The sequence below is a fragment of the Bubalus kerabau genome, chromosome 19 (genome assembly GCF_029407905.1).
Source record: "Bubalus kerabau isolate K-KA32 ecotype Philippines breed swamp buffalo chromosome 19, PCC_UOA_SB_1v2, whole genome shotgun sequence".
Classification (NCBI taxonomy): domain Eukaryota; kingdom Metazoa; phylum Chordata; class Mammalia; order Artiodactyla; family Bovidae; genus Bubalus; species Bubalus kerabau.
Window position 1 is genome coordinate 52,112,540 of NC_073642.1, and position 72,089 is coordinate 52,184,628.

At 36.1% G+C, this 72,089-nt stretch overlaps 1 protein-coding gene across 1 annotated transcript; it reads left to right on the forward strand.

The window, feature by feature from the left end:
* The first annotated feature begins 18,845 nt into the window (after positions 1-18,845).
* Positions 18,846-36,389, forward strand: LRFN5 (leucine rich repeat and fibronectin type III domain containing 5). Its single transcript, XM_055555869.1, has 4 exons — positions 18,846-20,244; positions 22,925-23,631; positions 30,725-30,768; positions 36,046-36,389. The coding sequence occupies exons 1-4, from the start codon at positions 18,860-18,862 to the stop codon at positions 36,061-36,063; spliced, it is 2,154 nt and encodes a 717-aa protein (XP_055411844.1). The 5' UTR covers positions 18,846-18,859; the 3' UTR covers positions 36,064-36,389.
* Positions 36,390-72,089: the final 35,700 nt, after the last annotated feature.

Here is a 72,089-nt window from a genome sequence, read left to right on the forward strand (position 1 = left end):
CCCTCCAGTATGACGAAGGAAAGAAAGAAGGAAAGCAAAAAATAAAAAGCAACAACAAACTAATGACATTGTGAATGAAAAAAATTTTTTTAAGACATAGGCCTTTTAAAACTCACAAGGTGAACTCTGACATCCATACATGACTACTGGAAAAACCATAGCTTTGACTAGATGGACCTTTGTTGGCAAAGTGATATCTCTTCTTTTTAAAATGCTGTCTAGGTTGGTCATAGCTTTTCTTCCAAGGAGCAAGCATCTTTTAATTTCATGGCTGCAGTCACCATCTGCAGTGATTTTGGAGCCCCCCAAAATAGTCTCACACTGTTTTCATTGTTTCCCCATCTATTTTCCATGAAATGATGCTGCCGGATGCCATGTTCTTAGTTTTCTGAATCTTGAGCTTTAAGCCAACTTTTTCACTCTCCTCTTTCACTTTAATCAAGAGGCTTTTTAGTTCTTCTTCACTTTCTGCCATAAGGGTGGTATCATCTGCATATCTAAGGTTATTGATATTTGTCCTGGCAATCTTTATTCCAGCTTGTTCTTCATCCAGCCCAGCATTTCTCATGATTTGCTCTGCATATAAGTTAATTAAGCAGGATGACAATATACAGCCTTGACATACTCCTTTCCCTATTTGGAACCAGTCTGTTCCATGTTAAAAATCACTGCAGATGGTGACTGCCGCCATGAAATTAAAAGACGCTTGATCCTTGGAAGAAAAGCTATGACCAACCTAGAAAGCAAAAAATCAGAGACATTACTTTGCCAACAAAGGTCTGTCCAGCAAAAGTTATGGCTTTTCCAGTAGTCATGTATGAATGTGAGAGATGGACTATAAAGAAAGCTGAGCGTGGAAGAATTGATGCTTTTGTACTGTGGTGTTGGAGAAGACTCTTGAGAGTCCCTTGGACTGCAAGGAGATTCATCCAATTTATCCTAAAAGAAATCTGTCCTGAATATTCATTGGAAGGACTGATGCTGACGCTGAAACTCCAATACTTTGGCCACCTGATGTGAAGAACTGACTCACTGGAAAAGATCCTGGTGATGGGAAAGATTGAAGGTGAGAGAAGAGGACAACAGAGGATGAGATGGTTGGATGGCATCACTGACTTGATGGACATGAGTTTGAGTAAGATACAGGGGTTGGTGATGGACAGAGAAGCCTGGGGTGCTGCTATTCATGGGACTGCAAGTGTTGGACGTGACTGGGCAACTGAACTGAATGATCTGAAGGTGAAAATTAACTTTTCCTTATTTCTCTTTACATTTTCTTTATGTTCTGTCTACCCCTGAAATAGTAGGTGACAAAGTTCTAAATAAGGGGCCAAGGGAAGGAACGGGCAATGGAACATATAAAGGGATTAACGTGTTGCAGGACAAAAGCCAGTGTTCATTGGCTAGTTCTTTAAAATCCGTGCTTCCTCAAGCTTAGCGTAATTCTTGGCATAAAGAAAGCAATCAGCAAATGGTAGCCAGAGCAATAATTGTTCTAATTATAGTAGTGAATATAGTGGTAGGAGTCATTCAGTTACGTAACTAAAGTTCTTAGACATTCTGGCTTGTTCCTGGTTTCTCCAAAGGGCATATAAACTAGGTTCTTGGTCTCCAGGTGCTCACCATCTGGGGAAGCATGGCATGAATGGAGTACGCCTTGCTAGAATGTTTCTTTGGAGCACGTCCTCCACTCCTCCTGGGCCATTCCTTTTGCCAGGTGGTACCTACTTGGGCTAAAAAAGAAAATGTACTTAAATAAAGACTTATTAATCACAGGACGCTTTGGGTACTTTTAAATATTTAAGCATTTTTAAACATTTTTGGTGGAATAGACTATACTGAAAAGTGCATAAAACATACATGTGCAGTACAGTGAGTAACTGTAAGATGAATACACATTTGGTCTGTTCCTCTGTCAGTCTGCTTCTATCTTTAGACCATATTCCCTCTATCTCCTCACAAATAAACATAATCCAGAGTTTATTTTAATTGATAACTTGCTTTTCTTTATGGTTATATCACCTTTTGAATATGTCCCTGCTTTTTCCCATTTTCGTGGAGTCTGTTGTGTTTATTCATGCGTGTCTGTCTTCTTTTGTCAATATCATGCTCATGAACAATATGTATCTCCCTGCAGCAGCAGTCCTTCATTTTCATTGCTTTACAGCATCCCCTTGTTTAAGTATACTCCAGTGTGTATTTCACTATGGCTAGACCACTGGGTTGTTTCCAGTTTGGGATTATTTCAAGGAACACTAGTGAACACATTTTTCTGTATGTCTTCTGAGCACATATGAACCACCGCCAGTCCATTAGGAAGTTTCTGTATTCATGACTAGAAAATAGCTCTCAGGACAGAAGTGCTTTTAAAAAGTAAAGCTTATCTCTGTGGGATCTTACATTTCCTAAAATTCAATCTGGTACATTTAACTTCCTTGTTAACTTTATGGAGATTTTAAAAATAGTTTTTCATTAGTATTTCATTCAGCTTTTTAAATTATTCTCAGTAAAAGGGACCATCTTATGTCACCCAACATTATCAGAATCAGAATTCTATCAAGCATTATCTATAGTTTTAGTTTAGGTTTTTAAAATAACTATGATCATGCTACACATCCAATTTATATCCCACTTTTTAATCTAAAATACATTGTATTAGTTGTCTGTTGCTGTGATATTACCTTAAACTTGGTGACTTAAAACAGAGCAGAGGTTCCATGGATTAGTCTGGGCACATCTTAGCTGGATCCTCTGTTGAGGTCTCATAAGGCTACAGTAGAGTTGTTGACTATGTTGCATTTTCATCTGGAAGCTTTACTGAGAAAGAACTACTTCCTAGTGCCCTCAAGTTGTTGGTAAAATGCATCTGCACTGCTGTGGAATCCTGACAGTTTACTTCTTCACAGTCAGCAATGGATGGACAAGATCTCTTCTGCATGAGGCATCTAACTTCAGGAGAGCTTGAACCATCTTTTAAAGTTCTCACTGATATGTTGTGGCCCCAGAATAATCCTTATTTTTATTAACTTGAAGTCAAACAATTAATATATGCAAAGTCCCTTTACCTTTTGCTTCACTTAAGGGGAAGATTAAACAAGAGTACATACACCAGGGTGTGCTAATATGGGAACAGACTAGAATTCTACCCACCACATATTGTAACACATATTTCCCTGTTACCTTTAACTGACTACCATGAAGGTGTTTCATGACTGTATTACATTCAAACATGAAGTATATTGGAATTCCCTTGAACACTAGATTATAGGGTTACATTTATGTTTTGCATGCCTAGTTTTTAAGGCTTCTAAAACTCTAATTGTGTCTGAACAATATTTGGGCTTTGGTTTTCTCAGCTATAAATTAGTGTTTCTTAAAAACTGGCAAAAATGAAGGATAGGCACACTATTACATATTGGTATCTAGCTCCATTTTCAAAACCCTAGAGGAAATAGTAGACAATAGATTCATCTCATTTAAAAAATGCTTGTGTCAAAATCTTTCAGAGATGACACATGAAAAATAATCATGAATCAAATTAATCATTATGTAGTAAAATAATAAAACAAAAGTGGAAAAATGCTCCCAAATGTAGACAATAGTGTGCTGTCAAGAAATTTAAAATAATGCATTTCCATTGTCTGCAAACCATAACCTTCAGAGATTGCATACTCGCAGATTTAAATACCAATATCTTATACATTTCACAATCTATCCAGCTTAGATTTAAACAGCACAAATCCCTTCAAAAATAGAATATCCAATTCAAACTCATTGTCTTCTATCACATCCCAACAATTTTTCTTTCCTCTGCCCTATATTTTAATTAATGCCACCCTACCAGGGTTTACATCTGGTAGACAGAGTGCCTGAAGAGCTATGGATGGAGGTTTGTAACATTGTACAGGAGGCAGTGATCAAAACCATCCAAAAGAAAAAGAAGTGCTTGTCTGAAGAGGCTTTACAAATAGCTGAGGAAAGAAGAGAAGCAATAAAGGACAGAAATGGTAAAGACCTAACAGAAGCAGACGCAATTAAGATGTGGCAAGAATAAACAGAAGAGCTATACAATGGTCTTGGTGATGTGGATAGCCACGATGGTGGGTCACTCACCTAGAACTGGACGTCTTGGAGTGTGAAGTCAAGTGGGCCTTAGGAAACATTACTACGATCGAAGCTAGTGGAGGTGACTAAATTCCAGCTGAGATATTTAAAATACTAAAAGGTGATGCTGTTAAAATGTTGCATTCAAAATGTCAGCAAATTTGGAAGACTCAGCAGTGGCCACAGGTCTTGAAAATGTCAGTTTTCATTCCAGTCCCAAAGGAGGGCAAAGGCAAAAAATGTTCAAACTACCATACAGTTGTGCTCATTGCCCATGCTATGCTCAAAATCCTTCAGGGTTGGCTTCAGCAGTAGGTGAACTGAGAACTTGCAGATATACAAGCTGGGTTTCCAAGAGGCAGAGGAACCAGAGGTCAAACTGCCAATGTTCATTGGATCATAGAGAAATCAAGGGAGTTCCAGAAAAACATCTACTTCTGTTTTGATTACACTAAAGCCTTTGACTGTATGGATCACAACAAACTGTAGAAATTCTTTAAAAAGATGGGAATACCAGATCAGCTTACCTGTCTCCTGAGAAACCTGTATGCAGGTCAAGAAGCAGCAGTGAGAACAGATAATGGAACAACTGTCTGGCTCAAAATTGGGAAAGGAGTCTGACAAGGCTGTTTATTGTCACCCTGCTTATTTAACTTCTATGCAGAGTACATCATGCAAAATGCTGGGCTGGATGAATCACAAGTCGGAATCAAGATTGCCAGGAGAAATATCAAGAACCTCACATATGCAGATTATAACACTCTAATGGCAGAAAGTGAAGAGGAACTAAAGAACCTCTTAATGAGGGTAAAAGAGGAGAATGAAAAAGCTAGCTTGAAGCTCAACATCAAAAAAACTAAGATCATGGCATCCAGTCCCATCACTCAATGGCAAATAGATGGAAAAAGTGGAAACAGTGACAGATTTTATTTTCTTTGACTTCAGAATCACTGTGAATGGTGACTGCACCCATGAAATTAAAAGATACTTGCACCTTGGAGGGAAAGCTATGACAAACCTAGAAAGTATATTAAAAACAGAAACATCACTTTGCTGACAAAGGTCCATACAGTCAAAACTCTGGTTTTTCCTATAGTCATATATGAATGTGAGAGTTGGACCATAAAGAAGGCTGAGGGTGGAAAAATTAATGCTCTCAAATTGTGTGGTGCTGGAGAAGACTCTTGAAAGTCTCTTGGACTGCAAGGAGATCAAACTAGTCAGTCCTAAAGAAAATCAACCCTGAATATTCATTGGAAGGACTGATGCTGAAGCTGAAGCTGATATTTTGGTCACCAGATGGGATGAGCTGATTCATTGGAGAAGAAAAAAAAAAAAAAAAAGCCCTGATGCTGGGATTGATTGAGAGCAGGACAAGAAGGGGTTGACAAATGATGAGATGGTTGAATGACATCACCCACTCCATGGACATGAATTTGGACAAACTCTGGAAGATAGTGAAGGACAGGGAAGTCTGGCATGCTGAAGTGCATAGGGTCACAAAGAATCAGATAGGACTTTGACTGAACAAAAATAAAATCCACTGTTACCCAAGCCTAGATTGGGAAAGTAAGCCTGTAGTAGCACTTACTACAAACATTTAGTCAATGAGCAAAACAAATCTGTTTTTACATTATATTCTCATAAATAGAGCATGTTTGTAGTTGACCCAATACCTAAGTTTTATAAAATTTTTCTGAGTTAGCTTGAAATAATAAACTTTCATAACTAACTTATTATGAAGAAGTGCCTCAGGGATGAAATGAACAGTGTTTACCCTAGGATATATGGCAGATGTGTGCTAAATGTGTTTATTCACTTTGATCATCATAAAATGTTTGTTTTTAGCAATTCTGTGAGGTTTGTGATAGCCCAGAGCAATACTTGTCAAAAATGTCTCAGTTAATAGGCAATCTTTATAATTATATGACTCATTGCTAACAAATATGGATTAATATTAAAAGAATCCAAGTTAGTTTTAACTTTTTATTTTACAGAAAATATTGAAATATATATATATAGAGAGAGAGAGACAGAGAGAGAGAGAGAGAGAAAGAGAGAGACTTGAATGCATATTTCTTTCTAGTCATTTTTAGAATATTTATATCTGGTGCCTTAACATTTTTAAAATCATACTGAACCAGTTGTGATTAGTTTAGCTGTGAGTGCTATGCTGTGCTTAGTCACTCAGTCGTGTATGACCCTCTGTGATCCAATGGACTGTAGCTCACCAGACTCCTCTGTCTATGGGGATTCTCCAGACAAGAATACTGGAGTGGGTTGCCATGTCCTCCTTCATGGGATTTTCCCAACCCAGGGATTGAACCCAGGTCTCCTGCATTGCAGCCAGATTCTTTACCATCTGGGCCAAATAGTCTTTTCAATATTACTGTTGTTATCAGTCGGTATGCTACTGCCATGATGACTGATGCTGAGGCTTCCACTCATGGAGCAGCTATCATAAGCCAACTGTTGTGTTAAATAGATGTATATGTGAGGTGAATAAATTTGGTTCAAGCCCTTGTCTTCAGGCACGGGCTAGCACAGGCTAGCATAGGTAAAACAAGCTCCAAATCCAGGAGCATTTGAAAATCATGAAAACTTTATATAGGGTTTTTTTGGGAGTACAAGAGGAGATTGCATAGCCCATATACAATAAAAACATCCTCTACTGCTTACTGAGTTTCCCTCACAACTCAAGGCTGCTGGATTAATCAGTTATCTCCCTTGTCAAAAGCCTATCAATACTGGACTTTTTCTTATTCCTCTATTCTAGGCTTTATCTATTTCTCCAACCTCCAGGATCTTTTTCATTTTAGATGGCATAAAATCCTAAATGTATACTACCTCTGGCAATGTGTGAGAATATTTCTTCATTGTATTCTCACCAGCGTAGATATTATCATTTAAAACCCATAATTGTTTTAGAAAACAGCATTGTAATTCACATTTTAATTACTAAAACTTTGAAAAGTTTCTCAGACACTTGCTAAACAGCTGGGTTTCCAAATCATTCCTTCACTCAGTATTTATTCAAAGTCTTTTTTGTTCCAACCCTTCCTCTAGATGTTGAGGATACAATGGTGAATGAAAGAGAAAAATCTCTGCCCTCATGAAACTTGCATTTTATTTGCTGAGTCAGAAAATAGACAAAGATAAGCAAAATGTATGAACAGTGAGATGATGGTGATTGTTATGGAGGAAAATAAAGTAAGGAATTGGAGAGTGAGGACTTATAATTTAAATAGGGTGGGCCCACTTTGAAGGTGACACTTTAGTAAAATCTGGAAGGAATTGATGATTGAAATAAAGTACATATACTCTTAAAGAGAGATGGTGAGATCCAGAAAAAAGGAGGGAGTGCAAAGAGTTGAGCAATAGTTCACCCAGTATGGAGAAGGAAATGGCAACCCACTCCAGTATTCTTGCCTGGATAATTCCATGGACAGAGGATCCTGGTTGCAGTCCATGGGGTTGCAAAGAGTCGCACACGACTGAGCTACTGACACTTTCGCCCAGTATGTTTGAGAAACAGCGAATCTGTTTGGCCAATCTGACAGGAGTGAAGTGAACCAAGGCCAGAGAATTTCTGAAATCTGAGACGTAGTGGTAACCAGACCACATCGGAATTGGCAGCCAGTAAAGCCTTTGACTGTGTGGATCACAATAAACTTTGGAAAATTCTGAAAGAGATGGGAATACCAGACTACCTGACCTGCCTCTTGAGAAATCTGTTTGCAGGTCAGGAAGCAACAGTTAGAACTGGACATGGAACAACAGACTGGTCCCAAATAGGAAAAGGAGTACGTCAAGGCTGTATATTGTCTCCCTGCTTATTTAACTTCTATGCAGAGTACATCATGAGAAATGCTGGACTGGAAGAAACACAAGCTGGAATCCAGATTGCCGGGAGAAATATCAATAACCTCAGATATACAGATGACACCATCCTTATGGCAGAAAGTGAAAAGGAACTCAAAAGCCTCTTGATGAAAGTGAAAGTGGAGAGTGAAAAAGTTGGCTTAGAGCTCAGCATTCAGAAAACGAAGATCATGGCATCCGGTCCCATCACTTCATGGGAAATAGACGGGGAAACAGTGGAAACAGTGTCAGACTTTATTTTGGGGGGCTCCAAAATCACTGCAGATGGTGATTGCAGCCATGAAATTAAAAGACGCTTACTCCTTGGAAGGAAAGTTATGACCAACCTAGATAGCATATTCAAAAGCAGAGCCATTACTTTGCCAACAAAGGTCCATCTAGTCAAGACTATGGTTTTTCCAGTGGTCATGTATGGATGTGCGAGTTGGACTGTGAAGAAGGCTGAGCGCCAAAGAATTGATGCTTTTGAATTGTGGTGTTGGAGAAGACTCTTGAGAGTCCCTTGAACTGCAAGGAGATCCAACCAGTCCATCCTAAAGGAGATCAGTCCTAGGTGTTCTTTGGAAGGACTGATGTTTAAGCTGAAACTCCAATACTTTGGTTACCTCATATGAAGAGTTGACTCATTAGAAAAGACTCTGATGCTGGGAGGGATTGGGGGCAGGAGGAGAAGGGGACGACAGAGGATGAGATGGCTGGATGGCATCACTGGCTCGATGGACATGAGTCTGAGTGAACTCCGGGAGTTGGTGATGGACAGGGAGGCCTGGCATGCTGCGATTCATGAGGTCGCAAAGAGTTGGACATGACTGACTGACTGAACTGAACTGAACTGATAAGAACCTGAGCATTTTCTCCAAGTGATATGGGAAGCAAGTAGAAAGTTTTTGATCTGCTTTAAGTTTTAGCAAGATCATTCTGACTGTTTTGTAGAAAATAGAGTGGAGGAGGACAGTGGCCAAAGCAGGTCAACTAGTTAGGAAGTGACTGTTATATTTCAGGTGAAAGATGAGGAAAGGTCATAGAGGCAGGTATGATATGATCCCATAATGTGTATATTTTTACTGTACAATCTGTAGGATTAATGAATATAATGGATTTAGTATATAACAGAAAGAGAAGTAATGAATAATTCCAACGTTTGGGTCTAGATTTTGAAAAGAAAGCAACCAACCTGTAATTAGAAGTACTACAGTATAAAGAAAGCAGATTTGAGAGAGAAAATAGGGGCTTGATTTTAGACATGTTAATATTGAGATTTTATTTTAGAGATCAAAGTAGAGTGGCCATGTTGAAAGTTCAATACTGAAAGAGAACAGGAATGGTCCAGGCTCCTGTGAATTATCTGTTTGTATCCTTTACTCAGTTATTTCTTATATTTACATTTTTATATATCTGGATGTGGACTTTTTATGTAGTATTCTTATATCACTGTTAAAAATATGCATTGTGTCAAGTTTGAAATGATCATTATGTTGTAAAGGGCCAAACAATGTTAATACGAAAAAAGTGAAAGTGAAGTCGCTCAGTCGTGTCCGACTCTTAGCGACCCCATGGACTGCAGCCTACCAGGCTCCTCCGTGAGTGAAGGGAGATGAACTGGGAGATTGGGATTGACATATATACACTACTATATATAAAATAGGCAAGTAATGAGAACCTGCTGTATAGTCCAGGGAACTGTACTCGTTGTTCTATAGTAACCTAAATGGGCAGGAAATTCAAAAAGGAAGGTATATATGTGTACATGTGGTTGATTCACTTTGCTTTATAGCAGAAACTAACACAGCAGTGTAAAGCAACTCTACTCACATAAAAATAAATAAATGAAAAGACAGAATGGTGCGTGTCTTTAAGTGAGATGGAGGAGAGAGAGGTAAGTGGGAGGGAGGGAGAGATAGAGAAGAGGAACGAGAAGAGCGAGAGAGCAAGAAGGAGAGAGAGAGAGAGAAAACATAATGATTTCAGTGATATAAAAGCTTCCATATGGTGTCAGTTTGTCAAAATATTTCTGTAGGAGTACTGCCGGAACTTTCCACCAGCACACATATTTAGTATATAAACCCTCAGTAAAGTCACTACTTCCTCTGTATGTAAGTATGTATGCCTTTCTTTCCTCTCCCATTTTTTTCAACTTCTGAACTGAATTTCCCATTGGTGAAAACTTGGCTGCATGGATGCCCACAATAATATCAAGATGAAGTCTAAACCATATTTTTTTTTTCCTGAAGAATTATCCAGATTTCTAGAGGCCTGAATTATGTTAAACAACATCTCTGTGCAGATGCTTCTGTCTGCATTGCTACACTACTGTGCCTTTTTAATTGCTATGGCAACAGCACAACAGCACCAATATAAGCACAGAGACTAGATACATGAAATGTTAAACACCTTCGGGAAACTGAAACATAATGGATAGCATGGCATCTCAAAGGCCCAGAGAGTCACCTTTCAGAATTCCAAAGAAAAATGGATAAAGCACTAAATCATTTACTAGATTTAAAACACTGATGAATGGCATTCGAATTTGTATTGTAACCCTCATGATGTTCTTCCAAGTTGCCTTAAAAACAAGGTGCATCCTGAGCGAGGAGCTGCCCTGTTCTTGGAAATTGGAAGAAAGCTGGGGTCGTCTATGACTCTGCAATGACAGGAGAGTTGATTTCATTGCATTTCACACCTGCGATAATGGTCCGTGCCCTAGACCTTTCTCTTCCTGTGTCCATTGAAAACTCATTACCTGCAGTGAGATGCAATAGAAAGAAACTGGCATATTAAATCTGATTGTAGTCTTCAATGACTAATATTTTCAGACCTTCAATGAGACTCAGTTTTCTCATCATTCAGTACCAAGTCTGATGTGGAACATGTTTATCCTGATGTTTTCCACAGAGCACTGATACAGGGGGAGCACACTTCTTCAGATTTGAAGTTGATGGGGAGCAACAGTGTGATACCCCAGCTAACAAGATACTCTTTATCTGAGAGCTTTCTCATTTGAAAGCCCCATGCCTTTCACCATCTTACAAAACCTTTGTTGTTTGGCTATCCCTTTTTATTTAAAAAAATTTTTTTTAAACTGAATTATGGTTGATGTACAGTATTATGTAAGTTACAGGTATACAACATAGTGATGCACAAGTTTGTAGGTTATATTCCATTTATTTACTACAAAAGACTGTCTAGATGCTCTGTGCTGTATAATACATGCTCGTGGCTTATTTATTTTACACACAATAGTTTGTAATCCCTTTGCCCTCTATTGCCCTCTGCTTCTCTCTCCCCACTGGTAACCACTAGCATGTACTATATCTGTGAGTCAGCTTCTTTATTGTTACTTTCACTGGTTCATTTTATTTTTAGATTCCACATTTAAGTGACATCATGCAGTATTTGTCGCTCTCTGTCTGACATCTTTTCCTAGAAATATGACTTTATTTGTAGATAAGTATGGCTTAAGGGGATGTGTAAGGATGCCAGAGGGGAAGGGTGGACTATAATGTCTGGCTTTTTAAATAACTTTTTACTTCATTTTGAAGTATAGCCAATTAACAATGTCTTGATAGTTTCAGATGCACAGCAGTGCGACTCAGCTATAGATATACATGTGCCCATTCTCCCCCAAACTCCCCTCTCATCCAGACTGCCACATAAGCTTGATCATCTGTCTGACTTATTGCACTTAGCGCAATACCCTCCAAGTCCATCTATGTTGTTGCAAATTGTAAAAATTCCTTCTTTTTTATGTCTGAATAGTATTTCATTGTGTGTGTGTGTGTCAGTGTTTGTGTAGATATATATACCGCTTCTTCTTTATCTGCTCTTCTGTTGATGGACACTTAGTTTTCTTCCATATCTTGCTAATTGTAAATGCTGCTGTGAACATTGAGGTGAATGTGTCTTCTCTACTTAATGTTTTCCTAATTAAAAGTTTTTGCACAGCAATCTATCAATAAAACAAAAAGACAGCCTACTGAGTGAGAGAAAATAATTTGCAAATAATATGATTGATAACATTTTTATACCCAAAATATATAAACAGCTCATAGAAATCAGCATCAAAAAACAAATAACCCAATTGAAAGTGGTTCAGTTGAGTTCAGTCGTTCAGTCGTGTCTGACTCTTTGCGACCCCATGAATCACAGCACGCCAGGCCTCCCTGTCCATCACCAACTCCTGGAGTTCACTCAGACTCACGTCCATCGAGTCAGTGATGCCATCCAGTCATCTCATCCTCTGTTGTCCCCTTCTCCTCCTGCCCCCAATCCCTCCCAGCATCAGAGTCTTTTCCAGTGAGTCAGTTTTTCGCATGAGGTGGCCAAAGTACTGGAGTTTCAGCTTTAGCATCATTCCTTCCAAAGAAATCCCAGGGCTGATCTCCTTCAGAATGGACTGGTTGGATCTCCTTGCAGTTCAAGGGACTCTCAAGAGTCTTCTCCAACACCAGAGTTCAAAAGTATCAATTCTTCGGCACTCAGCCTTCTTCACAGTCCAACTCACACATCCATACATGACCACAGGAAAAACCATAGCCTTGACTAGACGAACCTTTGTTGGCAAAGTAATGTCTCTGCTTTTGAATATGCTATCTAGGTTGGTCATAACTTTCCTTCCAAGGAGTAAGCGTCTTTTAATTTCATGGCTGCAATCACCATCTGCAGTGATTTTGGAACCCCGCCAAAAAAAAAAGATGTTTCCCCATCTATTTCCCATGAAGTGTTGGGACCAGATGCCATGATCTTAGTTTTCTGAATGTTGACCTTTAAGTCAACTTTTTCACTCTCCTCTTTCACTTTCATCAAGAGGCTCTTTAGTTCCTCTTCACTTTCTGCCATAAGGGTGGTGTCATCTGCATATCTGAGGTTATTGTTATTTCTCCCGGCAATCTTGATTCCAGCTTGTGCTTCTTCTAGCCCAGCATTTCTTATGATGTACTCTGCATATAAGTTAAATAACCAGGGTGACAATATACAAGCTTGACGTACTCCTTTTCCTATTTGGAACCAGTCTATTGTTCCATGTCCAGTTCTAACTGTTGCTTCCTGACCTGCATATAGGTTTCTCAAGAGGCAGGTCAGGTGGTCTGGTATTCCCATCTCTTTCAGAATTTTCCAAAGTTTATTGTGATCCACACAGTCAATGGCTTTGCCATAGTCAATAAAGCAGAAATAGATGTTTTTCTGGAACTCTATTTTTTTTGATGATCCAGCCAGTGTTGGCAATTTGATCTCTGGTTCCTCTGCCTTTTCTAAAACCAGCTTAAATATCTGGAAGTTCATGGTTCACATATTGCTGAAGCCTGGCTTGGAGAATTTTGAGCATTACTTTATTAGCGTGTGAGATAAGTGCAATTGTGCAGTAGTCTGAGCATTCTGTGGCATTGCCTTTCTTTGGGATTGGAATGAAAATTGATCTTTTCCAGTCCTGTGGCCACTGCTGGGTTTTCGAAATTTGCTGGTATATTGACTGTAGCACTTTCACAGCATCATCTTTCAGGATTTGAAATAGCTCACTCGAATTCCATCACCTCCACTAGCTTTGTCTGTAGTAATGCTACCTAAGGCCCTGACTTCACATTCCAGGATGTCTGGCTCTACGTGAATGATCACACCATCATGATTATCTGGGTCATGAAGAATTTTTTTTATACAAATCTGTGTATTCTTGCCACCTCTTCTTAATATCTTTTGCTTCTGTTAGGTCCATACCATTTCTGTCCTTTATTGGGCCCATCTTTGCATAAAATGTTACTTTGGTATCTCTAATTTTCTTGAAGACATCTCTAGTCTTTCCCATTCTATTGTTTTCTTCTATTTCTTTGCAATGATCGCTGAGGAAGGCTTTCTTATCTCTCCTTACTATTCTTTGGAACTCTGCATTCAAATGGGTATATCTTTCCTTTTCTCCTTTGCTTTTTGCTGCTCTTCTTTTCACAGCTATTTGTATGGCCTCCTCATACAGCCATTTGCTTTCTTGCATTTCTGTTTCTTGGGGATATTCTTGATCCCTGTCTCCTGTACAATGTCACGAACCTCCATCCATAATTCTTCACGCACTCTATCAGATCTAGTCCTTTAAATCTATTGCTTACTTCCACTTTATAATCGCAAAGGATTTAATTTAGGTCATACCTGAATGGTCTAGTGTTTTACCCTACTTTCTTCAATTTAAGTCTGAATTTGGCAATAAGGAGTTCATGATCTTAGCCACAGTCAGCTCCCACTCTTGTTTTTGCTGACTGTATAGAGCTTCTCCATCTTTGGCTGCAAAGAATATAATCAATCTGATTTCGGTATTGACCATCTGTTGAGGTCCATGTGTTGTCTTCTCTTGTGTTGTTGGAAGAAGGTGTTTGCTATGACCAGTGCATTCTCTTGGCAAAACTCTATTAGCCTTTGCCCTGCTTCATTCTGTACTCTAAGGCCAAATTTGCCTGTTACTCCAGGTGTTTCTTGACTTTCTACTTTTGCATTCCAGTCCCTTATAATGAAAAAGACATCTCTTTTGGGTATTAGTTCTAGAAGATCTTGTAGGTCTTCATAGAACTGTTCAGCTTCAACTTCTTCAGCATTCCTGATTGGGGCATAGACTTGGATTACTGTGATATTGAATAGTTTGCCTTGGAAACGAACAGAGATCATTCTGTCGTTTTTGAGATTGCATCCAAGTACTGCATTTCAGACTCTTTTGTTGACTATGATGGCTACTCCATTTCTTCTAAGGGATTCTTGCCCACGGTAGTAGATATGATGGTCTGAGTTAAATTCACCCATTCCAGTCCAATTTAGTTTGCTGATTTGTAAAATGTCGACGTTCACTCTTGCCATCTCCTGTTTAACCACTTCCAATTTGCCTTGATTCATGGACCTAACGTTCCAGTTTCCCATGCAATATTGCTTTTTACAGCATTGGACCTTACTTCCATCACCAGTCACATCCACAATTGAGTGTTGTTTTTGTTTTGGCTCTGTGTCTTCATTCTTTTTGGAGTTATTTCTCCACTCATCTCCAGTAGAATATTGGGCACCTACTGACCTGAGGAGTTCATCTTTCAGTGTCTTATCTTTTTGCCTTTTCATACTTTTCATGGGGTTTTCAAGGTGAGGACACTGAAGAGGTTTTCCATTCCCTTCTCCAGTGGACCACATTTTGTCAGAACTCTCCACTGTGACCTGTCGTCTTGGATGGCCCTACATGGCATGGCTCATAGTTTCATTGAGTTAGACAAGGCTATGGTCCATTACAAATAAAATATGAAGAGATATCCCACATTGTATGTCTCTAGGGAAATGCAAAGTAAAACAATGAGATGCCACCATACACCTGTTAGAATGACCAAAATCTGTAACTTGACACCAAGTGCTGAAAAACAAGAAATACAATAGGAATTCTCACGCATCACTGCTGGGAATTATGGTTCAGCCACTTTGATGTTTTTTTTTTTAATAAAATAAAACATGTTCTCACCATGCAGTTCAGCAGTTGCATTCCTTGGTATTCACCCAAAGGAGTAACAAATATATGTCCACACAAAAGCCTGTACATAGATGTATATTGCAACTTTATTCATAATTGCCAAAACTTGGGAGCAACCAAGATGTTCTTCAGTAAGTGAGCTGATAAACCGTGGTGCATCCCAGACAGTGGAATATTATTCAGCGCCAAAAGGAAATGAGCTGTGAAGCATTGAAGAGACATGAAGGAATCTTAAAATCCTTAAATGAAAGAAGTCAGTCTGAAAAAGCTACATGTTGTATGATTCCAGCTCTATTACATTCTTGAAGAGCCAGTACTATGGAGACAGTATAAAGATCAGTGATTGCCAGGGATTGGGTAGGGAGAGATGAATAGAGCTGAGAAGATTTTTAGGGCAATGAAAATATTCTGTGTGATTCCAAAATGATGGGTATATGTCATTATATATTTATCCAAACCCATAGAACATAGAGCACCAAGAATGAACCCTAATGTAAACTATGACCTTTAGGTGACTGTGGTGTGCCAAAATAGATTGATCTGTTGTAACGCATGTACCACTTCGGTATGGGTTGTTGATTATATAGGAGGCTCTCCATGTGCGGGAGCAGTTAGTATATGTGAAACCTCTGAACCTTTCTCTCAATTTTGTTGTAAACCTAACACTGCCCTAACACAATCAAGTTTTTTTTTTTTTTTTAAGTTTGTTAAAAGTTAAACTGGCTTAACCTCACCTCAATTTATGGCAGATGGATTCTCCCATTACTTTTCTGTGGATGGGGAAAGAAAAGGGACATCTCTGGATCTCTTCCTTTCATCAAGGGCTATCACTATCTGGAATATAGTGCTGTTCAGTTTATTTTTGTATCCTCAGCATTATGATGTTTTTTTTTTAAATATATAATTTGTAGCTTATCCAGCATAATTATTAGTGTGAATGTTTTTAGTAACTTATATCCACACCAGATTACTATTTATAAGCATATTAAAACATAATGAAATATTTTATACCTAGCCACAGATAAACCATATCAGTTGCTTTTCATACATCTTATAAGGATTCAAGATTTCATCTGATATAATTTTCCTTCAGCCTGAAGAGAATGTCCTTTGTATTTTCTTAGACTGCAGTTCTTCTAGTAATGACATTTTCAGTTTGTTTCTCTCGAAATGTTTTTGTTTTGCTTCATTATTTATGAATATATAAATCACCACCCAGTTTGGCAGGCCTTCCTTTCTGGCAGCTCTTTAAAGAGATTTCTCATTGTCTTCCATCTTGCTTTGTTTCCAAAGAGAACTCAATGAGGAGTAAGACATTATTTCTATCTTGTTCTTATTTATAATGTGTCCTATTTCTGTGACAGTTTTTAAAATTATTTTTCCTTTCTCTTTGGTTATCTGCAGTTTGATTGTAATGTGTCTTGGTAGGTTTTTCTTGTTTTAAGCTTGGGTTTGGGGGTTGTTTTATAATCACATGTTTGGGAACAATTGCCTTTATTTCTCCAAATATATTTCTACCTTACAGCTTTCGTCTGATAACTCCGATTATATGTATGCTTGACTTTTTAAAATATTTTTCCACAGGTCACTGAATTTTTGTTCACTTTTTTCCCCATAGTGTTTCAATATGGTTAATATGTATTGCCCTGTATCTACTTACAGAGATTATTGGAGTTCTTTGTTTGATCACCCTCTCATTTCTGGTACTTTGCCCCATAAAGTCAGGCCACCTGAGATCTCTGCACAGCAAGCTCAGTCCTGTTCAATTGATTAAGACTGTTCATGCTTTGCCTTGATTTCCCTCCTTGTGCTGTGGTTTGGAAAGTGTCTCTAGGGCTCAGTGATAAGGTTCATTTTTTTCCCCTTTTTTTCAAGGATCACAGTTCTCTGCTTCCTTTCTTCCAATGTCTGAAAACTGTAGTTTTATATATTTTGGTACAGTTTCTTTTTTTTTTTTTAATTTTGTTTATTGTGGAAAGACAAAGTACTACTTATTCTGTCATAAACAGAAGAGTAAGACTATTTCACTTGTGGAGAAGGACAGTCTTATTCATTGCAACCATATTTAATATGACATAAAATGGGTATAAAATAAATCAAAGCTATAAGAATAGATTTTGTTTATAAAACTAGGTGCATCATTTCTAGAATAATTCCATATTTCATATTTTCATTAATTAAACAATTGGGTGATTTTCTGAAGCTGTTTTCCCTTTTCATATTTAAAACTACTTATACTTTTTGAGAATTTTAATCACATATGTGTTAGTATTTTTATTTTTATGTTTATTTTCAAGAGCAAATACTTAAGATCAAGTTGGAAATGAAATTGTCAAGTTTTTAAAAATTAAATTTGGGTAAATATAAATGCACTGAGATTTTTCAGAAAAGAAAAATGGAATATGACATCTTCTTGGACTCACTGTCAAGTATTTTGATCATTGCTTTCTATAAATTATCATCAAAAATCCACATTATATCACATAAACCTTCTTTTATTTTTATTTTTATTTATTTTTATTTTCTTTTTTAACTTTACAATATTGTATTGGTTTTGCCATATATCAAAATGAATCCACCACAGGTATGCATGTGTTCCCCATCCTGAACCCTCCTCCCTCCTCCCTCCCCATACCATCCCTCTGGGTCGTCCCAGTGCACCAGCCCCAAGCATCCAGTATCGTGCATCGAACCTGGACTGGCAACTGGTTTCATATATGATATTATACATGTTTCATATATATAAACCTTCTAATATTTAAGGAGCTCAGAGCATTTATGGTACATTTGCAGTCTTTTAATTTTTGAGAACTAGATCCTGTATTTGCAGTTAGGATGTGAAGATTGTACTATTTTCAAGATAGTTTGTAAAGATGAATAAAATTTAATTAAAAATTAATTACTTTCAATATCTTGCCACAAGTTTAACAAATATTATCTTATTATTTCTGCTCAGACATATAAATTGAAATACTTGCACATTGCTAAATATGTCTAAGCTTTTGAATTTACAAGATGTCTTTTAGGAGGTTAGTAGAAGTTTTCCTGATCTCCTGCCCTCCAGTCTGGGATGGATATCTCTTTTTTGTGAACCTATGGAGTACCCTGGGCATATTTCAAAAACAGCACTTAATTTATAGAATTATAATAATCTGTTGACTTTTTTATTTTCACCATTTGCTTTTAAAACTCATGAGGTCATGAGTGGTATATTTTTATCCTAGTGTCTATATACTGACAATACAGAGTTAGTATTTTTACTTGATTAAATAAGCAAATGAATACATTTTAATTTGCATTAAAAAGATTAATTAGGAATATGAACTCTATTCAGATGATTGGATGCTAAAACTATATTCTGTGTCTTCTCTTACAGGCTCTTAAATCTGATCTACAATGGAAAAATTTCTTTTTTATCTGTTTTTCATTGGCATAGCAGTGAAAGCTCAGATCTGTCCGAAGCGTTGTGTCTGTCAGATTTTGTCTCCTAATCTTGCAACCCTTTGTGCCAAGAAAGGGCTTTTATTTGTGCCACCAAACATTGACAGAAGAACTGTGGAACTGCGTTTGGCAGACAATTTTGTTACAAATATTAAAAGGAAAGATTTTGCCAATATGACCAGCTTAGTGGACCTAACTCTGTCCAGGAATACAATAAGTTTTATTACACCTCATGCTTTTGCTGACTTACGGAATCTGAGGGCATTGCATTTGAATAGCAACAGATTGACTAAAATTACAAATGACATGTTCAGTGGGCTTTCCAATCTCCATCACTTGATATTGAACAACAATCAGCTGACTTTAATTTCTTCTACAGCATTTGATGATGTCTTTGCCCTCGAAGAGCTGGATCTGTCGTATAATAATTTAGAAACAATTCCATGGGATGCTGTTGAGAAGATGGTTAGCTTGCACACCCTCAGTTTGGACCACAATATGATTGATAACATTCCTAAGGGGACTTTCTCCCACTTGCACAAGATGACTCGGCTAGATGTAACATCAAATAAACTGCAGAAGCTACCACCTGACCCTCTCTTTCAGAGAGCTCAGGTCCTAGCAACCTCAGGAATCATAAGCCCGTCTACTTTTGCATTAAGTTTTGGCGGAAACCCTTTGCATTGCAATTGTGAACTGCTGTGGTTGAGACGTCTATCCAGAGAAGATGACCTGGAGACCTGTGCTTCTCCAGCACTTTTAACTGGCCGCTATTTTTGGTCCATTCCTGAGGAAGAGTTTTTGTGTGAGCCTCCTCTCATTACTCGGCATACCCACGAGATGAGAGTCCTGGAGGGTCAAAGGGCAACCCTGAGGTGCAAAGCCAGGGGAGACCCTGAACCTGCAATTCACTGGATTTCTCCTGAAGGGAAGCTTATTTCAAATGCAACAAGATCTCTGGTGTATGATAATGGAACACTTGATATTCTTATAACGACTGTGAAGGATACAGGTGCTTTTACCTGCATTGCTTCCAATCCTGCTGGGGAGGCAACACAAACGGTGGATCTTCATATCATTAAGCTCCCTCACTTACTAAACAATACGAACCATATCCACGAGCCTGATCCTGGTTCTTCAGACATCTCCACGTCTACTAAGTCAGGTTCGAATGCAAGCAGTAGTAATGGTGATACTAAAATAAGTCAAGATAAAATTGTGGTGGCAGAAGCAACATCATCTACTGCACTACTTAAATTTAATTTTCAAAGAAATATCCCGGGAATACGTATGTTTCAAATCCAGTACAATGGTACTTATGATGACACCCTTGTTTACAGGTAAGAAAAATTAAGCCAATTTTTATACTTGCCCTACATCTTAGTGTAGGGCTTGATAAAATACTGCTGATTTTTTTAATTGGCAGTGCCACTCTATGTTATAGTTGAAATGCTCCATATTTTTAAGTATATAATGTAAGGCTCATGAAAGGTGAATACATGTGGGGAAATATTTTGAATGGTGTTATTTTCAGTGAGTTCAAATTTATCTTTAATATTATGCTTACCTACTTTCTTCCCCTCATCTAAGAGATGTGACTATCAGAGAACAAGATTGATTTATTTTAAAAATTCAAAAACATACCAGAACTTACACATCCACATGAGTGTTCTTTCCTTCAAGGAAGTCCTGTTGGGAGGCTATACCATTATCCCAATAACGCTGCCATTGCTCAAAGCACTTTTGGAATTATCTTTAGAACCTTCGTCATACTATTTTGAATATCCTCAGTGGTGGCAAATCTTCGTCTTTTGAGGGTGAATTTGAAATTTGGAAACAAGCAAAAGCCATTTGGAGCCAAGTCTTGTGAATAAGGTGGGTGATCAAGATGGGTATTGCCATTTTTGGTCAGAAATAGGATGTAACTATAAAATAATGAGACTGATTTTTGACTGGTTGAGTTATGTGTGTGTGTGTGGTGCCTCATATACACTGGTTCTTAAGACAGTTCCAAAGAGAAAATTTATAAGTATTTTGAGCAGTGAATCAGTGGAGTTAAGTAGATAATCTCTGGGTAAGGACATTGGTGGAGACTTTGCATCTGACTTAAAGAATTTCTGGTATGTTTTTCTGAAGTTCAGCCTCATTGATTTATAGTCACATCTGGTCCAATTTTCAGTTGGAAATACACATTTTTACCTTTTCATATAATTTCACTCGTGATTATAGACTACTATTACTCCTAGGAAATGATGAAAAATTATGGCTTTAAAACACATATGTATATGTATACATGCATGTGTGTGTGTGTATATATATATTTATATATATAGCCTTCAAGCTTTTCTGAAGTCAAATCAGTTCTTACACACCCAGATGAATTGTTGAAAATAATTTGATTTTCACTTATTTATGGAAATGAGAGAAAAATTTTTTTAAAAATTAGCATGGGCTGGTAGGAAAAAACAAAACTGCTCTAACTAGCCATGTGACCAATCCTGGGCAAGGTTCTACCTGGCTGAGTTTTAATTTTCTCATCTTTAAAAGGAAGAGATTAGACTAAATGTTTTCTAATGTCTCTCTCATCACTAAATATACAGGGATATAGACTATAATGTATGTATATTAGGATAAATTAGTTTACTGTTTTCATACTCAGCTTTCCACTTAGGCTGTGGATCATTAAAGATGAGCATACACTCCTACCCCTTTCTTTCCCTGTAGCTGCTAAATAATCTGTATTCTTTAAACATTAGCTCTGTGAAATAGGTCAGTTTCTGTTTTCCAAGCTCTAAGATTTTAATCCTGCCATGACAAGTAAATTCTCTATGACCATAAGGAAAGTGCTTGAATTCCTGACCCTAATGTTTGTCACATGTATAGAAGTGATAATGCCTGCCTCATACTGTCCTTGTAAAAATGAAATAATACATATAAACTGTCTAGTAATTCTCATTTTTACTAGTAATTACTCTCACTAGTAATTCTCTAAGTATTTCTCATGCACTCACTAAATGGTAGTGATTTCAACAAATACATACACTGACCTAAAATTTTCTCGGTACATTTAGAGCACATTGTTTAGATATAACAGATTAGCACTGCCAAGTCTTGAAATTTCTCAAACTCTTTCAGAGAAAAGATACAGTTTCAAGCCTTTTTTCCAAATTAAATCTTAGTCATATATGGTTGGTATGGAGGATGAAAAAAGCAGTGGAGAATAGGATCCACAGAAGACGTTTGTGATACAGTGGATCCAAAGATGTCCTAAACTCGTATCCAAATTTACAAATCATGTTCTGAAAACAATTTCATAAGCCCACAATGGGGAAGATAAGGGATTTATGTTTTGGTTCAACAGTTCTACCCTGTTCATGATTCTAGAATAATATTTCTCATGCATTTTCATCAACCTCATTTAATAAATAGAAACATACTGGGACCCAAGTGTTGAAGATGTAAGAGGGGGTTGAATAAAGTGCTTTAAGTTTAGTAATTATCTTAGTTATTAAAGATAGATTTACTGGGTACCATTCCATAGTAGCTTATAACTGATTTGGAAAATAAATACTCTGAATTGCATTTCCAATCTGCTTTCTAATGTGATTGTCAGTGTTTTCCCTTCCTTCAAATTGGCTTTTAGTCACAGAGGTGTTGTAAGTGCTAAATGGATTTGTTTAGTAGTCAGATAATGTCACAGTCACACCTTTCAAAAGCAATTTGTCATAAATGATTTTTTAGCAGTGGCTTTTATTAGGAGTTCTGCTTTGCCAAGCAATGTAATTAGTAAGCTTGTCAAGCCATGGTGCAGGCACCATTAATATAATGCAGAATCCAACAATGACTTTTCGCCATTTTAAGTGGGTAAATATAAGATCAGATCATTTTCTCATATTTCATATCTGTTATAAATGTGCTTATCTTAATGAGTACTGAAATGAAACAGAACTGAAGTCATAATGACTGCATGTGTATATCTGTTGTGTTTTTAATATTAACACAAATTCCATTGTCCCTCAGAATGATACCTCCTACGAGCAAAACTTTTCTTGTCAATAACCTGGCTGCTGGAACTATGTATGACTTGTGTGTCTTGGCAATATATGATGATGGCATCACTTCCCTCACTGCCACAAGAGTCGTGGGTTGCATCCAGTTTACTACGGAACAGGATTACGTGCGGTGCCATTTCATGCAGTCCCAGTTTCTGGGAGGCACCATGATCATTATTATTGGTGGAATCATTGTAGCATCTGTGCTGGTTTTCATCATCATTCTAATGATCCGGTATAAGGTTTGTAACAACAATGGGCAACACAAGGTTACCAAGGTCAGCAACGTCTACTCTCAAACAAACGGGGCTCAAATACAAGGCTGCAGTGGGATGCTGCCCCAGTCTGTGTCCAAACAAGCTGTGGGGCATGAAGAGAATGCCCAGTGTTGTAAAGTTGCCAGTGACAATGTGATACAACCGTCAGAAACGTGTTCAAGTCAGGACTCCTCTACCACTACCTCCGCTTTGCCTCCTACCTGGACTTCAAGCACGTCTGTGTCCCAAAAGCAGAAAAGAAAGACTGGCACAAAACCAGGTGCCGAACCACAGAGTGAAGCCGTCACAAACGCTGAGTCCCAAAACGTGAACAGGAACAACTCAACTGCCTTGCAGTTAGCTAGTCGACCTCCTGATTCTGAGGGGCCCGCATCTAAAAGAGCACATTCAAAGCCAAGTAAGTTTCTCACTTTGCCTGCTGAGAGAGCCAGAGCAAGACACAGGTACTCCCTGAATGGAGAATTAAAGGAATACAATTGTTATATTAACTCACCGAACACCTGTGGACTGTTTTCTAAAAGAAGCATGTCTATGAATGCGATGTTAATTCAGTCCAGCAGTTCTGATGGGCATAGTGGAAAAGCAACTCTTTCAAATTCTGAGTGGATATTGGAAAGCACTGTGTAACCTATTATTTCTTTTTAATGAAATTTTTTTTTCAAGAACTCACATAGGAAATTGGAATTTGACATGCCAGTCTTGTCTCTCTGATTCATGGCTAATAGAGCCATGGCATATAAACCCAATAAGGTATAGTTACTTCATACATATGTATATGTGTGTATATATATATATATATATATATATATGTATGTATATATACGCACATATATGTGTATATGAAGGTCATATATTTTAAATTGTTTAGGGAAAAAGCTGACTGCTGTGCCTTCCCCATTTAGGGATCGGCTTCCAGGTTCTGCAGTAGCAGACCACAAAATGAAAGTTGTCATAGGAAAAAAGAAGTCTTGCATAAATAATTGTATTTCCTCCAGTCTTACAAATTACCACCTATGGATGATTGATATTTTTCAATGAGTAGCTTGTATATTTCCTTTCAATGACAGTGGCATTTGTTTTTAGGCAAATATTTTCAAGAACAACACTGCGTTGTTATGTTATTTATAATAAAATATCCGATTAAGTATACCCAGACAGTGTTAAAATATGTTCCCTTCTAAACAACATTCTTAGTTCAGGTGCCTTAATGGTTTTGTGGTATGTTCTCATCCATGACACTGCTTTTTCAGTGGGAAGCAGAAGAACATGCAATTGATTTTTCATTTATCAAAAAAAGTCAATTCAGTTGTAAGTCACAGGCCAGTTTTAAGTCATATGGATCTGCCTGGGAGTATGAAGGTGTTTTCATTCATTCAGTACACATTTGCTGAATGAATGAACTTTATATTTTTCTTAATGCAAGTTAAGTAGAGAGACAAAAATACAAAACTGCCTTTATCAAAGGGATATTTATTTTTATCACCAAGTAAAATAAAAATCTTCTAATGGAGTTCTTATTCTATTTATAAGCAATATAAAGTCATTGTTCATTAACTAGATAGTAGATTTATTTTTCCCTTTTTCTCTGTAATTCTGAATTTGAATGTTTGTCTCTTAGAGTAAATGTATTTATTATTTGAATCAAACCATGGTGAAATTTAATTAGAAATTATATAGCTTAGTGGGAATCATTTAAAAAAGCATTTTTAATTTAGTCAGACAATAATATTGTTCCTTAATAATATGGCATTCTTGGACAGTCACTGAAATCAAGGTCTATAGAAAAAATGCTCCAACTACTCTTCAAAATTTCTACAGTATTATATTGTAACCTGATGATGTTTTACTAAAGAGCAGTAAATAGGGCTTTGCTGCTGCTGCTGCTAAGTTGCTTCAGTCGTGTCCAACTCTGTGCAACCCCATAGACAGCAGCCCACCAGGCTCCCTGGGATTCTCCAGGCCAGAACACTAGAGTGGGTTGCCATTTTCTTCTCCAATGCATGAAAGTGAAAAGTGAAAGTGAAGTCGCTCAGTCATGCCTGACTCTTAGTGACCCCATGGACTGCAGCCTATCAGGCTCCTCCATCCATGGGATTTTCCAGGCAAGAGTACTGGGGGGTGCCATTACATTCTCTGAAATAGGGTTTTAGGTTTTTTTAATTATTATTGTTGCTTTTTTTGTTGTTTGTATATTTATTTATTTATTTGAGAATACAAATCATGGGAACTCGCACAAAAAAATTTTAGCCATAACATAATGAGATATGTACTTTATATAAAGTATTCCCTGGAAGTAAGTTAAAGACAGAGTATAAATTTATTAACTCTTTCAGAGTACTTGAAATACTGTTTAAAGCACAGGTGAGGAATGTCCATCATTAGTTTAATTTCCTTTTGCTGGAAACATTTATAAAATTTAAGTCACATGCATCTGCCTGGACATATGAAGGTGTTTTGACTTTACCAAGGCACATTTTATACACAATATATCGTGATGACATTCAAAAGTGAATTAGGTTAAAGCGTTAGAACTTTCTGAGTTAGTCTTTAAAAAATTTGTCTAACAATTTTTCACTACCTTAGGTGTTTCCTGAATGTCTTCTATGCCCTGCTTCTCTTTCTAAAGTTTGTCTTTCCCACCTCTAAAATGTAATTGGCCTTCCTGGGTCAGGAATACAGCTCTTGTGAGTAATAAATTATATCACTGTGTGAAATTATTTTGTAAAATCAAAGCATTACTCAAAGTGAAATGTATTTTCAACACTATTCTGTAATAATGCACTAATTTCAACTAAACAGTTTTAGTTATCATCAATTACTTATTTCTTCACAAAGCGCTGATTGACAAAAAGCATATTATTTTTCCCTTTCCTAGTTTATGCCTTCGTGGTTTTAAAATATCCTGAATATGCAAAAATTTTTCAAGACTTAAAGAAATGAATCCCCAAACAAGGTTGTGGTCAAGGTGGTGCTGCGATCACGCAAAACAGGCAGCAGCTTAGTGTATCTACTCCAAGATACCAATTAACTTAACATATATTCTATTTTCCAGTTGTTTGCATTTTTAAAAATCAATTTTCCTGCTTATGTTTCTAATGGAACTTTAATTGAATATCTTTTATTTCTCATAAACATTTAGAATGGCATAATACTTAACCATGTGAAATTTATTCTCTTTGACTAAAGCCATTGAAACTATTTAAATTGTTATTGCTCTTACAAGACTGTTTCTAGGGTGAATTAACCAAATGCTTGAACACTTATTCTGGAAATGATAAGAAGGCCTGTGTTCTTGTCTTTTAAAAGATTTTATTTGAACCAACGATGTGAACAAAAATTAGTGTATCAAGAGGGTCAGATGTTACTTGGTTTTGTTGATAAGTATATGAAAATGTTTTGCTCAGGGCCGTTTCAGTGTTAAGTGGCTGAAAGAAAATCCTTGGGAAGGTTGGGGGGTGATTAAAGATACCTGGTATAATATATTAAACACAGTAGTTATTTGGATGAATGAATGAGCAAATGGATAGATGAATTAGTAAGTGAATGGAGCCAGGGAAGAAGGCTCAGTAGTCAGGATTTTAATTAATTAGCATAATAATTTGTGATCCAGATAATATATTACTATAAGCAAGAAATTCTGTCCCTCTTGTTTTTCTTTGTGTCATTTCTTACGTTCTTTATTTAACCAACTTCGTATATGTGATCCATAGCATATGGTTTTGGTGTTTGTTGTTGCTGACTGTGTATAGGTTGTATATGTTGTTTTTGCTTCTCTGTTCTTAATTATTTTTCTTTAATTTTTAGCCATTTTATGCTATGGTTTCAGCTTGTTCACGAACAAACTGACAAATAATATATTTACAGATATTTACTCTAAACATTTCTTAATTTTATGTATTCCTGTGTTGCTTTTTGTTTTGGATAATTGTCCTCCAATTTGAAAATGTCAAACCACTGTTAAAATAGGCCTTTATTGAAAAAAGTATACATAATGATTGTGTTCCATTAAGGAATAATGAAACATTCAAAGCAACTTCAAAATCCTAAAAAGAAACAAACTTTGGTTTGATGAATATCTTTTACTTTTAGCTTGCAAATAGATTTACACAGAGGTGCATTAAATACGATAATTTTAAATTAGATATAGTAACACCTTTGCTGAAGACAGTGTATTTTATACATTTTTGAATAGTTGAGGTCACAGTAAGCTTTTTTATGCTTTTAGGCACTTGATTTTAGCTGCTTTGCTAATATAGTCCACTAAAAAAGCTTTAGAATATAAATTTTTGAGCTGTTGTGAGCTACCTATAGACTCAACTGTTTTACTATCTGAATGATACATACTTCCTCCACAAGAATTTAAAGAATTTTTTATTTTTTTATTTTTTTTAATTTTATTTTATTTTTAAACTTTATATAATTGTATTAGTTTTGCCAAATATCAAAATGAATCCGCCACAGGTATAAAATTAAGTATCTTCCACCTGTCCATAGGAATCTCTTATCTTTTTTCCATGAAGTATTGGAATGGCCAAAATGTTTGTTCAGTTTTTCCCTTAAGATATTATGGAATCACCTGAATGAATCTTTTGGCCAACCCAACATTTTCTGCTTTACCTTAAACCCTCAGAAAGTACTTCCAAACTAAATTTTAACTATTTTAATTGCTTGTATTACTAAAAAGAAATTAATATTTCATTTATAAAACTAACACATTAATAAAAAATTACCACAAAATTCACATCAATGGCCTTTTGCTTCCTAAAATTTAGTATTTCCTCCTATGTTTATTCACAATAACAAACTTAAAAACAATCATTAAAATCCCCATAGTTTAAAAAATTTCAAATTCATAAAGCGTCTTATTGTACAAGAATCACAAAGGTAAATGGTCATTTTTTTCAAAGAAAACTGCAGATATGAGTCCATTTTCTTCTTGGTGTGGCAGGATTCCAATTCCATTTTATAATGGTATGCAAGCAGAGCTCGTTAATATTAGACAAAGTGAAGACTGTGCTCTCTTCCCCTTACTTAACCTTCTCTTGAGTCTCAGGAAGAGTCCAGGCTTTCCACTTCAAAAGTGTTGCAGATGCTTGTGTGTGTGTGTGTGAAGTGTTTGGGGAAAGGATTGAAGGGGCATCAGATGGAAAAAGGATTATTTTTCTTATCCTCCTCCTCAGTTCATAATAAAACATAATAATAACGATGATAATATTAATAAAAATGACAATTCACCTTATAATGTTTTTGAGTTAAATGTTAGCTGAGGTAAATATATAGATAAAAATTATCTCACTTTTAAAATTTCACAAACTACACGAACACGGAAACAACCAAAATTAGTGACTGGAATTTTGTAATAGTTTCAGAGCTCTGTCTTTCAGATCACTCAGTTCTTTCCCTCCCGTGCTAGATAAATTTACATGCTGGGATTACAAATACAATTGGTTTTATCAGATTTGCATTGTTTTTTTTTTTTTGCAACAGAAAGCATCCCTCTTGTAGCAGTACAAAATAAAGAATAGTAAACACATTACAGGGATCACGTCATCCTAAACAAATGGAATTATCTGAAGAGGGGCATAGACACTAACAGTTCTGGAAATAAAATATGAAATTACTTCTTTAAGATAATGTTAATCCATCTGCAATTTCATCAAATATTACAAATACTCAATACAACAGAATAATCAGTGTACCATTGTCCTCTGATTTGTTTCAACTATTTCAAAGTTAAAATTTAGGATAATTACAGTATTTTAAAGTTTAAGTAATCTAAAGTTACCATCAAGTGAAATACATATGCTACATATGCTTATATGTCTACATACGTTTTGCATATATATGTGTGCAGATATGTATATGCACACATATACTTAACCCTTTTAGATTGTAAATCTGAGTCCTACTGTAATTAATGTAATAAGATTAGATTAAAGTGGTCCAGCTATCAGAGAACTTCTCCCAGAACAGCTGTCCAAACTATACTTGCTATCTATCAGATTACAATGGATTATAAACTCTAGTACAAATATATTTTTCTGAACATCTGAATGATAGGCATCTATACAGTTGATCTAGTTCATTCTTCTTCAATAGGTGACTGTTACAGTTCATGAATTTTAAAACAACAAGAAAATTATCTTCAAATGCATTTAGGGGAAAGCTGTGAAGTCTCTTTCATTTAATGTTTGAAACTGGAGGTACATTTATTCTTGCCTGAGACTTGAACTAGACATTTATTGTGATTCTGCCCCCAAAATACATCTGTGCATTCTAAGTTGCTTCAGTCATGTCTGACTCTTCAACCCCGTGTACTTTAGCCTGCCAGGCTCCTCTATCCATGTGATTCTTCAGGCAAGAATACTGGAGTGGGTTGCCATGTCCTCCTCCCAGTGATCTTCCCGACCCAGGGATCAAACCCACTTCTCTTTTGTCTCCTGCTTTGGCAGGAGGGTTCTTTGCCACTGTTGCCACCTGGGAAGCCCAAAATCTGTCCAATAAATAATTATTCTAATAACATGAAGGGGCTTATGAAATATATTCTGGGGGCTCTACCATAATATAATTTCCTAATTATTTTTTCTGTATAATACAAACAATTGCTTTCATGTAAAACCTAATCTCCAGAGAGCATTGCAAATTTTTATGAATATTTATGCTGGAGGTTTTATCAAAAAATTGTTTTGTACTATTCTCATCACAGTCAGCTGTGAGCACTTAGAATGACATATTCCTCAGACACCTAATTTTTTCTTATACTTTGTCCCTTCTTAAAACTAGAGTATTGACTTTAAAATGTGACATGTGGGAAATAGAATATGTACTCTACAGGGCTATTTAATGGTATTAAGCATTTATAGCAAATTGGAATATGCATATGGATATTTAAAGGCAGAATGTTTGCATTTAGAACATTACTGTTCTATATAAAGATACATGGTTTTATATAAATATAAATGGTATTTGGCAAAACATGCTATTATCTTTGGGATTATTGAATAATGGTTTATATTGTAAATGATTATTTTATACATAGTGTATAAAATAAGATAAAACTACATTTCCTGCTCTGGATTGTTTTCCTTGATGTATCTTTCCATATTAATCATATGCAGCAATGTGGTTGAAGTTAACTTTGAGTAAGAAAAATGAATAGAAGCCCGATTTTCTCATTAAACTCTTGCAGGAAAAAGTGCATAACATAATTACATAAAAGTGCATTCCATTGATAATTACTCATTTTAGAAACTAGAACAATATTTTTAAAAATTCTGCCTTTATGGTATTATGTATCAGGGAATAGCCATAGAGAACTATAAAGTATTATAAAAGTCAATTATAATTAACCCAAGAACTAGTGAGTTATTACAAAAAAGAAGTGTAGATAAACCTTTAAGATGAATCTTACCAAGGTTTCAATGAGAAGTATTATAAGGTCTGTTTCCTAAAAAATGAATTGTTTATGACGCTGAAAATTTTATTCCCAGATGCTTTGCCGACTAATGTTGACCAGATTGTCCAGGAAACACAGGTGAGATTCTTGTTATCTGTCACATGCTTCAGTACTTAAGTGGGTATATTATTTTATAGACGAATTTTTAATTTTTGTTTTGCTAATTTATGCAAGTTGTTGACATTTTCCATTAAAACTTAATCATTGCTCAATGGTAAACCCTGAAGTTTAGTTTGGTTAAATGAATTTCCAGTTCCTAAATTTAGACAGATTTTTGGTTAACTGAATACTTCTGATTCGTATTGTAAGAATGAAGGGAATACCAAGGTAATTTTGGAGTCACTTTTGTAGTCATGCATGGTATCATGTACTTTTATAAATATTTCTAAATGTGAAGACAGTAGCTTGATAGGAATATATTCACTCATATCCTTGACCTCCACATAATAGAAGCTGAGAGGATATATTGTGCTTCACCGAAAGTGGATGAACAGAAGTGTTTCACTGTTATCTAAAATGAATGTAGCCACTATAAAATGGAGCAAAAGACTATTCATGAAATATTCATGGTATTCCTTTTGTCAGCAACCGATTACTCTTCTTGGTTTTCTTTTCTTTCTTTCTCTTTTTTTTGGAAGTTTCAAATGAGTATTTGATTCCTGCATTTTAATTGGATCAGAAAGTGTGTTTCCAGAGCAAAATGGTATTTCAGCAATCTGTTCAAACAGCTGGATGCATCAGCCATTTGCTTAAGATTTGGCACAGGAAAAAAAAAATACTCTGTTTTTAAAGGTTCATAAAAAAATTCATTGATTTATTTGTTGATAGTAAAAATAAGGATCTTTTTTTGAACCATTTCTTATTTAAAAGATAACAATCACTTGGACTATCCTTAAGGGTTTCCCCTAAAGAATTCCATCCCAAATCAAACAAAATGTTTTTCATGCATCATTTCTTAATTGAAATTAGAATTCCATTCCTAAGCTGCAAAAAAGCTAACAGATGGCTCGCTGGAAACAGTCAATAGCAGAGTGTCTTTCATGTACTTGGTGTTAATAGAACTGAACTGACCTGCATGAAGGTGCCTCAGTTTTCTACCACCTTCCCTCTCTTTCCTTCCTCTCTTTCCTCTTCCCTTGTTCCTTCCCTCTCTCCCCCATCTTTGATTTGAAAATGTTGAATTATCATGCAACTTTGGACACCCAGCTGTTCTGAAAGAGAATATCCATAGAAAGGGTTTAAAAAGTCAGGGTTTCTCTATGAGAAGTGTGATCCAGGATGGGGCTAACTGTTCCATCAAGATTTGATAGGAAAGTCAATCTGGTCATCTTTCAATTACCAAATGAAGCAATTTCTCAAGTATTCGTTTTTCGTGGGGCATGTTACATATCATTGTGTTTATTTCTTTATTTTACCACAGTGTTAGAAGTCAAATTTAGAGAAAAGTAATCTCCTTGGGAATGTATGTGCTACTCAAGATAGCAAAAGGTTTGCCAATGTGATAAGTATGTAAGATTTCTAATAATGACTTCTCTGTGCTAAAATAATATTAATTTGAGAACTTTGGAAAATATAGTTTAAAATAAAAAAAATAAATGTAGCTCTGTCATAACCCACCACCCAGACATAAATAGTACTGTGGTGCACGATCCTTCAGTGATTTGTCATTTCTGTATGTAGTAAATTCTTATGTACATATGTATGTTTGTAGTAGATTTCGTATGTAGGATATGTCACCTACTTTTAAAATTTTATGCTGAGTCTTCCTTTGTTGAAACATAATGTCATAGCAACTTTATTTTCATGCTTTGGGTATTTTTTTTTCTTTCTACAAGCATTAGCAAGAAAAATAAACCCTCAGGCAAGGAAGAGTTTTAACAAAATTTAGTGGCAATACATCATTTACTCACCACCCAATTTCCTGCTACATTTCTGTTATCAGATTTAAGTCACCATATGACCTCAGCGTAACTATTCTTGGTATTTGATAAATGATTCCTGCAACAGCAGGCCTATCGTTTCTGCAGCTGTCAGCACGGCCAAGCAGCAATGCCCCTGTGAAGAGACTGTGGCCCGTGGGCTCTGAGTCTTCTCACGGCCTTTCACACTGTCGGTGCCACTTCACCTTGTGAATGAAACGAGGTAGAGAGCCGGCAGAGATTCCTTGTGCTCATAGTTTCTTCTTCTTCTTCTTCTTCTTTTTTTTCTGGCTGGCAGTGGAGGGTGCTAGTGCGATGAAGATTATACCATTTTAGCTTAAGTTTATATTTCCTGCAGGATGTTAACATACATGTCTTTTTCTGCCCAGTGTCAAAATGTGTTTCCCAATCATTGGCCTATTGCATTAAACTTAATTAAAATGTCATTGCCTTCTCCAATGCATGAAAGTGAGAAGTGAAAGTGAAGTCGCTCAGTCGTGTCCGACTCTTAGCGACCCCATGGACTGCAGCCTACCAGGCTCCTCCATCCATGGGATTTTCCAGGCAAGAGTACTGGAGTGGGGTGCCATTGCCTTCTCCGGTCCCTTAGTATACAGACAATAATATAAGCCAAATAAAAAAAAAAAGAAACTTGACACATTTTTTTAATTTAAAAAGATGTTTCCTAAGTGACAGTATTAAAAACTGATCATACCACCATCCCTAACATAGCATCAAGCTCTCGTAGGAAGGAGCAGAGAGGGCGGAAATATTTTGCCCCGTAAGGGATTTGGGTGCTCTTCTTAACACTGAGGTAACTGCTAAGATGACTGTTTTTTTTTTTGAGATTTATTTCATTTCCATTAGAATATGTCTGGTGTCAATTTTATTCCTTAAGACTTTTCCTATATGTGAATAGAAACAGAGTGAGCTTAAAATATTTAATGTAACACATACAATCCTTCTATAATAAACCATAAGATTCCAATTACACTAAGATGAGTTGAGAGCAAAGGGAAAAGGAATCATTGGCAGAATCAGTGATAATTACCCTGTAAGTAAATACACACAGAAGTCGCTCAGTCGTGTCCGACTCTTTGCGACCCCATGGATTGTAGCCCACCAGGCTCCTCGGTCCATGGGATTTTCCAGGCATGAATACTGGAGTGGGTTGCCGTTTCCTTCTCTGCTGTAAGTAAATAGGCACATATAAATTAGCCTTGTGTTTGAAAATACTGTTATGCTTAAAATGAATCAGGTAGAACAATTGATACGATGTGTTTGGCAGTTAAGTAAGAACAGTTAATTCGTTTGCATTTATACTGAAAATGCCTTTAAAAAAATTGTAAGTATTTCTTGTATTCAGACCAACAAATGTGTATTTTGTGTGTGTGTGTTTCAGTGTGTACAGTAGATGCCACTGTTCTGTGACTACTGGTACCAGTCTTTAAGACAGTTGTTTCCTGGTTTCAATATATTTGATTTCTGATCTTTCTTTTTAGTATATATCAATCAAAGTATTTTTAAAAACCTTAAACTTTGTCATAAAATCTCTGCTACAGATGCAGTAACCATGAAAAGAGTCCAGTTCTTTTAGACAGACTATTAATACATAAGTGCATGGAAAGTTACTAGTGTTGATTAGAAATAAACAGCAGTATTAAAATAACTGTGGACAAACAGTTTGGAAAACATGTGAACTAAGAACCAAGCAGCAAAGCAAATGTATGTATATGATTCGGATGTCTTTCCAATGTTCTTTTTCTAAGCAAGAATGACCAATATAAAATGCTTGGTTCTGTAGGACTTTTTTTTGCCTATGATATTCCCTTCAAGTAAATTAAAAAAAGAGTAAGAGAATAGGCACTTAGTAAGAAACATTTAACTTTTTTTTGCAATAATTAAACCATACTTTTTGACATATTTATTTGAACATTATAGAAAAACAGAAAAAATATATATAGAACCCTAGTGTCAGCAATAACCTTTCGAAATCATTTCCTTCTTTTTAGATGCCCTGACTAGAAATGAAAACCCTTTCATAGGTCTTAATTACATTATGAATAAGAGTAATAACAATTGCCCAAATCCATTTGATATGTTTGTTTTTTCTTCTTTTAATGTTGAGGTAGCCTTAATTTCTCCTTTTATTTGTAAAACTATTAATAAGACTCAAGTGTTTTGCACCCTACCCTTTCCTGTCACATAAGGACCATTGACAAAACATCCTGAACCTACCCCAAATTCAGTATATTCATTTCTTATAACATTTTATCATAATTACTATAGTCTATCTTGTTTTTCCTTTGTGATACTCTAGTATTTTTGTTCCATATTTCAATATTTATGGAATCATTATGAGTTTGTTTATTAATAAGTAAAAAGTGTTATTTTGACTCTCACCTATAAAATTTTTATTCAGCCTCATATTATGTCATCATTTCAATAATGGCAGATTCAGGGCAGACCAATTCATGTCCTCATTCCCAAATCTGATTGCTATTTCCTAATCTGCAAAATTAGCAGCTTATTTATAAACCATAATTCCACAGTTTGTTAATAATGATATTATATGTAGTTGTTCTTGAATGGAAAGGAGAAAAATTACTTCTATTTCATATTATGAAATCCTATATTTCTCAAAATTTTTTTCCATCTTTAAATATAGAATTTATACATATATTTTAAAGCCATGAGTCCTGAGAACCCATTCATTGGAAAAAAATATTTTCAGTTTATTTAAAATTTTTAATGATTTTGTATGATTTTCTTTCAAAATCATATTAACTGTGAAATTCCTTTGCTTGTGAATACATTTCAGTTTTCACATTTATTTTATTGTCCTGTAGGTGAAGAACTAATTAATAAAGAAGAACTAATAGTCTTCACTATATTAAATGTATAATTAAAAATTTTATAAAACCTTAATATGACACAAAGCTTCCAAAAGAATATATTAAAAAGTAGAGATCACTTAAGTTTTAGATGTGATGAACGAATTTGATCTACAATATTCATATTTTAAAAATCAGTTTGAATATTTGTTAAAACCTGAATGGCATGCATTAATGAATAAAATATATATATTTTTAATCTTGAGAATATAAATGTGAAAATCAAAGCAATGAAGAATGCCATTCCTCAATTTTGGTTCTGAGTTGCATAACTATTTAGTCTTAATACATTTAGGTTCCTTTCCAAAATAAAATTTTTAAAAATATTTTTCAACAATTTGAAGTTACCAAGAAACATTTTAAGAGCTGATGTGCATATCTAAGTAGCATCCAGATGTATTCCTTATATTATGCAGCAATAAGTTCCTGCCTGGTTGCTTACAGTTCAGTAACTTCTAGATTACTAGCAAAATAATCTTATTAGCTATGTGTTTTCTTTCTTTCTTTCTTTCTTTTTTTTTTTTCTTTTTCTTTCATTTCAGAGGCCGGAGTTAATCTGAAGAGCACCACTTCTCTCTCTCCTGAAAAAAATTGCTACTGATATTTTTACTGGATAAAATTTAAAAATCGTTCAATTCACAAAGGCTTATTGTTGAACTGGTATCCTAGAAGAAATTGTCCACAGGAGCCGAAGCAGAAGTCTCTGATGCCGCAGAACTGGCTCATCAGACCATGGTTCATCCCCTTTTAAAACCAAATTTTTTTTCTTCTGGCCTACAATTATTTTTTTTTAAAGAAGGAAAGGGAAAAAACCTACATTGGCATCGAGTTCTGTATCAATCCATGTTACATTGCCATCCATGATTTAAGACTGTAGAATCTTGAATAATCTATATCACTTTAACAAATAAATGTTTTACTATGACAGAATCTGCACGTTGCTTGATTTATGGAAACCTCAACTGCTTCAAGTGTGAATGGTGAAGTGATGATGGTAGGAACTAACAATGCTATTTTACATCTATGTAGTTCAAAACCTTAAGGGATCACAAATTGCTGTGTAATACTGGAACTAGTTCTTCCATGACTGAAGTGCACCTACTTCTATGGGAGGGCAGTACAGCTATTTAAACAGCTTTATGAAAATTTTTATTCTTCAGTGTAACAGAAAGGGAAGACAGATCTCCTATTGGGATTTCAGAAAGTATCAAGGTAGGTGTATTGTAATTAATCCAAATTGATTCATTGCTTTTCTGGAGAACAAAGGCAGAGATTTTAATAATTTTAGGTCTTATGTTTCATTATAAATGCCCATTTCTCCAGTTTTCCATTGGAGATATATATATATATATATATATATATATATGTATATATATATATATAATCTCTATATATAGTTTACATTTTTTAAAATTTACTTAAAACTAAAAAATCTAGAAAACTGTCTTTGAAAAATGTAGGTTAATCTGTTAACCATTCCACATCTCAGGCTGTTAAAAATATCCAACTATCCAAAGAGAAGTTACAAAATGTCAGGCATAAGATGGCACTTAGAATCTGTGCTCGGGAGCCTAACTACACTAGACATAAAACCTGTGCACACACACACACACACACACACACACACACACACACACACTAAGGCACTGCCAGACACACACACTGCACAACTGAAACGAAGTAACACCTTTAGATGCAATGTGGTTAGTTTCTGACTTCTGGCAAATGACTTCATTCTCTGTTTCCTGACAACTCAAGTACCCAGAGCAATCCTGTTTACGTGTGTGTACGTGTATATATGCATGGATAAATGTTTGTGGTCACAAAAAGGAGACAATTTGGACAATAAGCATTGCCTCTGTGAATCTGTTCCTGCCATACACAAATTTTCTCCTCAAATATAAACTTTCAGGAACACAGATAGCTTTCCTGGATTTCAGAGTTTAATTTATTAAATTCTCTCTGGGGAAAACTGCAGCCTTTCCTTCAAGGACATTCTCCTGTTTATACTTACATTCCATTTACTCCAATCTCTACCCCCCTCAGGCCTAATTCTTGTTTTTCTTGATGATAGTAAGAGTGTAGCCTGACTGCTTCATCTTTTTAAGATATTCATGCTATTGTGTTCTAAGGAACAGGGATTTTAGAACTAAAATTGTGTTTAATCTTGTCAAGTCTTCACTCTGCATCTAGATCTAAAACTTCACTTGTGTACAAATTCAAACAACACCCATAGTATACATATGTTCTCTTTTTTCAAATATTGTTGAAGAATATTTAGGCACAGTCTCTGATCCTGTGCTGCTGCTGCTGCTGCTAAGTCGCTTCAGTCATGTCTGACTCTGTGCAACCCCATCCATAGATGGCAGCCCATCAGGCTCCCCCATCCCTGGGATTCTCCAGGCAAGAACACTGGAGTAGGGAGCCATTGCCTTCTCCCCTCTGATCCTGTAAGTGTCCAATAATCAGTTACATTTACAGACAGATATTTACTTCTTATACTGTGAGGTTAAAAGAACACAATTGCATACTGATAACTAAATAAGATTAATGATCACTTATGAATAAAAGTTTTGAAAAAGTGTGACAAAAATGTTTTTAGGATGAGTGGAAACAGTTTCTTTTAGCTAATCATATTATAAAGGGGTGAAGAAATATATGATAAAAAGTCTTACTGTAAGGTTCTTGGACAGGCTTCCCTGGTGGCTCAGACAGTAAAGAAACTACCTGCAATGGGAGAGACCTGGGTCCAATCCCTGGATTGGGAAGATCCCCTGGAGAAGGGAATGGCAACCCGCTCCAGTATTCCTGCCTGGAGAATCCCCATGGACAGAGGAGCCTGGTGGGCTATAGTCCATGGGGTCTCAGGGTCCTGACCAGCAACTAAGCACACAAGGGTCTTGGACATGCATTGAAAACTAAAACATGCAACAGAAAACCATGCTTTCTATTACTCTACATCCCTGAGTAATTTTGGAAGTAGTTTAACTGCCAAAAATATATAGCATAATTAGTATGAATATTTGTCAATTCAATTTGTGATTTCTTACACAGAATATAAAGCATATCAAACACACAAGAAGATCAAAAGTGTTTTGAATGCAATATAGACACAGCGTGAGGCATGAAAGAGGACTGAAAACCGTAATTAAATTTTTGAAAATCTGCAATCATGATTTTTGAAATCCATAATCTGTAGAATTGAAGATTAGTAATAAAATGCCATAGTGGTTGAAAGGTATAACTTCTACATAGATAGAAACTCAAATATTGGATTGACCAAAAAGTTTGTTTGGGTTTTTCCATACCATGTAATGGAAAAATCTGAATTTTTAATTTTAATTTCCTTGTACAAGTTTTTGTCTGTTAAAAATACAAAGTATCCTGTTTCACATATGTGGAATGTTTTGTGACACATTCTTGTTTTGTTCAAAATATATTCACATTATTTCTTCCTTTATTCTGCTTTCCATGTGTTGAGAAGTTACTCCATTTTTATTTCCAAAATATATTACATGATATCTCATAGGTCTACTTATCAAATGTGTGTGTTTCAAGGTATATGCAATTATTTAAAAATGCAAGTGAGGGAGAATATATTATGTCCAACCAAAATAAAAGTCTGAAGAATATGATTGCTTTATTTGAAATACAACTATAATATCCAGGAAATTATCTACACTAGATTTTTATGTGGAAAATATATATAACATGACATCTAATATTTTAACCATTTAGACTATATAATCACTATTATTAATTACATTCACAATATTGTGCAGTCATCACCATTATCTATTTTTTTAAATGTTTCTATCATCCCAAACGCAAAGTCTATACTCATTAATCAGTTACACCTGTTCTGTCTCCCATCAGTCCCTGGTAAATTCTAATCAACTTCTATGAATTTGCTTGTGCTAGATATATCACTTAAGTGAGGTCTTACAATGTTTATCTTTTTCTATCTGACTTATTCATCTTATCATAATGCTTCTAAAATTCATCTGTGTTGAAGCATGTATCAGAACTTTATTTCTATTTATGGCCGAATAATATTTCATCCTATGTATATAGCACATTTTTTATTCATTCTTCTTTTGGTGGACACTTGTCTTTACCTTATGGGCACTGGGTGTAATACTATAAAGAATCCTGGTATACAGGTATATATTTGCGTTTCAGTTTTCAGTTCTTTTTGCTATATACTTAGGAGTGGGTAATAATTTTATGTTGAGTTTTTTTCAGAACTTCCCAAACTGTTTTCCACTATGGCTACTCCATTTTACATTCACTAGAGTAATATGCAATGTGCGAGGATTCCATTTTCTCCATATATAATTTTTAGTTTTTTGTTAGTTATCCTCATAGGTATAAATTATCATATTATGATATTGGTTTGCATTTCCCTAATCATTTATAATATTAAGCTTATTTTCATATGCTTTGGTCATTTGTATATCTTCTTTGGAGAAATATAAACTCAAGTCATTCACCCACAATTAAATTGGATTCTCTTTTATTATTGAGTCAAAGCCATTCTTTATATATTCTTGATATTAAACTCTTCTCAGGTATATAATTTGCAAATATTCTCTCCCATTCTGTAGCTTGTCTTTTCACTTTCTTGATATTATCATTTAATGAACAAAAATGTTGAATTTTTATGAAATCTGTTCATGTATTTTTTCTTTTGTGTTTGTGCTTTGGTGTCATATCTAAGAATTCACTAACCAGTCAGTGGTCATCAAGACTTGCCTCTATGCATTTTTCTAAGAATTGTGATTTTATATAGATGATTGAGCTTATATATAGATGATTGATCCATTTTACATAAATTTTTGAACATGATTTGAGGAAATCTCCAATTTTAGATATGGAAATCCAGTTGTCCCAGCACCTTTCTTGAAAACCTGTTCTTTTCTCATTGAATGGACTTGGAAGGCTTGTCAAAAATCAGCTGCATGCATTTATTTCTAGACTCCATATTCTATTCCATCAGTCTATATGTCCTATCTTTATGCCGATAACACAATGTTTTGATTACTGTAGATTTTTAACTTTTGAAACCAAACATGTGAGTCCTCCAACTATCTTCTCCGGTTTTCAAGAAAGTTTGGCTATTGTGGGCCCCTTGCAAATGAAAAGCCCCTTGGCTTTTCCATTTTTACAAAACAGCAACTGGGAATTTTGATATATATTGCATTGAACATGTAGACTACACTGGGTGGCTTTGACACTGTGACAAAATCAAGTTTCTCAATCCATGGACAAGGGCTGTTTTTAATTTCTTTCAACAATGTTTTGTTCTTTTCAGTGTATAAGTCTTTCACATCCTTTGATAAGTTCATTCCTAAGTATGTAATTCTTTTATATGCTCTTACAAATGGAATTGTTTTCTTAATTATCTTTGTGGATACTTCATTGCTAGTGTTTAAAAAACCAGTTGATTTTTGGGTGTTAATCATATACCTTGCAACTAGGTAGATTTAGCTTATTAGCTATAGTAGCTTTCTTGTGAATTCTTGGGATTTCTATTTATAGAATAATGCCCCATGTGATTAGAGATACAGTTGGTCCTTCATATCTACAGTTTCTGCATCTATGGATTCAACCATGAATAAAAAAATATTTTTAAATAAAAAATTCTAAGAAGTTCCAAAAGCAGAACTTAGAGTTACCATTTCCTACAACTGTTTACATATCAGTTACATTATAACTACTTATAATGCATAGTGTTTATATCATATTATAAATGATCTAGCCATAGTTTAAAGTATATGGGAGGATACGCTGAGGGTGTATTCAAATACTGCACCATTTTATGTAGGGGACTTGAGCATCCTTGGATTTTGGTATCTAGAAAGGGTTCTGGAAACAATGACCCAAGAATCCCAAGGGACAACTTGGGATAAACAATATAGTTTATTTCTTCTTTTCCTACTGCTGCTGCTGCTAAGTCACTTCAGTCGTGTCCGACTCTGTGCGACCCCAGAGACGGCAGCCCACCAGGCTCCCCCGTCCCTGGGATTCTCCAGGCCAGAACACTAGAGTGGGTTGCCATTTCCTTCTCCAATGCAGGAAACTGAAAAGTGAAAGTGAAGTCGCTCAGTCATGTCCGACTTTTCGGGGCCCCATGGACTGAAGCCTACCAGGCTTCTCCGTCCATGGGATTTTCCAAGCAAGAGTACTGGAGTGGGGTGCCATTGCCTTCTCCGGTCATTTCCTACTAGAATTCTTTAAATTTTCTTTTCTGGTCTAAATATCTGCCTGGAAATTCCAGTAAAATATTAATGGCAGTGGTGAAAGTGGCATCCTTATTTTATTTTTGATCTTGGAGGAATCTTTGAAGAGGAATATGACATTGTTGTTCAGTCACTGTCATAACTTTTCTTCTAGGCGGCAAGCATCTTTTAAAAAATCTGCAAGCCAGAAAGAAAAACACCAATACAGTATACTAACGCATATATATGGAATTTAAAAAGATGGTAACAATAACCCTGTGTACAAGACAGCAAAAGAGACACTGATGTATAGAACAGTCTTATGGACTCTGTGGGAGAGGGAGAGGGTGGGAAGATTTGGGAGAATGGCATTGAAACATGTAAAATATGTATGAAACGAGTTGCCAGTCCAGGTTCGATGCACAATACTGGATGCTTGGGGCTGGTGCACTGGGACGACCCAGAGGGATGGTATGGGGAGGGAGGAGGGAGGAGGGTGCAGGATGGGGAACACATGTATACCTGTGGCGGATTCATTTTGATATTTGGCAAAACTAATACAATTATGTAAAGTTTAAAAAATAAAATAAAATTAAAAAAAATTAAAAATGAAAAATCTGCAATCTGTCATAAAAGCAATATGACATAGATTGTGAATTTTTAGAAAGTAGCCTTTATCTTGTTGAGGAAGTTTCCTCCAATTTATAGCTTTCTGGTATATTAATCATGAAATAATGCTGCATTTTTTCCAAATGATGTTTCTCTTTCTCAGAATTGAGATAATTACGTGGTTTGGAGCTGGGGGCGGTTATTTGTTTTGTTGTTGTATCTTTATTCTATTAATGTGATGTATTACACTGATCAATTTTCTTTGATCGTCTTAGTATTCCTGGGGTAAATCCCACATGGCCATGATGTATAATCCTTTTAGTATGCTGTTGCATTTGTTTCGCTAGTGTTTTTTTTAAGGTTTTTTGCATCTCTATACACCATGGATATTGATGTATACTTTTATTTCCTTGTGAGATTTTTATTTGGCCTTGGTTATGACGTAATGCTCACCTGCTAGAATGAGTTTCCTCCTCCTCTGTTTTGAAAGAGAATTGGTGTGAATTCCTCTTTAACTGGCAGAATTCACTAGTGAAGACATCTGTCTGGAGCTGGAGTTTGTTGGGAGATTTTGAAGTATTGATTCAACTTTTTATTTTATAGGTCTGTTGAGATTTTCTTTTCCTTTTGAGTCAGTTTAGGTAATTTGTGTGTTTCTAACAATTTGTCGATTTAATCTAGACAATTGGTTTGTTAATGTTCCTAGTATTCTCCTATAGTTTTTCTTTTGTTTGTTTTTGTAAGGTCAGTTCTATCTATTATTCAGAGTACAGTCTCCAAATATTGTCATAGTACTGTATCTCTCTTCAATTCTGCTAACTTCATATATTTTGGGGCATTGTTTGCTGGTATATTAAGTTACAGTTGTTATACTCTTTGGATGATGTGATTAGTCTTACTGGTCTTAGAATATTTTCAGTATCACATATTTGATTATCATAATTGTTATCTGAATGAGCCTGTTTTAAGTTCACTATGCTTATTTGGTAAATGTAAACTTGTCACATCTATTTCACTTGTTTCCAATCCAAACTACCATTGGCTTCTCTTCTTACATTATTTACTAATCCGACAGGGAGGCCTGGCATGCTGCAATTCATGGTGTCACAAAGAGTCGCACACAACTGAACTGAACTGAACTGAATCTTTCATTTCTGTCTTCCTAACTGAAATCTAGTTTTAAGGCCTAATACCCGTTACCCACCTGAGTCTCATTAATAACCCATATATCAGTCTCTGTCATTAACATCTTACCAAACGATCAGAGTGTGCTCCCACAAAGCAACATTTCAATTGCCAGCTAATCAAATGACCCAGTGAAGAAGTTTTTCTCTCTGTGGGCTAGTAAAGCAGATCATAAACAACTCTCTAACTGCATTTATGATCTGAGTACCAGCATAAAGATTAAAAGAGACAACAAAAGAAAACAAATTCTTTCTAAAAGAATTTGTAACATATATCCATAAATCACTCAAAAATTATAATAGCATAATATATGAATATATGTAAAAGTAAACAATAAATGCTCTATATCATGGACTTCCCAGGTGGCACAATGGTAAAGAATCTGCCTGCCAATGCAGAAAGAGATTCAGGTTCAATCCCTGGGTCTGGAAGATCCGCTGGAGAAGGAAATGGCAACCCATTCCAGTATTCTTTCCTGGGAAATCCCATGGACAGAGGAGCCTTGTGGTCTACAGTCTTTGGGGTCCCAAATAGTTGAAGATGACTGAGAATGAATGTATGCATATACATTATAATAGTACAAATGTAAGTTGATTGCAATTCATGATGTCTGCTTGAAAGAGTTGTTTTAAGCTCTTTTTGTTGTTGATCCTATTAAAGAAAAGCAGTACAGGTACCTATAAAGATAGGGCCTAATATCACATTTTTGACTTCTAGGGAATGTGACATGTAAAAATTAGAATAAGAAAAAAAATTCATCCAAATTATTTTTCTAGCTTGAGTTAAGAAAATAAAAATGTAATCAGATGTGATCGGAAACTTTTTTATTTGAATGAATTTCTGAGTGAAATGGCTTAGGAAATGTTCCCAGGTAATCCTCCATCCGTTTTATTTCAAACAGAATGCTTCAAAATCTCTGACCCCCTTTATTAAACTTGTTCACTTCTGCAACCATTTTTTTCAACATTTATTTTGTCCAGGGTCTGTTACTATTCATAGGGGATATAGAAATAGACGGCTCAATGGCCTTCCAAATGTCCACACTTAGGTGGTAAGTTAATGTGTAGACAACGTATATTAGTCTGTTCAAGCTTCTCTAACAACATACTGCAGACTGGGTGGCCTGCGTGGTTTCATTCTGATGAAGATATCTTCCTATTTACAGCTGATTCCTTGTCACTGTGTCCTTATGTGGTGGAAGGAACTGGGATCTCTCTGGAGCCTTTTTTCCTCAGGCACTAATCCCATTCATGAGGGCCTCACTCTAACCATCTAAGCATCACCCAAATGTCCACAACATCCCGATGCTCACTTGGGCATTAAAATTTCGACATATTAATTTGGAGTGGATATGAGACGCAAACATTAAGACCATTGCACTCATAGGTTTACACCCAAAGTAATACTGTTAGGAATGTAGGACAGCTGTGTGAGACCAGGCCAGTATCAACTCAAACCACCTTCACCAACCGCGTGTTCCCCTGGTGTTGTGTATAGAAATGTGTATCTTCCTCTTTAGACTTGAAATTCCTGAAATCAGCTGCTATGTCCTATTCAGTTTTGGATCTCCTACCATCTTCAGTATAGTGCTTTGAATATACAGGACAAATCTATGTTTGCTGTATATATTGCAGCAGCTTCATACAGAACTAAAGAATGGCAAATTTGGATTCAGCTATGAGAATACAGGAAAGTCTTCTGTGATGAACTTAAGGTAATAGTTAACAAACAGAAACAATAATTAGACACAAAAAGTACAGATGTAACCTACATTTATCTATTAAGTAAACATGGTATGTGTTAGCATCATGTGCTTCTAAATTGATTTAGAAATAGAGATTACCTGACCTCAAACACTTATGTGTTCCTATCAAATCAATCTACTAAGTATCATAGGAAATTTCGTACCTGGGCTGAGAGCTAATTTTTATTAGAGTAAATAGAAGTATAAACAGCAATTTCTAAAACAAGACATAATACATGCACTATAATAGATCCACTGTGAGAAACAAATAATTACAAATGATTGCGTTTCTAAGTCTAGTATCTGAAAGTATGGAGATTAACATTGAGAGTGATGGAAAGATGAGTGGTATAAAGTATTCATTCCATTTTAACGTATATGATATTATGACTCATAATAAGAAATATGTATTTGATCTTCCCAGGTTCCAACATGGAACTCCTTAACCCTTGGAATTTCCTAAGAGAATAAAAAGGTGTCTTTTGTTAAGTTAATGAGTAGCACCTGAGGGCTGGTTGCCAGTAGAAACTCTGTGTGATTAGAGGGTTGAAACCTTCAATGGGATCCTACCACCCCACTGCTCATCTTCCTGTAGGAGAAAGGTGCTGGGGCTTGAATTGTTTGCCAGCGGCTGATGATTTAATCAATCTTGCCTCTAATGAGGGAGGCTTCCTTAAAGTGAAAAAGAAGAGGTTTGAGTGAGCTTCCAGATGGGGGAACACTTGGAGATTTGGGGAGAGGGACATGCTGGGAGAAAGCATGGAAACCCCAGGCCTTTTCCCCACACCTTGTTCTTTGCGACTCTTCCATATGGCTGTTCCTGAGTTATATCTTTTTTATAATAAACCACTAACCTCCTGATGAAAAGGTTTTCTGAGTTCTGTATGCTGCTCTCGCAAAGTAACGGAATCCGAGGATGGAAACTGTAATCTACAACAGGTTGGTCAGAAGAACAGGTAATGACTTATTTTCTCTCCTGAACCCACTAAAATCATCATGTAATATTTCTTTCTGTCATCCTCTCTATGGTTAATTTACTCAAGTTTTTCTTTAGTTAAAAATTGCTTAACACTTCTGTGGTGGCTACCCTAACTGAACTAAAGAATTTGAAGTGAATTAATCCATAATTCTTTGTTATTTGAAATAGCTAAATGTCAACCCACTCCAGTATTCTTGCCTGGAGAATCCCAGGGATAGAGGAGCCTGGTGGGCTGCCGTCTGTGGGGTCGCACAGAGTCGGACATGACTGATGTGACTTAGCAGCAGCAGCAGCAGCAATCCATAATTCTTCGTTATTTGAAATAGCTAAAACTGGCATATACATTTGTATATATTTTCTATATATTTCAATTTTGTAGGCTTTTCATTTTTTTACTTACTGTTTTTATTAGTACTAATTGGCATTGTACTTTATTAAATCAGGGAAGAAATAAATTGCGAGTGCAAAACAGGAATTCATCTAAAGTCATCTTTAAATGCCTGAGGAATAGGAATTTTTCCCAATAATTTCATGCTAGTGCCCTTTTATTGCTCTGCTTTTTTTTTTTTTTTTTTTGACCCCCTGTAAATGACTGAGTAAATGTTGATAGCAGTCAAACTGGAATGATCGTTTTATCTTTATAATTTTTATTTAATTTTTGGCTGTGCTCGTCTTCATTGCTGCACATGGGCTTTCTCTAGTTGCCGAGAGCAGGGGCTACTCTTCCCTGTGGTGCGTGAGCTTCTCATTGCGGTGGGCTCTCATTGCAGAGCACGGGCGCTAGGTGCGGAGGCTTCCTTAGTTGTGGCATGCGGGCTCGTAGCTGTTACTCTGGTTCTAGAGCACAGACTCCGTAGTTGTGGCGCACGGGCTTAGTTGCTCCAAGGTGTGTGGAATCTTCCCAGACCAGGGATGGAACCCGTGTTCCTTACATTGGTTGGTGGATTCTCAACCACTGGGAAGTCCTATTTTAAAGATATATTGTCCAACAGTGTGAGAAATTAAATGTTGCAGTGATTATTATTTGGAGGCAAATACACTATCATTTATATTTCTGATCTTGTGATCCAAAAATCATTTTATTTGCTTATACGGTAAATGACATCTATGATACCTAAACACCAACACTCTAATCCTGCTTTGACAAGACTATTTGACACAACGCAATTGGGTTACTCTGAATTCTAGTTCTGTGCCCAGTTGTCCGTTTACTTTCTCTTCTTTTATTCAAGAATGAATATTAACAAGGTAGACAAACCCTTTTTTTGAAAAAGAATTTCCAGCCTTTTCAATGACACTGAATTGTCTCTTACAAGCTTTGTTTCTCAGACTTTAGTGGATGTCAGCATCATCTCATAAATCAGTCTGGTTTGGGCTTTCACCCTTGCTTCAGGATATCTGTGTGGAGCCAGTGTATCTTAATAGTTGGCATCCTCCACCCATCACTTTTAAGTGATTTTAAAGCAGGTTATCAGAGATCAAGGCTCTGAGAAGGACTGGCTTGTTATGATGAATGATTTAAAAAGTTGTCTTCACTATTTGTATTGACTGATATTATATAGATTCAATCTTATATGACATGACTATTTCATAAAAATGATTATTAACTTCTGATAAAATCAGCTGAAAGTTTCTTGTTTTATTACCCACAGAGTTAAATGTTTTCCTTCAAAAGTCTATGGGTTACTTAGAATGAAATATTTATTGTCAAATAAAAGGGAAACTTTTTATTAAATCTTACTACCCTTAGTGATGCCATATCAATCAACATCCTATATTAATTCACAATTTGGAGGCTTTTTATACACTACAAAAATGTCTTCTAAAGTGACTCTTTCCTGTTTTTCTAGGCATGCAATTTCAACTGTTTATCAAAGAACAGTTCACTGTGTATGCTAAATTATCAGGGAATTGGTTGCAACATTTAGTTATATAAGTTTACTATTCTGATAAACTCCCAATGCCAAAAATGTTATTAAATTATTTTATCTCTAAAGGCATAGTCATGCCATCTAGTTTCTTAAAATGGTCAAATATTCTAACATTTTTTAAAAATGAATAGAGTTATATCATGTCTCTATACCAATAGTAATTCTATTATGTACCTTGTTGGCATTCTGTATTCTTATAAGCATAGAGTACTGAAAGCTAAATTCACTCAGTCATGTCCAACTCTTTGTGACCCCATGGCCACAACATGGAATTCTCCAGGCCAGAACACTGGAGTGGGTAGCCTTTCCCTTCTCCAGGGGATCTTCCCAACCCAGGGATTGAACCCAGGTCTCCCACATTGCAGGCAGATTCTTTACCAGCTGTGCCGTAAGGGAAGCCCTATAAGCATAAAATCTGCTCCAAAAGGTTGTATTCCAAAAACAACATGTAGGTGTTAGACCATCATGCCTTGAATGCATCAAGTATACTGAATTTATACATTTAATAGCATCAGTGGTAATCTATAGGGAGCATTTCTTTCCAGAGAGTCTGTGAGGTTGGAGGCAAGATCCAACCTCATCCAACCTCAAATAGTGAATAACTAATGATCTTTATTTTAGGTAAATAAATAAAGCAAGCTTATCTTTACCCAGTGTGCAAGATATTTGAATTCTAAGCCATATCATATTTGTGCCATCATTAACTTTTTGTACTTTTAAAAATTTCTACTTCTATTGCATAATGTAGATTTTAATGTGAGAGTCAACAATTTTATTTTTTATCCTGAAGTCTATGTAATTATTTTAAATTGTTCTATTTACTCTGTGAATTATAACATATTCAACTGTATTTTCTAAATTTTATATTAAGATATTTAAAATTGACCTAGCCACATGCTAGTAAGTTCTGTGTTTCTTCTCTTATCTGGCTATATTATTCTTGCTTGGTGTTGACTCTTTGGTAACTCTATTAAGAGTTGCAATCTTATAATTATTTTGCCATCAATTATAATTCTTCTAATTTAACAGTAGCCAAAAATCTAGGCATAAGATAAAGATTAAATGTGCAAAAATATTAGATGATAGAATGGCATAAAGATATGCAAAGATCATCTATAAATAGTAAATGAAAGTAGAATTTTGACTGTCTTATTAAAAATAAATTACCTAAAAGAGAAGTCCTGGGCAAAGAGAACAGATAGGGAATTGGATCTATGAACTCAAGACAGATTTGGAACAAGAGCAGTGGGTGTGGGTAGGAAGAGAAGTAAGGTTAAAGAAAATAAGAAGAATGGATCTCTAGGATAGATTTGCTTATTTTATGTGGAACCTAAGGCAAGTATAGAGTAGAAAGTGTCAAAAGTTCTGAAATGGGAAAAATGGTGATTAAGATAAAGAGCATGATATGGAAAATATATATCTAGACCCCCCAAAATAGGAGGTTGTCCATTTTGAGTGTTCTAGAGAGTAAGCCAGGTATGTAAGAACATAAATAAAGAGGTTCAATTTCCAAAAAGCAATACTACTACAGGATACCTTGATGTAGATGTACATGGAGGCCATGCTAGAACTGAAATAGTGATGAATTTCCCATGTATCACTGTGTCTTCTAGAGCTTATTCTGTGCTCAAATTCAGATAATGATAAATAATTTCTTTTTTTGTTGTCTTTTTTTTTGGGGGGGGAGTTCTTTTTAACTTTATTTTTTATTTTATTTTTTCATTGAAGGATAATTGCTTTACAGAATTGTGTTGGTTTCTGCCAAACATTAACATGACAATAGATATTTTCTACTTGTAAATTTTGTTTAATCTTTCATTTCCTTTCCTGAACTTGCCAAAGTGTGGTGAGGAGAATGAAAAATATTAAAGGTGTGTCAAAGCAGATTCCCTAATTTAAAAAGCTCAGTATGGTATAATCAGGATATATTCAATGCTTATTATATTTGGCTACTGGTTATTTCATTGATTTTGCAGAAGGTTAAAAAAAAAAAAAAGACAAAAACCCAACCATTTACTTAGCAAACAATATACTCAAGACTTCTGACTCTCAAATATAAACCAGCAGACTAGACTCTACCTTTTTATGGCACCAAAGAAATAATTTATAAAGTTTTAAAAACCATGGTCTAGCATTTTGTATTTGGAGCCAGGACTCTAGTATATTAGAGAAGTAACTATTTCATCCAATAAACATGAATTGATTTTAGTTGTTAGTGTGGTTTAATAGCACTTGTCATGACTTATAAATGTGTTCAGCATTAAATTACTGTTGGAACCTTTGTCGTCAAATATAGAATGTTTCAGTAGATCAGTTCAGTTCAGTTCAGTTGCTCAGTCATGTTCGACTCTTTGCTACCCCATGAATGGCAGCATGCCAGGCCTCCCTGTCCATCACCAACTCCAAGAGTTTACCCAAACTCATGTCCATCGAGTCGGTGATGCCATCCAGCCACCTCATCCTCTGTCGTCCCCTTCTCCTCATGCCCCCAAATCCCTCCCAGCATCAGGGTCTTTTCCAATGAGTCAACTCTTCGCATGAGGTGGCCAAAGTATTGGAGTTTCAGCTTCAGTATCAGTCCTTCCAATGAACACCCAGGACTGATCCCTTTAGGATGGACTGGTTGGATCTCCTTGCAGTCCAAGGGACTCTCAGGAGTCTTCTCCAACACCACAGTTCAAAAGCATCAATTCTTCAGTACTCAGCTTTCTTCACAGTCCAACTCTCACATCCATCCATGACCACTGGAAAAACCATAGTCTTGACTAGATGGACCTTTGTTGGCAAAGTAATATCTCTGCTTTTAAATATGCTATCTAGGTTGGTCATAACTTTCCTTCCAAGGAGTAAGTGTCTTTTAATTTCATGGATGCAATCAGCATCTGCAGTGATTTTGGAACCCCCCAAAATAAAGTCTGACACTGTTTCTACTGTTTCCCTTTCTATTTCCCATGAAGTGATGGGACCAGATGCCATGATCTTCATTTTCTGAATGTTGAGCTTTAAGTCAACTTTTTCACTCTCCTCTTTCACTTTCATCAAGAAGCTTTTTAGTTCCTCTTCACTTTTTGCCATAAGGGTGGTGTCATCTGCATATCTGAGGTTATTGATATTTCTCCCAGCAATCTTGATTCCAGCTTGTGCTTCTTCCAGCACAGCGTTTCTCATGATGTACTCTGCATAGAAGTGAAATAAGCAGGGTGACAGTATACAAGCTTGACCTACTCCTTTTCCTATTTGGAACCAGCCTGTTGTTCCATGTCCAGTTCTAACTGTTGCTTCCTGACCTGTATATAGGTTTCCCAAGAGTCAGGTCAGGTGGTCTGGTATTCCCATCTCTTTAAGAATTTTCCACAGTTTATTGTGATCCACACAGTCAATGGCTTTGGCATAGTCAATAAAACAAAAATAGATGTTTTTCTGGAACTCTTGCTTTTTCCATGATCCAGTGGATGTTGGCAATTTGATCTCGGGTTCCCTTGCCTTTTCTAAAACCAGCTTGAACATCTGGAAGTTCACAGTTCATGTATTACTATACTTCAGTTTAAAAAATAGGACATTAATTGGGTAGAGATGGAAATGCTAGGTAGGTTCACGATGAGTTGCTGACACAGCACTATCTTTCCCAGTTTGGTTGGAAAGCTTTATTCAGCATGAGATAGCGGACATATTTTAGATTGGGATTAAATTTCTGTAATCCAAATGTTATACTTTGATAATATTTTCTTTTCTTCGTTTGGTAATAGTACATTTATATTGTTAATGGTACTGTGAGTTGAGCCTTATTCTCGTTGATATTCATGGAGCTTGGTAGAAATGCTGAGTAAGCAAGTTTATTTCAAATGCCTTCTTGTCACTTTTGAACGATCTCTTAAATCTGACTAGGTGCCACTTCTGTAAGGTTCTTGGCAATGCTCCGTGGCAGCTCAAAAAATTCTCTACAAGAGGGCAGACAAAACTACAATCTGTTTAAAGCACAAACGCAAGACTGTATTTCTCATAATACTTTATATGAAATTTAAACTATTATAAATGTCTATATAAGAACTTTTGTTGCCATTGCCATCTGCTCAATAGACTACACCCACTCAGGAGAAAGGAGCTAGGTGTCCTGCACAAACCAGTAAGAACTTTGATTTTGGGAAATGAATGAGTTTATGTGCTCAGTCATGTCTGACTTTGCAACCCCATGGACTGTAGCCCGCCAGACTTCTCTGTGCGTGGGATTTCCCAGGCAAGAATACTGGAGTGCATTACCATTTCGTTCTCCAGTTGGGAAATAAAACTGCCTGGCAAATTTTGTAAAAGTTTTAGGCAAATTTTCATGGCCCTAGAGAGACTACTTTTGATGAGATCTAACTCCACTTGTAGATAGATTAGATCCCAGTGGTAGGCTGAATTGAACTTAACCTATCATTAGTCACCAGATATTAAGCAATCAGATCAGGCAAACAACTGTTATGTTAATTTAGTTGTATTAAGCTGCTTACAATTAGCCACAGACTAAATGGATGGGGTAAGTAGACATGCATGCATAGCACTCTTTCTGGACCCTCTTGGAGAATGTTTCTCAGATTAAATAAACTTCAATTCAAAATCCAAATCAAAAATACTACCACTATAAAAGTTTCTGAAATTATCTAAGAATTCAGAATTGCTAACTTAAAAGTTAAGGGGAAAGGAAACATTTGATGCTTAATAATTATTTTACTTCTAAATGAAGCATATATTTTCCCCCATTTGGAGAGCTTATGATCACAAAAGCTGGTTATTTTCAAAAGAGGGCCGATAAGTTACTAAATTAAACATACTGATTAATCACCTTATATAAATGTATGCATGACACAAAACAGGAGCTCTAAATATTTTTTGAATGAATAAATTAATATAAAGAGAAATATCTTTCCAATACTCAAAAATAAGCCATCAAAATTATGAGGCAGAATTGTTTGTAATTTTAAGTCATCAGAAAATAGCTTCTCTAAATATCTAACTTAAACTAATTAGGCATTTATCTAAAGATCAATTTGGAGGAAAAGATCAACTATTATAATGCTTTGATTACTCAACTGGCATATCAAATAATCTGATTTTATTTAAGGAAATTGACCAGGTTCTTGACCGAATTAACTAATCTATGCAATGAAAATCTTCATTGTATTTATAAATATAGACCCATATACTTGGTAATAATTTCCCTCGATTGTATGAGAATCCAGGTGCAAACATGAGAATGTAACAAATCTGTTTCTTTTTTTTTTTTAATTTTATTTTATTTTTAAACTTTACATAACTGTATTAGATTTGCCAAATATCAAAATGAATCTGCCACAGGTTTACATGTGTTCCCCATCCTGAACCCTCCTCCCTCCTCCCTCCCCATTCCATCCCTCTGGGTCGTCCCAGTGTACCAGCCCCAAGCATCCAGTATCGTGCATCGAACCTGGCGGCAACTCATTTCATACATGATATTTTACATGTTTCAATGCCATTCTCCCAAATCTGTTTCTTAAACACAGGTATCCTCTTCTCCTGAAGTTGGATTTTGATACTAACACTACTCTAAATCAGTAAAACAGAGTTACTCTCAAAGATGCAATTTATAAAAAGGGAAAGAGGTAACATCATCAAGAATAAACACTGCATTATCAAAATGAAGCTCTACTCTACTGTTAAGGAAAGCATCCCACCCCACCTGTGTTCACCTGGAGCCTTTGCTAATCTGTTCCACCTGAAGGCCATCCTTTCCCTGCAGGACTTCCAGGCAACAACCTAAACCCCACCTTAATGCCCTGTCTGCCCCTGTAGCAAAACCTACAGAAGCCCTTATACCTCCAAAATAGACCCTCTCTTCAGGTTTATCAAATATTTTTGAAAATATGATATAAAATATTGCATAAGATCAATTCTTAATAAATGCATTATAATGAACTATATACCCCTATATATTTTATTAAGGTGTTTTTTCCCCCCTGTGTGGTATAAACACAGCTATGGAAAGTTCTTGCCACTACTATCAAAGGATATTGCTATTTTCAAGTTCTGGACCCATATGAACCAAATGACATTCAGAAGTGTTGAACTATTTTCATATCAGTAATGTCTGTCTTGCCAAACCTTTGCTAAAATGGAAAGTTTTAATTAAGGAAAGGTGTTTTATCAATTTCTAGTCTTGAAAAATATGTTGTAATTCTATCAATTAATCCTCAAGTAATAATGATTTTGCTCATTATTACATTTTTATTGATCCTTGTACCTATTCTCATATTTGTACTGGCATATTCATTATTTTTTACATTCGTTATAGGTACTATTAGACATAATATCAATAATTCATTACAGATATTGACATATTCCCTAATCTTGCCTTACACTTTCATATAGTATTTTATAAATAGTGGAATTTTAATTTATATGTACTTAAAATATTAACTGTTTTCTGGATAGTTTTTTTGTTTTTATGCTTAGGTCTTCTATCTTGAGCATTTTCACCAATGTTTTCTTTAAATTGGTAAATTATTTAGAAATGTATTTTTAATATTCTGCTGTCTGAAATATGCATATGCTAAAAGAGATACTTTTAGGTTTTCAAATTAAAACATTTCTGTATCATCACTGAGTAATGCCTCTATTCTTTACTGTTGTTTTTTTTAGGCTTCAAAAACCAAATATTATATATACATACTGACATATATACACACATGTTTTTCCATTGTATCAATTTGACTAATGCCATATCAATTTATCTGTTCTTAAAATACATTATTTAACTTTAAACTTCATATTTAAATGCAAGTTCATACAGACATCTTATTTATAATTTATTTGCTAAAATTAACCTATATTTTTCTTAAAGAATTGATAAAAGAATTGAAGGAGAAAAATATCTCAATATGTTTGAGTCTTCTAATTCAGATATATAGTGTGATTTATTTCAATCTTCTCCTTTGTCTTTAGGATTTATATATTTTTTATGATTCTGTACCTTTCTTATTAAACTTAAAGGTAAGCTTCAAAAGTGAAAATGATTATTTTTGTTATTTTTTTTAATTCCCTGTAAGTTGACTGGTCAACTTGAATTCCAAAATAATTTCTGGAAGTGTTTCTTGCCATTGCATAGGATTAAATGGTATAGCAATATTACATAACTTTTAAGATATGTAAAATATCTCTGGATTCCATATGTCTAATTTGCAAACATATCTTATCACTTGTTACCTGTGTGAACTTGAGCAAGACAGATAATTTTTTTTTTCATCTCTTTCCTCACCTGGTACATAGAGTTATTAAGAGAATGTGTTTCTTGTGACATATGTCCATAACACTAAAATTGTTATAACAGTGCCAAACAATTGAAAGTGGTCAATTATAAAATCCTAATTTTTTAAGTGCTCTAATGTAATGTTAGCTTTATCAGTAGCATTTTTTTACCTTACTGCTAAAATAAATGAGACTATCATTATAATGAATAAGTTAGTATGATGAAAAAATGAAGCAGTAATACAGTCAATGTGTTTGGGATGAGTAGAATTAATTAACGAGTCACTGAAACATCAGATACAGTGAGCCACCCAGAATTCTATTACTCCTGTCAAAACAAGCAAAAACATCATTTGGTTCTGGAAAATGATCTCTAACCACTGAAGGAGCATAAACTTTAGTGACAATATTTTGGTAAAGTTAAAAATGTGTATTCTTTAAGATTATAAAGACTTTCTGATTATTTCCATACTATTTTTAAATGTAAATTACATGAATTCTAAATATCACATCCATTTAGTAAACTAGTGTGCTATTGTGGCTTCATAGATCTTATTTTATTAAAAAATAAATTTTGAAATGAAGTAAATGGGCATTTATCATTTTATTCATAAATAATGTAATAATAAGAACATTCATTTTTGATTCTGGAAAAATAGTCAATTAAGATTTACAGATTTTTCAGCTAAAATATGTGATTTATTGAATCAAATATAGCATTATAGTAAATCAAAGAAATATCAAGGACAGTTAGAAAATGCTAATTTGACAGAATTTTAAAATAATGTGAAAAGTCTGTCACTGTTTCCATTGTTTCCCCATTTGCCATGAAGTGATGGGACCAGATGCCATGATGTTAGTTTTCTGAATGTTGAGTTTTAAGCCAGGTTTTTCACTCTCCTCTTTCACTTTCATCAAAAGGCTCTTTAGTTCTTCTTTGCTTTCTGCCATAAGGGTGGTGTCATCTGCATATCTGAGGTTACTGATATTTCTCCTGGCAGTCTTGATTCCAGTTTGTGCTTCATCCAGCCCAGCATTTCTCATTATGTACTCTGCATATAAGTTAATTAAGCAGGATGACAATATATACCCTTGGTGTACTCCTTTTCCTATTTGGAACCAGTCTGTTGTTCCATGTCCAGTTCTAACTGTTGCTTCCTGACCTGCATACAGATTTCTCAAGAGGCAAGCCATGTGGTCTAGTATTCCCATCTCTTTCAGAATTTTCCACAGTTTATTGTGATCCACACAGTCAAAGGCTTTGGCATAGTCAATAAAGCAGAAATAGATGTTTTTCTGAAACTCTCTTGCTTTTTCTATTATCCAATGGATGTTGGCAATTTGATCTCTGGTTCCTCTGCCTTTTCTAAATCCAGCTTGAATATCAGGAAGTTCATAGTTCACGTACTGTTGGAGTCTGGCTTGGAGAATTTTGAGCATTACTTTACTACTGTGTGAAATGAGTGCAGTTGTGTGGTAGTTTAAGCATTCTTTGGCATTGCCTTTCTTTTGGAATGGAATGAAAAGTAAATCACTGCAGATGGTGACTGCAGCCATGAAATTAAACCACGCTTGCTCCTTGGATGAAAAGTTATGACCAACTGAGAGAGCATATTAAAAAGCAGAGGCATTATTTTGCCAACAAAGGTCCATCTAGTCAAAGCTATGGTTTTTCCAGTAGTCATGTATGGATGTGAGAGTTGGACTGTGAAGAAAGTTGAGCACCGAAGAACTGATGCTCTTGAACAGTGGTGTTGGAGAAGACTCTTGAGAGTCTCTTGGACTGCAAGGAGATCCAAGCAGTCCATCCTAAAGGAAACCAGTCCTGAATACTCACTGAAAAACTGATGCTGAAGCTGAAACTCCAATACTCTGGTCACCTGATGGGAAGAAGGGACTCATCTGAAAAGACCTTGATGCTGGGCAAGATTGAAGGTGGGAGGTGAAGGGGATGACAGAGGATGAGATGGTTGGATGGCATCACCAACTCAATGGACATGAGTTTAGACTCCAGGAGTTGGTGATGGACAGGGAGGCCTGGTGTGCTGCAGTTCTTTGGGTTGCAAAGAGTCAGACACGACTGAGCAACTGAACTAAACTTGAAAATAATGTGAAAAAGTAGTAAGCACAGGAACTGTTGAAGTTTCAAACTGCCATAGTGGAGGTGGTAGCTGCTGCTGCTGCTGCTGCTAAGTCGCTTCAGTTGTGTCCGACTCTGTGCGACCCCATAGATGGCAGCCCACCAGGCTTCCCCTCCCTGGGAATCTCCAGGCAAGAACACTGGAATGGGTTGCCATTTCCTTCTCCAATGCAGGAAAGTGAAAAGTGAAAATGAAGTCGCTCAGTCATGTCCGACTCTAGCGACCCCATGGACTGCTCAGTCATGTCCGACTCTAGCGACCCCATGGACTGCAGCCTACCAGGCTCCTCCATCCATGGGATTTTCTAGGCAAAAGTACTGGAGTGGGATGCCATTGTCTTCTCCGGGAGGTGGTAGAGTGGTCATCAAACCCTGTATATGAGGGCCTGGGTGTTTACACACACAAGCACAAGTTAAAAGACTTTTGGTCAGAATCAAATAGGAAGCAGGACATGAAACTGCACAATCTAAGACCGTAAAATTCTGTAATATCAAGGAAGGACCAATAAACACCTGCCTATTGCCATAAGCAGAAGACAAAAAGTTGTTTCTCCCTGGTTTGTGGGAGAGTTGATGGGGTTAGAGGTGTGGGTATCTCCCTTAAGAAACCAAAATGGTAAGTTTCAGAATCTTTCTGGTTGAGAAACCTTCAAGACAAGGAAACAACATTGGATGGTATTGTCAGGGGAACTCTTGACTGAAGCAAGCACAGAAACTTCAGGTTAAGACAAAATGAGTCCAAAGATGGGTTCAAAAATAAATAATTCAAGTCATATTTTTATATATTTAGTAAAACTACAGGATAATAGTTTTCAAAAATATAGAATTAACAAAAAATAAATAATCATTTTTAACAAAGGAACAATTTTTGGATTTAATTTTAGGAACATGTACCTCAAATGTAAGTCAAAGAAATAGAATGATATCATCAAAATAATCAGTATACATCAGAGTCAACTTATATTTCTATATCTCATTTAGTTGAGATTAAAAAGTTCTTTCAAGGAATTCCCTAGAAGTCCAGTGTTAGGACTCTGTGCTTCCACTGCAGGGGCCATGAGTTTGATCCCTGGTTGGGTAACTAAGATCCTGCCCAAGTGGATGGTACAGCCAAAAACAGAAACAAAAACTTTTTTCAGGAAAGTAATATTTTGACAGATATATACTCATAGAAAATGAATTTGAATCCAGATTAAAGAAAGAAGTGTTTGAAATGATATTGTACAAGTTAATTATGTGAGTAAATCTGAGCAACCAAAAACTGTGGGTAATAGTAATAATTACAAATTTGGGAGTAATTAGAGATCACAAATAAGAATGGACTGAGTTGATTAAAAAATTTCTAACTTTATGTTATTCAGAAGGGTCGCGGTTGAGATATTGCTTCAATTAAGAAATTTCCCAAGTCAAAAATAGTTGTGGAAAAATAGAAACAATGTAGTCCATATGAATGAGTTTCATTATGAGAGCACGTTGTATGTCCTGAAAAGTCAGCTTGTGTATCCAACTAACACAGATGGCTATATAGTACTATACTGTTAATAGTTTTATAATACTTTTCACACAAATAATACAGAAAATCAAACACAAAAATAAAACATCTTCAATATTACAGTACAGCACCTTGAAAAGTACAGTAAGCATGGCATACAGAGGCTGGCTTTGAGTCAACAGGCAAGAACTGTTGCTTCTACAACCAGCAAGACTGGAGGAGGGAGAGGACGTGGGAGATGGTAGAGCTGAAGGATTGTTAGCAGCAGGAGATGGGGGGCAAGCTGCAAGTGCACTCCGGTTTGATATTGATGGCAAAGGTTCTCGTTCCTTCCTGGATTCTGTTCGAACTACCCTCTTAAAAAACCATCCAGTGATGCCTGGGTTATAGCTCTTTGTTCTCACCACAGAAGACATGGTAGCACTGAATTGCATTCTGAACGGCTGCTGCAAACTTCCTGTACTGTTGTATGTTTGGGACCTGTGCCTCAAAAGCTAACAGTGCTGCCTCAAATAAAGAAAAGCCCCTCGCCATTTCCTGTATCATGAGTCTCTTCAGTTCTTCAGTACTTTAAACCCTGAGCCCTAGTTTATTAAAGTGAGCTGTGGATAATACTGTGTACTTTCCAAGACTATTGCATGGGTTAACTAAGATAATGCATGAAGTTACTGTGTATTTTTGAGATGGGAAGCATGGCTGTAGGAACTCAAAACTCTTTACCACTTGATCATCAAAGCAACGATTGAGAGAAACATTCAGCAGGAAGTAAAATAGTCTGTCAGTGACTTTTAGTTATACAAAATATTCCTAAACGTATTTTTTTTTAGGTTTCAAGCGTGCTCTGACATTGTTATATTCACAAAGAATTAGATAAAACAAGATACTATTTAATAACTGGCAAAGATCAGTTCAGTTGTTTAGTCTTGTCTGACTCTGCGACCCCATGGACTGCAGCACGCCAGACTTCCCTGTCCATCACCAACTCCCGGAGCATGCTCAAACTCACGCCTGTCGAGTCGGTGATGCCAGAGATATATGTCATTAAAAATAAGTCTTCTACAAGTTCTTTCAAACAATTCAAATATAAGCAACTCATGGAGGAGATCAAATGTTCGTGCCTAATTGTGTAAAATCTCATATTAAAGTAGAAATGGTTTGAGATCAAAATAGGGGTCTTTGATGGAAATAAATTGTTAGAGAAAGTCTGGTGTTATAAAATTCTGTTTAATTTTTACCATTGTTTTACCAGTGCATTAAGTGGCCAAATTATAATTGAAAAATTACTAAAATATACCTGGAATCTTGAGAAAAACTGTCTTCATAGCATTATACCCCCAATCTAAATTTTTTGAAAGATAATACCACATTTTGGTTTGAAATGGCTTAAGTGATGACATGCTTCTCAAAATAATGTTGCCTATAGCCTTAACTCGTTGTCTCTTCATATTTTTGAAACTTCTTGTTGAAAGAAAATTGGCATTAAGGGGAAAGTTACCATTTGAATGCCAAATTTCAGTCTGTAAAGCACCTAAAAATGAGGATGAATTAAGTAAATTTCTGGAGGAAATTACGGGAATAGAATTTTCCTATATTTAACATGGCAGTGAGTGATCTAATGATACTCATTGCTGCTGCTAAGTCACTTTAGTCATGTCCGACTCTGTGTGACCCCATAGACGGCAGCCCACCAGGCTCCCCTGTCCCTGGGATTCTCCAGGCAAGAACACTGGAGTGGGTTTCCATTTCCTTCTCCAATGCATGAAAGTGAAAAGTGAAAGGGAAGTCGCCCAGTGGTGTCCGACTCGTCGGGACCCCGTGGACTGCAGCCTACCAGGCTCCTCCGTCCATGGGATTCTCCAGGCAAGAGTACTGGAGTGGGGTGCCACTGCCGTCTCCGAAAGATATTCATTGACAATCCACTAATGAGTACAATGTCCCTATAAAGCCAGCACAGTTAGTGTCAACATTGGTCAGGTCAGGGAACAAAGAGGAAGTATGTAACCACTTTGATCTTTTCAGAATCAACAGTCATTTGACAGCCTTTAACCCATAATAGCGACAGCAGTTGTCTTCTAGTAGACTGTGGGCTCCATGCTTAGTTGCTCAGTTGTCTCCGACTATTTGTGACCCCATGGACTGTAGAACAGAATCTTTAATTTAGATACCTTGTAGTCTTTCAGATAGCTGACAGGTCTTTTATTATATGCTATATACAGCAAGAAATCTGATGTTTTAGTGAAGAAGATAAGATAAAAAACTACAGAAAAAATAGGAACATTTTTGTAAAAATTAAACAGGGAGAAAAATTTAATTAACTGAATGGAAACAACAGACAAAAGTCTCAAGTCTCCTATTTTGTATGTGTGTGTGATGCGGAAATTTTTTGAGTTTTTTATTTCAGTCTTAACATCTTGTCTATGGGATTTCAGTTCAGTTTGTATCTCTCAAAAGCGTGTCTTTAAAAAAATATAAACTAATTGTAACTGCATTATAGGGACACACATTAATTTTTAGAGGAAATGACCAAGGGAAAGATTGTATTTGCTTAAAATGGGACATAATTAGCTGCAGAAAAGCAGCTTGTTTTTAAAAACCAGACCAGTTAAGGAATTGTAGTCTCTATTGATTATTCCTGTTTGGAAGAGTGATCATTAGTAAATGTTTTGGCCCAGAGATTCAAATTACAGGGCTTGGTGCTGAGCGGTCAGATATGATTTTCTATGGCAGGCAACAGGGGGTGAGGTTTTTCAACAGTGTGATTCCTGGAAATTGGAAAACCATTACAGTCAAGAAATGCAAAAATGTGGCTTCCTATGATAATCGTAACTTGTCTGTAGCTCCAGACTGTGGTAATGAAGGAAATTCCACCTGAAAGGATTATTACCTTTTAGTTTTTCAAGCAATTATTTTGTTTCTGTAAAAGTTTCTATTCATACATGTGAATACACATGTATTTTAGAAATCTCTATTTCTACATACACCCATGGGTATAATGTAGCAAATTTAAGGTTTGTTTTTTTTTTTGTTTTATGGAATAATCATTCTTCTTCATTGTAATAACAAAATCTATGATGTTAGCAATTCAAAATATGAAACTGACAATGTCATGTTTAAATAACATCTTTCAGAAGTATTCTCTTATCAACAGAAAAGAAAGCATCCTATCGTTACTATTACAGTTGCTACAAATAAAACTAGTAAGAGGCACAAATAAAACATGTACTGAACTCGCAAAAGATATCGTACGGCACTATTTTTTCCATTATATATAAAAATAAGATTTAAAAAGAATTGTGAAAAGTTATTATTTGCTTAAACATACTGACTCTAATTACCATCACTAATGTTCTAATGCCCTATTATTAATACACAGTTTTTACTTTTTTAGATATGGTATATCTAACAACATTATAAATCATGTAATACTTATACAACAAAGAAAGTAGAAGATATACTTTATGATTGAGCTAAGAATAACTGATAATTGGTAATAATTGGTTATAGGGCAGGAAATGTGAAAACTGATAGCTTACGGTTAATTATTTTAAATGTTAATTGTTTATTTTGCCCTCTAGCTTGTTTACTATTTTGTTCTAAGGTAATTGGAGGCTTCATATTAAGAAAATGGACCTTAAGATATAATATCCCAATACTAACATTCACTTCTATTTTTTCCTTTTCATAATTTTAGTTCACAAATGTTATCCCTAGATATTTAATACCATTTGTTATTAGTTCTTTACCCTATTTCTAAGAAATTAATGTATATATAGGTGTTAATAGAAAATCATCAAGTTGTTCGAAGTCTACTGAATATATATTTTTGTAATTGCATGCCAGTTTGATTATTTCTTCTCTATGAAGAACAAATTCAATTTTATCAATATATGTATTTTAATTAAAAGATAGGAAGCTATAATCCTTAAAAATGTTACTCTTTGCTCATCCTTTCTTTGGTAGCATCCATTGGTATCCATTGGCTGCTGTATTCTCTGAATCAGCATATACCAACACAGTCATCATTTGGATGTTGGTATTTTCTTTGTCACTGTAGGTAAATGCACCTCTTATTTAATGAATGATTTAATCATTGCAAAACCAGCAACTTGTTTTAGTCTTATCTACCCATCTATTTTCTTTCCAGTTAGGGAGGTCCTATTGTCTGACAAACACTCGACTAGTATCAGAAAGAGCAAAATATTCACAGGTGTTCTGAGATGGAATTCCTTCTTCATAATTATTGAGTTCAAAGCTACAGATGCATTCTATTTTTGGATGTACACTGTGACTACTCAGAATGAAAGGATTTTGACCATTGCAGATGAAATTAAATGCATTTAAAACATATCTTTACTTCTCCATCTGTACCTTTTCTTACTCTCACATATTATGAATGATACTAAGTATATACCTGAAGTAGTGATTAGATAGATGCAAAAATAAGGGCTCGGTAAGATTCCCAGGAAGGTCACATAATCCGTAGTGTGAGTGATCCATGAACCTGAGCATGAAGTGAATTTTATGATGGGAAAGGTAGAATCCAGGAGATTTTTGAGTGCTACATAGTAGGAAATCCAAGAACAATAGTGAAAAAAAAAAAATACTTCAGGATACACCTGCTGCTCATGGCCTTGCATTTTCTTTATTGGTTCTGTTTCCTATAGAGAACTAATACTACACAGGTTATAGATAATTTTCCCATAAGCTATCTTTGCCATAGAAATCTTTGCCACAAGCATTTTCACATCATAAATAGCAAGCTATTAGGAGAGTTGGACTGTGAAGAAAGCTGAGCGCTGAAGAATTGATGCTTTTGAACTGTGGTGTTGGAGAAGACTCTTGAGAGTCCCTTGGACTGCAAGGAGATCCAACCAGTCCATTCTGAAGGACATCAGCCCTGGGATTTCTTTGGAGGGAATGATGCTAAAGCTGAAACTCCAGTACCTTGGCCACCTCATGAGAAGAGTTGACTCATTGGAAAAGACTCTGATGGTGGGAGGGATTGGGGGCAGGAGGAGAAGGGGACGACAGAGGATGAGATGGCTTGATGGCATCACTGACTTGATGGATGTGAGTCTGAGTGAACTCTGGGAGTTGGTGATGGACAGGGAGGCCTGGGGTGCTGCGATTCATGGGGTCGCGAAGAGTTGGACATGACTGAGTGACTGAACTGAACTGAACCATAAAGACAAAGAACAAAAAATAAAGGACATTAATAAGCTAAAAATGGCCATAATGGAACATGAAAATGAATGACAAAATTAAAAAGACTTTATTGCAAAATACAAATATTTGAATACATTTAAAATAAGTGTAGATTCATGACAATATTTCAAAAATAACTGATTTTATTTTGTGGCTTGTACCTAAGCCCTTGTCTTTGCAGTCTTTGGTTTGTAGTATCATATATATATATTTTTTTTTCTTTTTTTTGCTTGTGGATTCACCTCCTCAGTTGACATCATACTCTTTCTTTTCAGCTGAAATTCTTTCCTTCATTAAGAGAGGTATCTGTTTCCAAATACTAGTGTGCATATTTTAACTGAGCTTTGCATTGCATTGTGAGTGCCATCCATACTGTTGTTAGTTCTTAGCATTTTGTCACATGACCATTGATAGAGGATGTAAAGTTCTATATATAATGAGAGTTCAACTCTGCACCTTCAAGGCCCTCTACTTCCTTCTCCTACAATGTAGTGAGTTTCAAAAAAAAAAAAAAAAAAAAAAGAAAACCTCTTAGGGCAAATTATCACTGTCTGTCAAGCTCAATAAGTCCATCAATAACACTGCTCACAATAAGCAGTTGAAATCAAACTGTCAACCAGTTATTGTGTCTTTTTTACAACAAAGTTGCCTCACAGCCAATTAGGTATATGGCAAAAATTTTTGCAGTAAAGGTGACCCTGGCAAAGATGCTGAAGATGAAAATACTGGACATGGCAGCAAAGAAATATGCTCTTTTCCCTTCCCTTGCTGTCTAGCACTTATGGTTATCATCCCAGAATCCCATGTATCTGAAGTCTGCAAGAAACCTTGAGGTTTTCATCAAACTCCTATTAGAATGTAAGTTATAGTTATATCAGGACAGAACAGCTTGCTTATTCCTGATTATATCTCCTGTAAGCTCTAGCTTGTGGAGCCCATGCTCAGACAGTGATTTGTACTTAACGCTGCTGAGGAAAAGATGCAAGTATGTGATTTGGGGATTGGGAAAATGACCCTTCTCTAAAGCCTGGTAATAACCCCAGCCCTGAGGCTTAAAGGAGTTGTGCTATAACAACTATAAAGGAAGAGACAGTACTATTCTTCATGTTATTTTTATTAAAAGGGCATCCTGGAAACATATGTTAGAAAATAGGTAATGTTTTATTTGCGAGAGAAAGAGTGTCAATGTTGAGACTGTCAACTGTTTCACTTAAGTAACAAAAGAATTCCATGATGCACACAGGAAAATCAGCTTCATTAAGTCTTAGGTAGTGATGGTTTAGTTACTGAGTCATGTCTGACTCTTTGCGACCCAATGGACTGTATAGCCCACCAGGCTCCTCTGTCCATGGGTTTTCCTAGGGAAGAATACTGGTGTGGGTTGCCATATTCTTCTCCAGGAGATCTTCCTGACCTGGGGATCAAAACCCTTGTCTCCTGCATTGCAGGCAGATTCTTTACTTCTGAACCACCCCCAGGAAGCCCTCATTTAGTCTTGTGTGTGCATGCGTTCTAAGTCACTTCAGTTGTGTCTGACTCTGTGTGACTCTGTGGACTGTATCCCCCCAGGCTCCTCTGTCCATGGGGATCCTCCAGGCAAGAATACTGGAGTCAGTGGCCATGCCTTCCCCCAGGGAAACTTCCCGACCCAGGGATTTAACTGATGTCGCGTCTCTTGCATTGGCAGGTGGGTTCTTTACCACTGTCACCACCCTTAGATCCATCGTAACAGGATCACAAAATATGTCTTCCATCTGAATCCTTTAGGAAAAATTTTTCATTTTTTCTAAAGAGAACTGAGAAAGCTCAGAAGTGTAACTTTATTTATGCTGATAGAATTCCATGAACAGAAGAGCCTGGTGGGCTAGAGTCCATGGGGTCACAAAGAGTCAGGCCCGACTGAGCAACTAACACTTTGTTTTTCACAGCCATACATGACTGTTGGCGAAACCATAGCTTTGAATATGTGCTCCTTTGTCGGCAAAGTGATGTCTCTGCTTTTTAATATGCTGTCTAGGTTTGTCATAGCTTTTCTTCCAAGGAGTAGGTGTCTTTTAATTTTGTGGCTGCAGTCACTGTCCATAGTGATTTTGGAGCCCAAGAAAATAAAATCTGTTGCTGCTTCCACTTTTTCCCATGGAGTGATGGGACTGGATGCCGTGATCTTAGGTTTTTGAGTGAGTTTTAACCCAGCTTTTTCACTGTTTAAATAATTATTTAAACTATAAATAACTATTAAAGTCTATAAATTATACTGATAAAAATAACTCTAAGGAAAATTAATTAGAAAGTAAGTTGTCAGAATTAGAGAATATATGAAACTATGACCAAATGGAGAAAACATGTTTATTTCACTTGAGGCATTTGAGAAGTGGAAGGATGTCCAGATACTTTGTGAGTAGAAATTTTCTCAGTGGGAGATAAGAATAAATTGGCTTAATCATATACAGAGAATTTTTTTTTGCCTAATATGAATGATAGAGTGTATTGAGTATTTTACATTGGATAGCCATTAAGTACTAAAGTTGAATGACTAAAGTTGAATTTGTTAAGTACCCTTTAAATAACGTTTTAAAGTATCTTCTATTAAATTTATATCCTTGTTAGGTAAAACTATTGAATAAATTGAGTTGAACAGCTTTTTATATGCCCTGAATGTATCAAATACATATCTTTTTTTTTAATGCCCACACCCTATTACCACAGATAGAGAAACTGTGCTACAATTTCAGTAGTTTAAATAGTATATTAACATATATTTAATTCATGCACACATAAGCAGATCTACAACAGGGATATCTTGGGGTTGAAATCTCTCATTGAATAAGACTATATATACATTTTCAACAGCATCATCCCAATCCTAAAGCACTGGAAAACTATGTCTCCCTGTTTTTTGGGTACACTTAAAATCTTTTGGTTAATACAAGTACAAATGGGCTTTGAAATAAAGTAGGAAGAACATGGATTTACTATTGAAAATTGTTTCCATTAATGTTTTTACAGTTTTTTGTTTGTTTGTTTAGTATTTTGAATCCATCACAATTCAGGTATTAGCATAAGAACTTGTGATGCTGTGGTTGTTTAAAAAATAAGCTTACTAAGTTCCTTATTTAATGTTTAAAAATGTGTGAATTCACTAACTGGAATGCAGTGAGTGAACCTTGAAATAAGACATAAACGTGGCTTCCAGGAATAAAATTTTTTATCTTCTTCTCTGAATTTTCCCCAAAATCAATATGGAACAGCTCTGTGGCCTTGGCCTTATGCTTAGCAACAGATGATTCTTGAACTTCATCACTTCTTTCATCTTCCACTCATCTCTCCTTATGCTGTACTGGGTGATTTGACATTTATAGACCTAGTTTATATAGATGTATTTAACATTAAAATGATTTTCCTCTAGAAATAGACTTAATGAAATGCCTAACCCTATGCTTTCCAACCCATCCATTTCTCATCTTAGACACTGAACTTTCATACTTGGCATTCCTGACTGCAATCTTAGTTCTCTAATGATTTTTACATATATATATATTTGATTTAGCATCCCTCAAAGGGAATTAATTACATCTGCTTTAAAAAATGTAATAGAGTAAGAACAAAAAAAGAGTTAAATAGATTCCTTGAAATACTACTAATGTATCACAAGTCATTTGTGTTTTAATGAATACAATTTTACAAGTACTAGGAATAGAAAAAGAAGTACAGAAATTTGGGCAATTTGTAAGCAAGATGGGAATATTTAAGGAAAACTTCTTATATCTGTGAACCTGAAAGGAAACATTACATGTTACTAGCTTTATACTTCAGAACTTTATTTTGTATTCAATAAATTCTTTATTTGCTCCATGGCTATGGTATCATGGCTTATATACAATGTTCTTAACCTTGAAGCATAAAATAATATGACTAGGCAAAGCAGTGCATTAGTTGTCTCTTCTGATGCAGCTTCATACAGAAATAAGTGAATCAATATATTATAGGCCATACTGGTCACTGGAGACTGCAGGGTACCTTATGCAAGCATCCTGTGGTGTTTCAGCAGGGCTGCTGCTGCTGCTGCTGCTAATCGCTTCTGTCATGTCCGACTCTGCGTGACCCCATAGACAGCAGCCCACCAGGCTTCCCCGTCCCTGGGATTCTCCAGGCAAGAACACTGGAGTGGGTTGCCATTTCCTTCTCCAATGCATGAGAGTGAAAAGTGAAAGTGAAGTCGCTCAAGTCGTGTCCGACTCTTAGTGACCCCATGGACTGCAGCCTACCAGGCTACTCCATCCATGGGATTTTCCAGGCAAGAGTACCGGAATGGGATGCCATTGCCTTCATCAGGGCAGTTTTCATTAATGTCAATGGAAATTATACTGCTGAAATTTCAGAATATGATTTAAAAGTATATTTTGCAGATAGTATATTTTAAGGAGGTGCAGTAAATCACAAAAAAATAGTCAGCTTTTTGTTAGTGTTTAAACCATTGAGTGGCATCTAATATATTATGATTTTACTTTCTAATTTTTTTAGCCCAAAAAACTCAGTGGATCATGACAATGACTAGTAAACAACACAGTAATGGTAGGCAGATACAAATATGTTCCAGGAACAAATCCTGGTCAAAATCATTGTGTTCATGTGTGTCTTATTTGGGGGCTTCCCACATGGCATTAGTGGTAAAGATCTTGCCAGACAAAGCAGGAGACATAAGAGACACAGGTTCCACCCCTGGGTCAGGAAGATCCCCTGGAGGAAGGCATGGCAACCCACTTTGGTAATCTTGCCTGGAGAATTCCACGGACAGAGGAGCTAGGTGGGCTATAGTTCATAGGGTTGAAGAGAGTCAGATACTAGTGACTTAGCATGCATGCACATGTCTTATTTGATTTCTAATTTTGGATATAAAAACCATAGATACAAATTGAATCAACAAAATCAGGCCTGTCATCTTAACTGTCTGTGGGTCTTTAATTTTTAAAGTTATGAAGAAAATAACAGAGTTTAATTAAGCATCTGTTCAGTTCAGTTCAGTCGCTCAGCCGTGTCCAACTCTTTGTGACCCCATGAATCGCAGCATGCCAGGCCTCCCTGTCCATCACCAACTCCCGGAGTTCACCCAGACTCATGTTCATCGAGTCAGTGATGCCATCCAGCCATCTCATCCTCTGTCATCCCCTTCTCCTCCTGCCCCCAATCCCTCCCAGCATCAGAGTCTTTTCCAATGAGTCAACTCTTCACATGAGGTGGCCAAAGTACTGGAGTTTCAGCTTTAGCATAATTCCTTCCAAAGAAATCCCAGGGCTGATCTCCTTCAGAATGGACTAGTTGGATCTCCTTGCAGTCCAAGGGACTCTCAAGAGTCTTCTCCAACACCACAGTTCAAAAGCATCAATTCTTCAGTGCTCAGCCTTCTTCACAGTCCAATTCTCACGTCCATCCATGACCACTGGAAAAACCATAGCCTTGACTAGATGGACCTTTGTTGGCAAAGTAACATCTCTGCTTTTCAATGTGCTGTCTCAGTTGGTCATAACTTTCCTTCCAAGGAGTAAGTGTCTTTTAATTTCATGGCTGCAGTCACCATCTGTAGTGATTTTGGAGCCCCCCAAAATAAAGTCTGACACTGTTTCCACTGTTTCCTCATCTATTTCCCATGAAGTGATGGGACCAGATGCCATGATCTTTGTTTTCTGAATGTTGAGTTTTAAGCCAGCTTTTTCACTCTCCTCTTACAACCTCATCAGGAGGCTTTTCAGTTCCTCTTCACTTTCTGCCATAAGGGTGGTAGCATCCGTGTATCTGAGGTTATTGATATTTCTCTGGGCAATCTTGATTCCAGCTTGTGCTTCTTCCAGCCCAGCGTTTCTCATGATGTACTCTACATAATAAGTTAAATAAGCAGGGTGATAATATATAGCCTTGACATACTCCTTTTCCTATTTGGAACCAGTGTGTTGCTCCATGTCCAGTTCTAACTGTTGCTTCCTGACCTGCATACAGATTTCTCAAGAGGCAGGTCAGGTGGTCTGGTATTCCCATCTTTTTCAGAATTTTCCACAGTTTATTGTGATCCACACAGTCAAAGGCTTTGGCATAGTCAATAAAGCAGAAATAGATGTTTTTCTGGAACTCTCTTGCTTTTTTGATGATCCAGCAGATGTTGGCAACTTGGTCTCTGGTTCCTCTGCCTTTTCTAAAACCAGCTTAAACATCTGGAAGTATGGTTCACGTATTGCTGAAGCCTGGCTTGGAGAATGTTGAGCATGACTTTACTAGCATGTGAGATGAGTGCAATTGTGTGGTAGTTTGAGCATTCTTTGGCATTGCCTTCCTTTGAGATTGGAATAGAAACTGACCTTCTCCAGTCCTGTGGCCACTGCTGAGTTTTCCAAATTTGCTGGCATATTGAGTGCAGCACTTTCACAGCATCATCTTTCAGGATTTGAAATAGCTCCACTGGAATTCCATCACCTCCACTAGCTTTGTTCATAGTGATGCTTTCTAAGGCCCATTTGACTTCACATTCCAGGATGTCTGGCTCTAGGTGAGTGATCACACCATCATGATTATCTGGGTCATGAAGATCTTTTTTGTATAATTCTGTGTATTCTTGCCACCTCGTCTTAATATCTTCTGCTTCTGTTAGGTCCATACCATTTCTGTCCTTTATCGAGCACATCTTTGCATGAAATGTTGCCTTGGTATCTCTAATTTTATTGAAGAGATCTCTAGTCTTTCCCATTCTAATGTTTTCCTCTATTTCTTTGCATTGATCGCTGAGGAAGGCTTTCTTATTCTTCTTGCCATTCTTTGGAACTCTGCATTCAGATGTTTATAACTTTCCTTTTTTCCTTTGCTTTTCACTTCTCTTCTTTTCACAGCTATTTTAAGGCCTCCTCAGACAGCCATTTGCTTTTTTGCATTTCTTTTCCATGGGGATGGTCTTGATCCCTGTCTCCTGTACAGTGTCATGAACCTCAGTCCATAGTTCATCAGGCACTCTGTCTATCAGATCTAGTCCCTTTAATCTATTTCTCACTTCCACTGTGTAATCATAAGGGATTTGATTTAGGTCATACCTGAATGGTCTAGTGGTTTTCCCTACTTTCTTCAATTTAAGTCTGAATTTGGCAATAAGGAGTTCATGATCTGAACTACAGTCATCTCCCAGTCTTGTTTTTGCTGACTGTATAGAGCTTTTCCATCTTTGGCTGCAAAGAATATAATCAATCTGATTTCGGTGTTGACCATCTGGTGATGTCCATGTGTAGAGTCTTATCTTGTGTTGTTGGAAAAGGGTTTTTGCTATGACCAGTGCATTTTCTTGGGAAAACTCTATTAGGCTTTGCCCTGCTTCATTCCGTATTCCAAGGCAAATTTGCCTGTTACTCCAGGTGTTTCTTTAATTAAGCATAGGGTGAGCTATATTAGGCTTCCTGGTGGCTCAGATGGTAAAGAATCCACCTGCATTGCAGGAGACCCAGGTTCAACCACTGGGTCAGGAAGATCCCTTGGAGAAGTGAATGGCTACCCACTCCGATATTCTTGCCTGGAGAATCCCATGGATAGTGGAGCCTTGTGTGCAACAGTCCATGAGGTAGTAAATGAACTATATAATGTTTAGAAGATATGGAAATATTAATGGGTATTATACTTGTGGAAATATGAGGTAATTGACAACTATCACTGCAATGGCATCAACTATTAACTTTGACTCCATCTTTACTGTTGCTAATAACTTTAGGTTATCAGCCAGTTAGGCAGCATCTTGGGATCTGTCTGTACTCACCTTGAAAACTTCGTTCTCTCCTCATCTGGACGTTTCTGAG

Bases quoted from the DNA above. Each gene is read 5' to 3' on its own strand.
- LRFN5 (XM_055555869.1), top strand. From the start codon at position 18,860: ATGGAAAAATTTCTTTTTTATCTGTTTTTCATTGGCATAGCAGTGAAA. The intron at 20,245-22,924 runs GTAAGAAAAATT...ATTGTCCCTCAG, and splicing joins GATGACACCCTTGTTTACAG to AATGATACCTCCTACGAGCA. The intron at 23,632-30,724 runs GTAAGTTTCTCA...TTTTATTCCCAG, and splicing joins AAGAGCACATTCAAAGCCAA to ATGCTTTGCCGACTAATGTT.